The sequence below is a fragment of the Malania oleifera genome, chromosome 2, assembly GCF_029873635.1.
Source record: "Malania oleifera isolate guangnan ecotype guangnan chromosome 2, ASM2987363v1, whole genome shotgun sequence".
NCBI lineage: Eukaryota > Viridiplantae > Streptophyta > Magnoliopsida > Santalales > Ximeniaceae > Malania > Malania oleifera.
In genome coordinates this window covers 67,898,806-67,970,894 of record NC_080418.1, presented here as the reverse complement: position 1 = coordinate 67,970,894, position 72,089 = coordinate 67,898,806, and the positions used below count along the sequence as shown (strand labels likewise).

The 72,089-nt window shown below is 35.7% G+C and overlaps 1 protein-coding gene across 2 annotated transcripts; it reads left to right on the top strand.

Annotated features, from left to right (window-relative positions):
• Positions 1–22,795: 22,795 nt before the first annotated feature.
• LOC131148614 (uncharacterized) lies at positions 22,796–65,272 on the top strand. Of its 2 annotated transcripts, XM_058098449.1 has the most exons (11): positions 22,796–23,139; positions 23,259–23,318; positions 26,001–26,168; positions 40,990–41,056; positions 61,895–62,112; positions 62,228–62,329; positions 62,443–62,476; positions 64,040–64,161; positions 64,613–64,654; positions 64,744–64,821; positions 64,916–65,272. In XM_058098449.1, the coding sequence occupies exons 1-11, from the start codon at positions 22,936–22,938 to the stop codon at positions 64,970–64,972; spliced, it is 1,152 nt and encodes a 383-aa protein (XP_057954432.1). In that variant the 5' UTR covers positions 22,796–22,935; the 3' UTR covers positions 64,973–65,272. The 2 variants fall into 2 exon arrangements, with proteins under 2 accessions (XP_057954432.1, XP_057954433.1); XM_058098450.1 differs by lacking the exon at positions 64,613–64,654 and having other exon boundaries at positions 22,839–23,139; positions 64,040–64,174; positions 64,715–64,821.
• The last annotated feature ends 6,817 nt before the right edge of the window (positions 65,273–72,089 follow it).

The window sequence follows — 72,089 nt, the reverse complement described above, 5'->3', positions numbered from 1 at the left end:
GAATTTTACCTAGGATGACCTCCTTGGGACGAAAGTCCCTCGCGTATCTCATTCTGGAAGTCACTGAGAGAAACCAGTTGTTGTCCACGTAACTGACTTCCTGGGCATCCATACGTTCATCAGGCCTAGCCATGGTGAAGATGGATTTGGGCAAGTGGCTTTTGGTAGGTAGACTATGAGGACACTAGAAAACAGAGAGAAATAAAGGAATTCTCTCAATTTTGAAGGATAAAATGACCTTTTTGCGTGGTGAAAATATGTATAGCCATGAGGTTCGCTCGACTGAATGGAGGTTCAATCGGCTGAACCACAATAAATGCAGCTTGAACTGAGTCTGGTCAGTCGATGGAGGAAATATTCGGTTGGCTAAAAATTTAGGTGACCTTTTGGTTTCCACAATTTGGTCGATCGAATGACTTTTGTTCTTGAAGGGTATAGTCGACTGAACGACGTTCGGTTTTGGATTCGGTCGGCTATGGTAGGCTGAATTGATTCGATTGGCTAAATTTATTAAGTATTAAATCACATAGTCGACCAAACTAGGTCAAAGTCAAAATTCAAAGGTACGGTTGACTGAATTCATTAACGCATGCAAATATAGTCGACCGAACACAGTCAACAATGCAATTTTGACCTAATTTTGACCAATTCCTTGTTTTTTACTACCCCTCATGGCTAATTTTTATGCCCTAAGGAAGAATAATTATCTAATTTCAATTGGAACTCTTCCTTCCACTTATCCTATAGGATTAGTTTTCATGATATCCCACAACATTTCTTTGTCTATGCCTCTGGCACCTCTAGATGTACATTTATATAGAATGTGCTACATCATTAAGCAAATTTTGTATATACGCAAAAGATTTTTATTATTTGTTTAATTTTTACTAAATGAGACAAATTTATGACTGTGGAATTTAAAAAGTGAACCACTTCTGAAAGATTTATTTCTCTTGACTTCAAAGGGTTTATTATGATTATTCTTTTCATATTTAACTTTGAGGATGACTCTAAGATAATCACCAATTTCTTTTTCTAAACAGATAATGTTCAATATCTTCTGAATCTTTTTCTTTTCTAAGCTGGCATGATAATCCTTTAAGTCTTTCAATTGTTTTACCAGCCTCTTATTCTCATTTTTCAAAAAGATTTTCTGCTTATATATCCTAACTAGAAGTTTATGCATTTTAAATAAAGTACATTCTAGTTCTTTGTTCAAGGGCATGCTTTCATTTATCAATTCGGCACATGATTCATCACAAGAATTATTATAATCATTATCATATGAATCATTGCAGGCAACACTAGAAGTATAATCATAATTTTCAATAGATGATTCAACGCATAATATATTCTCATATTCTACATGAGAATCATCAAGTGCATCAATAATAGAATTATCACAATATTCAATAGATGATTCAGCATATGGAGCAACACAGCATTCAACACAAGAATCATCCATCGAACTAAAGAGAGAATCATATACCTCTCGTTCTGTTATTGCACTAACTCCGTGATTTACCACTTCTAGATCATTTGAGCTTGATGTTACCGAAGTGGTGGTCTCCTTCTCCTAGGTCTCTCCATACTTTTTTTCGAACTTAACCCGAATCTCCTGTGCACTCTTACATGCCACAATCTCAACAAAAATATTAGAATCTAATGCAAGATATACCATGTCCATGACATATGAATTCGCATGCATTATCCTACTATCATTTTCATCCAGGGGTATACAAATTCCATTATCAATCGCCTGTCAGGCCCTCCAATCCATAGATTTTATAAAAATGCTCATTCGAATTTTCCAATGGGAGTAGTTCACACCACAAAACAATGGAGGACAAATAAGTGATTGTCCCTCTTCGAATGGGGATACACAAATGTGAGCCATCTCGATCTTTTGCAAAAACGTTTAAGTCTAAGCAACGAGACTCTAATACTAATTGTTAAAATTGGTGTAATCCCAAGAGGGGGTGAATTGAAATCCTAAAACTTTCTCCCAGGTCAATTCAGATTCCTCAAACAGTATTGCATAAACCTGGGGTCTTTCTATATAACCATGAACTCAATCAAATATTTAAACAATTAAACACAAACATTCAAGTGCTGAACTTTAAAATGCTGAAATTAAAAGCAGGCACTAGAAATGTTATCGGGGTTCGACCAATACTGCCTACGTCCTCGCCTCAGCTCGCAAGCCCAAGGATCACCATTATTGCTCACTTAACAGGTAGAGCAGCACCATTTACAACATCTTACCAGGATGGTGCACCTAACTTTCCTAACCAGGTCAAAGCTAATCTGGGACTGTTCATAGGGCTAGTCTCCCTCTTCTGACAACCCATCGGGAATACAACCAGTAATATCAAATTCGTGTACAATCAGAGGTACTTCTAAACTAAGCAGATGATGTACAACATTATGCTCAATTCAATTATAAATTGCACTTCTGCATGATATGAATGTATAAGCTCAATGAAGTCTAAATGTCAACTCTAAGTTATATGCAACAATAACAATTTATATATGAGAGTGGTGTAAATATATCTTTGAGTTAAAAATATGTATATCAATCACAGGCAATAACCTCAAAGATCTCGAAAGCACACTCAAATATCTCTAGAACAAATATTAAGTACAAAGTATAGGAGATATTTGAAATCAAACTTGTTTGAAAAGTATTTTATAAAAGAACACTAAAATAAGCTTAAGAATCTTGCAACACAAATGCAAGACTCACAAACCTTTGAGAGTTATTCCCAATGAAGACTTATGAATTAAATCACAAAGGAACACTCAAGCTTACTTTCGATAAAATCAATTATCGATCAAGCAATTTGAGAGTGTAAGCTAATATGAACAATCTCCAAAATATTCTTATCAAAGGATTTTAGCAAGAAGGATTAGTAAGAATATGATATTTGGCTTATATGTGAGAAAATAAGAATTTGGAAATTCAAAGAATTTTTTGCTAATGATATTTGCTAATCCCTCATTAATCTTTCCAAATGAACTAGTATATATAGACATACACAAAAGTATAACTGTTGAGGGACATGGGAGTCTTTTTAGAAAAGATTAATGAATGTTAAATAAAATTAACCTTGTTTTACTTCAATTAAAAATGTTCAACTCGAGAGATTCAGTCGACTATATTTTAAGTTCGGTCGACCCAATTGCCAAGTTTGATTGACCATGAAGATTTTGAACTGAAAGTTCGGTCGACTAACTCAAGGTGATTTTCGAACCCTTCGAGGTTCGATCGTCTATATCTGAAATTCGGTCTGATATTCTTATGGTTCGATCAACTTAATCAGAAATGAACTAGAAGTTCGGTCGACTAAGTTGTTGGGGGTCAAACACTTGTGAGTTCGGTCGATTGTGGAAGATGTGTTCAAAAAGGATACGGTCGACTAAGTGAAGTCAAATTCTTGACTTCCGGCCAGTTCAGTTGAATGAGGCATTTTACACTACCTAGGTTCGATTAACTGAATTTGTCCACAAACTATTTTTGGCCCAAATAAAGACCTATGTTAAATCCCTATAAATGTGAGTTATTAACCTAAATGCTTGAGGGATTCCTATAGTCATTCTATGGTCTTTTTGAGCTTATGCAATCTATCATGCAAGTCATGCAATTATATTATAGACCAAATTTAAAAACTAAAAGTAATACAATGAAAAACTTCTTCTTCTTTATTTTGCTCTTTAGATTCCCATGGATTATGTCAGGAGTATGTGCTCTTTAAGGTCTTATGGCAATCACATCACTTTCATATGTGTGCTCTGAATGATTAACCTGTTCAAGTACTTAGGCACACACATTAGTAACATGTGGTTTGTCATTATCAAAACCAGAGATCGAACTCAAAATGTCAACAGTAACTCCTTACTAAACAAGTAGTCCTCAATTTGCATCTTCCAAAAACTAAAATTGGTGCCATCAAACATCTCGATATTTGATCTCTTTTTGATTGACATATCGATTCGCCTATACAGAGATGGAATCTGTGACGCCCCGAAACCCGCCAAGTGGGGCCCAAGTGCCACGTGTTTCAATCACCTGTATTTGATACCATAATTAACATGCACGAAACGGAATATAAATAAATGACCTCAAATAAATACCAGAGTTCTATATAACAGCCCAAAAATGAACATTACAACATCCAGATATCCATATCCACATCCAGCATTTAAAACATAACCCAGTACAAATATATCTATACATATATCAGTATCTCACAATACCCCAAAAAGAAACTAGCAAAAATAGTCCCAGCCTAGGCCTTCAAACCCGGTCTCCAGAAGGACCTGAAAAATTGTTAATCCACTAGGGTAAGACACTTCTCAGTAAGGGTGGAATAAATTATAACATTGTGTGACAAATGAGTTTTAATATTTATATATCAAAATAAACTGCTTCTCACATAATATCAATAACAACTGAAAAAAAATGTACCATTAATAACATCCCCGACATCTAATATCATACACACATCCAATATGCACAAGTACATAATTTTTATGCAGGTGAAAGTCCCCAAGGATAGGGGAGATTACCCGCCCATACAAGTAGCTTCCCTCTGCTCTAGTACTAAAAACTACCTATCAGAGCACTCACCTTTCTCAGTAAGCCCTCAGGTGAAGTATTACCTCGCCGCCAGTACACACATCTTTATTATTTTAAAGGCGAAGGTTTCCAAGGATCGGGATGTCTACCCGCCCATACAAGTAGCATCCCTTTGCACTGATACCAAGAAACTACCTAGCAGAGCACTTGCCTTTCTCAACAAGCCCCCGGTGGTATGTTTACCTTACCGCATGCACACACATGCATTCATAATATGCTATACCATTATTTTTATGCTATAATTAAATTCACATGCTCATAACACATCCACATAGGAATCATGCATCTCATACTTCATCTTCCAATGCCCTCAGTACGTGGTCCATAAAGAGCAACTGCGTACATGTCAGTACGTGGCCCACACAAGCACCTATGTACTTCTTATCTACACGTGGCCCACACAGGCACCACTACCCACACAGGGTACATAACATGGCCCACACAGGTGCCACCATCCACACAAAATGCATAACATGGCCCACACAGGCGCCATTATCCACACAGGATATAATGTGGCCCACACAGGCACCACTATTCACCAGTATCCAATCCCTATAACCTACCCGTCGTACATCAGTAGGACAAGCTCCTCGACCTACCAATGTCCTACCCCATATAAATGACAATATGACGAGCTCCTCGACCTGCCAACGTCATATCATGATTTATATCTAGGCAATATAACAACTTCCTCATGCTAATGTTATATTGAGATGCATACGAATAACCACACCAATTAATTCACACAGACGCATCAATGCATTTCCACATAGGAATCCAACAGATCAATTCATTTTCCACACAGTATCCTACCAGATCAATACATTTCCACACAGGAGTCAAACATAACAATTCATTCATCATGTTATAATCATTCCAAACGCCCCCACATGCAAACCCAAATACCACAGTAATTCATCTTCAATTTATTAGGAACAATTACTCCCACGTCATACAAATTTAATATCATATGCAATTATCTCAAATATAAACCTTAAACAATATCATCATTTTCTAGTACTTAGACGGTTCTAAAAATAATATAGATAAATAATAAATTCCATACGCTTATAAATAACCGGTTTACCTTAATAAAATACTGATATAATTTTATTCCCCCTTACCCGATTCCTTGAATCATGCCTGCAGGTCTCCCAAAATTATACCCGCAGCGCTCACCCGAACCCTGATTCAATCAAATCAACCCCAATAAAATATTATTTTAAACTTTCCTAATTTACATTAATTAAATAATAATTAATTTCTAAATAACTCATTTATCCTAGCTTTGAGGCTATTTCTACAACGACCCCACGAGAAATCTGCTTCGCTAGACTTATAGAGAATCATCCCTAGATTCTCGTGGTGGTGTCCGATCGCCCATTTGGCTTAAAATTTAAGAAAAATTGAGGTAAGAATGAAAATTTGCCTTACCACGGGAGATATGCCCACATTGCTCCTATGAAAAATCCATTTCGGTAGATATGTCGGTGACGAAGAATGGAGTCTAGTAGTATTTTAGGATTTTCAATTAGGCGAAAATCTACCACGAAATCGTAGAGAGAGGAGGAGTGGAGAACGTGAGCTAAGAGAATTTTTTTTTTTTCCCTTTCTTTCTTTCCCTGTTGTTCTACGCGTGAGAAGGAGTTTTCTTTTTTCTGCTTCCTCTGCTCCACGAAACTTAAGAATTAAGTTTTCCTCTTTTTTTTTTTTTTTTCTTTCTTCCCTTTATCCATACTTTAAACTTTATTATATAATAACTTTATATATACTTTTATATACATATATATATATAATTTATCCTTATATGTAATTAAATATACATATATATATATATATACCAAAAATCTTCAAATTTCCTAATTTAATTAATTTTCTTAATAATAATTAATTAATTAATAATAATAATTTTTTAATTAATTTTTTTTTTTTTAGGTTGTTACAGAATCAACTCAAATGGACAATACGGTTGGATCCAGAATGGTCGAAAACCTTAGAAATGGTTTAAATCGTTCAAAAAAGGGACCTGAAATGGCTCCGAAAACCTGGTCAAACTTTGTCATCAAACTAGTCAACTTTTCGTTAAATTTAAAGGAATATTCTCCTCTTTAATGGAATATGCTAACGCCGTTAGTTGACTCCATTACTGACGCCATTCAATGACACCTTTTGCTGAAGTGGCAATGTGGGGTCCCAGTGCTGGTGTGGCAGTGGATACTAGTGCTGACGTGGTCGCTGACATGGCAATGGGTCTCGACTGCTGACTTGTGGCTGACGTGGCAATGGGTCCCAGCTGACTGGACGACATGTGACGTGATGCGATGCTGCAGAGTGCTGACTTGGACTCTAACTTCAACCTTCTTCAACTTGCAACTCTCGCTGTGAGCTCACCGGCACGTGGGGGCGTGTGAGGAAGCGTGAAGCTACATGCCGACTACCTGGAGGCGCGTGGAAACGACGGCTTATTGCCAGTGGCACGTGTAGGTGCGTGCGGTCTCGTCAAACCTCTGTTTAAGCTCCAGTTTGTACCGTTGGCTTCGTCTCAACGAGAGGAACACGATGGTGGTCTTAAAACTCAGTTTTGAGATATTGGGCAAAGGCTTCGATCCGGCGATTTTGCTCCAATCTGGCGATTTTTCTCCGATCTAGCTTTGATAGCAATTTTTGGGGGATCTAGAAACAACAATCACACACAAGCAAAAATTGAACACCAATATTTAACGTCGTTCGGCCCAAATTGACATACGTCCACGGAGCACACCAATCACTATAACTAGGAGAAAAATACAAGGAGGAGGAGCCACTACTCAACTTGACTCTCTCTCTCTCTCTCAACAACAATTCCACTCTACCTCGCACTCTTCCACGCAATTCTTTTGTGCCACAGATTACACACACACACATATTTCCTATATATAGCCATGGATGGGGGGTGAAAGTCAAAAGTGGTTGGCTTAATTTCAACCATGGTGGGCAGGGTTGGTGGAGGTGGCTGCTGGTCTCCATTTACTGCAGCTCAATATTCAATGGAAGCGGCCGGGGTTGGTATTGCCGACATCTCCACCTATTGTAGCTCAACAAGGAAAACATGCTTAAGAGAAGGAGATAAAAGAGGTATTCTTTTCTTTCCCTGTTCTTGATGGATTTAACACAAACTTTTTTAAAGTTTGTTGATGAAAAAGTTGAAAGGATGTTGTTGCTACAATTTCATCATTCTTTAAGGAAGGGAAATTATTAAAGTAGTTAAATGTTACTTTCATTACTTTAGTACCCAAAATAAAGAATCTTACTTGACTTTTAGACTATTGCTTGTTGTATTTTGGACTATTGCTTATTGTATTTTGGTGTACAAATGTATATAAAAAGTCTTAGCCAACAAACTTCAAAGGTGTATAGGGGACTTTGTGGACATAAATCAATAAACTTTTATACAAGGAAAATGTACAAGATAATTTTTTGCTGGCTGGGGAGTTGTTAAACCAATATCATTTAAATATGAAACCAAAAAAGATAACATTGAAGGTTGATTTAATTGAAGACATGATTTAGTACATTGGGACGCTATTATGAATTTTTTTGAATGTATTAAAACTCCAAAGATCTTTAAAGATTGGATGTAGGAATATTGTATTACTTCTCCTTGTTATTCTGTCATAATCAATGGAACATCACATGTTTATTTTAAAGGAGAAAAAGGGATAAGACAAGGAGATCCTATTTCTCCTAACTTTTTTGGGATGATCATGGAAATCCTTACTGGGCTACCTAAGCATGCTACTAAATATGGTCAACTATCCTTTCATGCTAAATGTGAAAAGAAAAAGCTTACTAATATGTGTTTTGCGGATGACTTGTTGATCTTGACAAAGGGAGATATGGAGTCTACAAAGTGTAAAAAAAAAAATCTATTAATGTTTTACTTGATTATAGGGTTGAAGAGTAATCATGCAAAAATTAAGAAATGTTCTATTCAGGGATGAATGATTGACGTAGAACAATTAACTAGACTTTGGATGTTCTTGTTGGGACAATGCCAATAAGTTATTGGGGACTACCATTATCGTCAAAAAGGTCGAGGAATGCTAAATGTGAAACTTTGTTAGAAAGGATAACATGGAGAATAAATAAATGGACACACAAATTATTATCTTATGAATTAAGAGTACAATTAATCAAAGACAGTACTTCAGAGTATTTAGGCTTATTGGGCGTCATCAATTTTTCTGTAAAAAATAAATGGTTAATGAGTTGGAAGGGATATTTAAAACTTTTTTATGGAAATGAGACGAAAGGAAAGCCTGATGTTATAAAGTAAAATGGAGTGATGTTTGCAAACTTTTAGAAGGAGGGCTTGGGTTAAATTTACTGTCTGAATGGAATTTTGCTGCTCTTATTAAACTAATACGACACATTTGTGCTTCAAAGCAATATCTGCAGGTGATTTGGATACACATGCATAAAATAAGAAGAAGGAATTTCTAGGAGAATAAGGAATCTGTAGGTGATACATGGTTATCAAAAAAAAAAATACCCAGATTGCGATCAAAAGCAGATCCTTTTATCAGATAGGAAGTTGGGAATAGGAAAAGTATAAGTGTGCTGTTTGATAGTTGGCATGATCATAGCCCTTTTTTCAACATTAGGGAACACAGATTCAACATGAACTGGGCATTTCAAAGTTTGAGGAGCTTAGCATTCTAATACAAAGGGAATTAATGGAGTTAGCCAAGAAGAAGTTCAGGAAATGTGATTTGTTTGAAAGATACTGCTGTGTTCCAGCCAAGAAATGATATTAATGATAAGGTGTACTGGAAGCCATCAAAGGGAGCAAAAGATAACTCCAAAGCATGCCTTTGGAAGTTGGTTTGTTGTAAAAGATATGTTACCTATTCTTGATAAATTGGCTAGACTTTGTGAAGAAGAGATTGAATCAAGAAATCACATTTTTGTTGATTGCCAGATTTCAAAGCAAATATGTACAACGGTGAAAGTTCAACTGATATCAGATTGGGAGGAAGTCTTCCACTGGTTGTCTGATCTTAAAAATTCTGAAGTTGTAATTGTTAAACTAGCACGGGCAGCTACTGAGTACCATGTTTGGAGGATGAGACAGAGAAAAGTTTTTGAAGATATCGAGCCAAATTTGGAGAATGAAGTAAGTCAGGTAGTGATAGACGATAGCTATTGTTATAGAGTTGTGAAAAATTTAAGTTGTAAAACCAGTTGTAATAGGCTTTGGCCTTTTCCCTCCGTAATAATAGTTGCTATCTTCTTACGGGAAAAATGTATATTTAGATTTATGAAGATTTAAAACATACAACACCGTTTACTTGTGGAAAATATTTTTCATATTTTATTTTTTAGTTTACAAAAAACCTATAGCTTAGTTCAGTTTTTAGTTACTGAAATTTTATATTAAAAATGTAAAAAATAAAGAAAAAAATTTGTTTAGTTGTGCAAAACATTTTTTATTTTTTATTTCTAACATTTTAAATAATAAAGGAAATAATTTATTTTTTATTTTTTCAAAATAATTTTATAAAATAGTATTTAAGATGGTGGATTTTGAAGTTTGGATTTGAATGCGTGTGAATTTGGAAGAAATCTGAAACATACCCTATACAAATCAAAATTTAATATATAAATTCCTGTTCTCATATGCAAAAGTTAGAAATTAAAAATCTAGAAAATAAAAAAATATATTTTCACCCATACAAATCAAAATTTAATATACAAATTACATGTTCTCATATGCAAAAGTTAGAAATTAGAAATTAGAAATCTAGAAAATAAAAAAAATATTTTCAACCTTTTTATATAAATTAAGAACTCCTCCTATGATGCACTTAATGTCCTAATTTTTTTTCACACAGCCGGTCCTAAGCCCGAGTAAAGGAGAAGGGTTGCGTTAGGTAGCTAACAATATTAGAATTGGTATATTCCCAAGAGGGGGGGTGAATTGAAATTTTAAAATTTATCTCCTAGGTTAAATGAAATACAAGTATAATACAACCTAGGGTCTTTCTATGCAATTCCAAATACGTCAATAATATAACGTGCAGAAATCTAAATCAAGCACATCATCACACCATAACATACATGTGTGGTAAATATAGAGTGCAGAAATATAAACAAGACACACAATATGTTATCGGGATTCGACCAACTGTGCCTACGTCCCCGCCTCTAGCTCGCAAACCCAAGGATTCCACTAAAGGCTCACTTAATGGGTGGAGCGGCATCGATTACAACTAAGTCAATTAGCACAGGGCTGACCTCAACCTTTACAACCAGGTCAATTAACGGGGCTGACCTCAACCTACACCTTAACAAGATGGTGCACCTATCTTTCCTAACCGAGTCTAAGCCAATCCGGGGCTAGTCTCCCTCTTCAGGCCTGTGCTTGGAAATACAACAGTATGTTCACAATCAATGAAATGGTACAGTGATTATGCTTTCAAGTAAAGCAGATATGTACCCAGTTATGCGCAATCACATACATCACCAATAAGATATAATAAGTAAGCTCAGTGTGGTTAATAGGTACTCTCAAATAAATATTTTCTATTGATATAATCAGTGCGTGAGTGTGCAAACCAATATGATCTTTGTATCACAAAATGTATTCAATATAAATGCTCAAGCAAAGATATCAATCAATCCTCATGTATTTATCCAACAGATTTTCTCAATCATATAGAGCTCAAGTAGTATATAGATTTGGTTTGCAAAAAGAAATTTAATCTTTGTATTTAGCAAAAGATATAACTCAATGAATATTGCCACAAAGATTTTTAACACATAAACAAATATCTCTTCAAATATTTTTCAGGATAAAATACAATAGATATTTGAAAATGATTTTGAAAATATTTTGCAACCAAAGTAATATATGAGCTTCTCAAGATATTGCAACGAATATGCAATCTCAGAAGATCAAATACAAGTCTTCTTAGGAGAGACTTATTAACAAAATCCCCTAAAAATACTTAGGTTTGGCTCTCTAGAAAAATTATATCAAACAATCACAAACCAAGTGAGAGCAAACCTTTAGAGCAATCAATCACTCAAAACAAACTTACGAAGGATTTTGGCAATAGTAGAAGGTAAGTGTGAGTGAATGGAGCTTAGAAATTAGTATTATGGGTTTTGGGAATTTCAGAGAATTTCTCTTAATTAAGATTTTTAATCCCTTGCTAATTATTTCAAATGAGGGGGTATTTATAGACTTCCCCTAAAATATAACCGTTAAGGACATGGTTGGAATAATTAGAAAATATTTAATGATATTTGTTGGTTTTCCTAGCCCGGGAGTATATAATCTAGAGGGGGGGTGAATAGACTCTTTTCGCGGAATACGTATTTTTCTACAAAATAAAAATTCTTGACAAGATACAAGAAATTATATCGCAATATAAATATAAATCATGCACAAGATATAAAATAAAGAGTGCAAGGGAGAGAAAGAACAGCACCGGTATTTTTACATGGTTCAGCACCAAGCCTACGTCCACACCATAGCACCAAGCCAAGGATTTCACAATCCACTATAATCGCTCCTTACGTAGCGGAGCAAACCTTACAAACTTGGGAACAAATCCCTACCACTCACAAAGAGCCTTTACCGATTCGGTTCACAAAGAACCTTACAACATGGTTCACAAAGAACCTTTCACACGAAGATGGAAGATTACAAAGAATGCTCCTTACAATGAGCAAATATGATTTAAAGCTCAAACCTCACACTATTCTCTCAAGAATTGAATCAAACACAATAAGTGAGTAAGAGAGAATGAACACATGTAATGAAGAACTAATATGCAATTTGCTAGGTTTTGTATAAAATGATGTTTTTTACTAACAATGATCAAAGACCTTCAAAACCATGTTAATACAAGTCTAATAGCTTGTATTTATAGCCCAAGAGCCTTAGGAGTCGTTAACTAGCCGTTGGGGGGAAGAAAGATATTTTATTTGGCAAACTAGCTGTTTTCCGTCCGTTAGCGTCATTCTACCCGTTGGACTCGTCGACGAATCCCCTGTATTCGTCAACGAGGTCCCTGAATCAAAACAAGTCACCAAAATAAAAGTGGAATTTTGTCTTAGCTTTCCAGGGACACCAAGATCGTCCCATTTGGACTTTTTTAGAAAAAGTTATGCTTAAAATACCGTAAAGTGTTCAGGACTCAAGGCTGCACTACAGTTGTGACGATTGCTTTGTTTTTCTTTATCAAAAAGTATTTTAATGACTCAAAAACATTCTTGGACAAAAGTATATGAAATATATTAAGTCTAATGAAGATTAAAACTTGTCCAAATGAGTTTCTTTTTGAATATAAGATATCTTATTCAATAAAACACGTTTGAAAACCCATGTTGATATCTTATATGCTTAGTATGTCCTTTACTAAATATACTTGACTTTCTTTGAACCTTTAGGACATAAAACTTGTTTTAATACAATCGGGACTAAGAATAAAAATGTTCTTAAAATTAGGATGTTAAAAACTTGTCCCTTTGAAAACATATTTGAGTTTTAGGATTCATTTGACAAACTCTTGTTTTAACTTAGAAAACTATGAATTGTGAGTTTGTTACTTTTGTGCAGATCTTATATGCTCATGTGTCCTAATATACTTATGCAATGGCTCAACTCTTACTTAGAAATCATGCAAGGCACACACGGCAAGAGTTACAATACGCACTCACTCACACAACCCTTATTACAATTAATTTATACACAATAAAAACTTCAAGATGTGCTTTGGTGCTTCCGAGTCAGTGTCCTTCCGATCTTTTCTATCTGATGTCTACTCAGTCTGATCTTCCCTTCTGATTTGGTACTTCCATGTATCCGACACTTTGTACCTGTACTAAATAAGATCTGCAAAGATAGGAGAACACTAGGAACAACATATAGGTTAATCTCATCAAAACACATTAAATAATGATGGTGTGGCCACTAAGGCTAGCATTCTCCCCCTTTTAGATAATGTCTAACCTATTACTAATTTACTTAATTTTTGCATTTTTATTTATACTAATCATGGCTTGATATGCAAAGATAAGCTTACCTAGAACCACTAATGGGTTGTTATCATCAAAATAGTGCAGTTAAGCTCACATAGCCTCTAAGGCTAACATTCTTCCCCTTTTTGATGATGGCAAACCATTGGTGTTCTCCTATATGGTGAAATTTAAACCTCCCCCTTAATTTTTGCATATTCTATAATGGTAGTAAAATATGCTCCCCTTTACTTTTTGCATATAAGGTGTAAAAATATTTAACTATATTTTTCATATCTATTAGATCTTTAAACATGCATACCATAAATTAGTCCATTTAAGATAAAGCCTTCTCCCCCACACATAACCTCAAACATCTTATTCCTAACATATATGACACCAAAAATTTTCTCCCTCTTTAATCATCATCAAAAAGAGAGATGCAATTCATTTTAGCTAAAAATTATTTTCCCCCCTTAATATAAGATTCCATGGTGGTGAGGTGAGTATGTGCTAAACACATAAACCAATTGTTGGTGCTAAACTATAACATGTGAAATGCCCAGATTGGCTTCCTTACTTACTCATGAATGATGATTTCTAAGGTTTATTACCACTTAATGTTGAATCAATCATTCAATGATCATTCAAAAATGGACATTTTCAAAATAAGTACAAAATATTTATGCTTGTAATTTAAGCACGGTAAATATGTCCTAACAACTTGGCAAAGAGCATGTAGATGTAAACTTGGCTTTATTTGACAATGCTCTTTAGAAAATAGGAGATATGTTCTCCTAATTTGACACTAATGGGAAAGTATTCTTCAAACATAAGATGCTACAAATAAATGCTTCATTTTATAATACCACTTGTTGTTATGATTGTTTTTACTAAAATTCAATTTTTAAGGATGTTATGTTTTAGATATCTAAACTAAAGCATATATCATCAAAACAATTCACATGGGAAAAACAAGGTTTTTCCATTTATCACTCATAAAATTTATTTTTAATTAACAAGTTTTGCATGCTATTTCATCCCATAAATAATAGTCAATAAAAGGAAAAAACCAATCTTCAAGATGAATACTATTCAAGAAATCATATTGGTTTTAGTATTTTCATTCATCAACATTGGCTTGATCATCAAGAATTCCCAATAAAGTAATTTAACAATTTAGAATGCATTAATTGTGATTTTATCCTTTAAGCACATCTTAGTCATCAAATTCCTTTTAGCTAGGTAAAGTAAAGTCTACCTAAAACTAATTCCCAATCCTAGGTTCTAAGGAAACAAGAATTCAAAGATCACGTGTTTCCTTTGGGTACCCATTCTTCCTTGGGTGCTAATGAGTTTTTCTTCACTACCCATTCAAACTTCTTTTGTTTGCCTCTATTTCCTCTATAAGGGTAAAAATATCTTATGTGACCCTTTCTTTCACAATATAAACAATTTTTATTTTCGTGTGAGGGTCTTGACTTATTTGTATTATTTTTGCTTGTTGAGGCATGACCATGTGGTTTAAAATTATTTTTCTTAACTCCCAAAAATGCTTTGGAGTTTTCTTTTCCTTTAATGGTTTTGCTATGATCTTCCTTTATCTTTTTCAAGAGAGTCTTTTCTTTTTCATAATATTTTCAATTTGATTTTTCAAATTTTCAACTTGCTCTTGAAAAATTTTATGGTCTTTTTGAGCTTTTTCATTAAGCTCCTCATTTTCTTTTCTAAAGGAAGCATTTTCATCTTTCAATGAGGAACAAAGACAAGGTTCTTTTCCTTTGTATTTTGACAATTTTTCCTCCAAGTTTTCTATCTTTAGTTGCTCCTTTTGAGAATTTAAAACAATCTCCTCATTTTTCTTTTTAAAAGAATTTTTTTCTTCTATCAATGAGGATTCCCTATGTTTTGACAAAGCAAGTTCTTTCTCCATATTTTTGTTCATTCTTTTTACTAAAACTAATTCATAATATAATTTAACACAATTTTCTATTACTTCATCATAAGAAGGTGCATAATCCTCCTCATCCGAACTTACTTCATCTTCTTATTCATTAGCCATTAAGCATGGATGTGCTTTTTCTCGTTTTTGCTTATTTCTTCTTTCCTAAAGTGTTGTTTTTCTTCAAGGAATTTTCTAAAGTCTTTTATGAGTGATTCCATATCATCCTTACTATCCTCATCATTTTCTAGCATTTCTTTGAATTTTGGACTAGATGATTTAAGAGCAACACACTTATCCTTCCTAGGCTTTTGAGGATCCCAAGTCGTATTTTTCTTAAGTTCATAAGTCATAAGTGATCAAATAAGCTCATCAAGTGTGACTTTGGTTAAATCCTTTGTCTCCTCAATGGCGATGGATTTAGCATGCCATGACTCGGGTAAAGATTGTAAAACTTTTTGAACATTTTCCTCCATAGAATAAGTTCTACCAAGTGCTTTTAATTCATTTATGATATGTGTGAACCAAGTGAACATGGATGTGATGGATTCTCCCTCATCCATTTTAAGCATTTCATATTCATTGACTAACATGTAAATTTTGGACTTCTTTACTTGTGAAGTACCTTCATATGTGACTTCAAGTTTTTCCCAAATTTCTTTACCAGTATCACAACCACAAACATGATTGTATTCATTATCACTTAAAGCACAATAAAGAAAATTTTTGGTTTCAAAGTTAAGCTCAACTAACCTTATTTCGGTGTCCGACATCTCCTCAAGTTTTTTTGGTTCACCCTCTGAGACCACACGCCACATTTTGAGATTGTGTGGTTGGATTAAGATGGTCATTCAGTTTTTCCAAGCCGGGTAGTTTGAACCGTTGAACAATGGCGGTCTTGCCACGGATTGTCCTTGGGAGGAGGTACTCGCCAAATACTCCATTTGATCTTTACGCTCTGGATTTTACACCGTTAAATGCAAGCGTCTGTCTCTGATACCACTTGTTGGTTGTCCCAGCCCGGGAGTATATAGTCTAGAGGGGGGGTGAATAGACTCTTTTCGCGGAATACGTATTTTTATACAAAATAAAAACTCTTGGCAAGACACAAGAAATTGTATTGCAATATAAATATAAATCATGAACAAGATATAAAATAAAGAGTGTAAGGGAGAGAAAGAACAACACCGGTATTTTTACGTGGTTCGGCACCAAGCCTACGTCCATGCCTTAGCACCAAGCCAAGGATTCCACAATCCACTATAATCGCTCCTTACGTAGCGGAGCAAGCCTTACAAACTTGGGAACAAATCCCTACCGCTCACAAAGAGCCTTTACCGATTCGGTTCACAAAGAACCTTACAACATGGTTCAAAAAGAACCTTTCACACGAAGATGGAAGATTACAAAGAATGTTCCTTACAATGAGCAAATATGATTTAAAACTCAAACCTTACACTATTCTTTCAAGAATTGAATCAAACACAATAAGTGAGTAAGAGAGAATGAGCACATGTAATGAAAAACTAATATGCAATTTGCTAGGTTTTGTATAAAATGATGTTTTTTACTAACAATGATCAAAGACCTTCAAAATCATGTCAATACAAGTCTAATAGCTTGTATTTATAGCCCAAGAGCCTTATGAGCCGTTAACTAGTCGTTGGGGGGAAGAAAAGATATTTTATTTGGCAAACTAACCGTTTTCCACCCGTTAGCGTCATTCTACCCGTTGGACTAGTCGAAAAATCCCCTGTGTTTGTCAATGAAGTCCCTGAATTAGAAAAATTCATCAAAATGAAAGTTGTGGAATTTTGTCTTAGCTTTTAAGGAACACCAAGATCGTTGCATTTGCACTTTTCTAGAAAAAGTAATGCCCAAAATACCGTAAGGTGTTCAAGACTCAAGGCTACACTACGGTAGTGACGATTGCTTTGTTTTTCCCTGTCAAAAAGTGTTTTAATGATTCAAAAACATTCTTGGACAAAAGTATATGAAATATATTAAGTCTAATGAAGATTAAAACTTGTCCAAATGAGTTTCCTTTTGAATATAAGATATCTTAATTAATAAAACCTGTTTGAAAACCCATTTTGATATCTTATATGCTTAGTATGTCCTTTAATAAATATACTTGACTTTCTTTGAACCTTTAGGACATAAAACTTGTTTTAACACAATCGGGACAATGAATAAAAATGTTCTTAAAATTAAAAACTTGTCCCTTTGAAAACATATTTAAGTTTTAGGATTCATTTGACAAACTTTTGTTTTAATTTAGAAAACTATAAATTGTGAGTTTGTTACTTTTATGCAGATCTTATATGCTCATGTGTCCTAGTATGCTTATGCAATGGCTCAACTCTTACTTAGAAATCATGCAAGACACACACCGCAAGAGTTACAATACGCACTCACTCACACAACCCTTATTACAATTAATTTATACACAATGAAAACTTCAGGATGTGCTTTGGTGCTTCCGAGTCAGTGTCCTTCCGATCTTTCCTATATGATGTCTACTCAGTCCGATCTTTGCTTCTGATTCGGTACTTCCATGTATTCGACACTTTGTACCTATACTAAATAAGATCTGCAAAGATAGGAAAACACTGGGGACAACGTATAAGTTAATATCATCAAAACACATTAAAAAATGATGGTGTAGCCACTAAGGCTAACAATATTTAATTATTTTAAACCTGTTTTACTGAGTTAACCACGGTAAAAAAATAGGTCCAACCCGAGAGCACCGGTCAACTAGAGTTCTTGGAGTTCGGTCAATCGGGCCAAAAATGAACTGCATGTTCGGTCGATCGGACATGTATGTCCAAGGTGATTTTTCAATATTTCTGAGGTTCGGTCGACCAGGGTCAATTTGAACTAGACTGGTCGGTCAACTAGGTTGTTGGGTTCCCACACGTGGGAACTCGATCGACCAAGTTGGTGCAATACTAAAATCACTCAATTGACTAGGAGGTTAATAAAGTTGACTTCATGGAGGTTTGGTCAACCAGGGTTAATTGAACTAATGAAGTTCGGTCGACTAGGCTATGGTCAACTTGTTGACCCGGACTTGATTCGGTCGACCAGGGCCAAAATGAGCTACATACGTCGATCGACCGAAGGTACACACATTTTTGTGCATTTCGGTCTTGTTTCATCCAACAATCACCCTATTCAAGTGCCTAACACATACATGTGAGTGTGTGAGTGTCCTAGGGTCATTTCTAAGTCCTTCTTTAGGACACCGAAAAAATCCGGTGTCTGTTTCCTTAAGGTCCAACTACAGTCTTGAGCTTATCCTTTTTAGTTTGAGTTTGGTTTGAGCTTACTTATTAGATCATGCATGTAATGTGTGTGTGATTATTACAAACCAATCCCTATTTACTATTACTGACTCTTTGCATAAAAATGGAATACAATACAATAGAAATTGGGTCTTCAACTTTAATCTCTCTTTGTGCATTATGATATGTCAATTAGAGTTCATGCACATAACCTTAAACACCCATTAAATATAACAGATATTTGTCATTATCAAAATCGGGCGTGACCTATAGGGTCAACAAACAGCCAGCGTAAAATTTGTCAGATCACTATGATATAAATTCTTATCGAATATTTGTTGGGGTGTCCCCTACGAGCGATGCATTGCACTTGTACTACTTGGGTGTAGCGAAAAGTGGGCGAGGTTGGGCTAGGTCATCTCCCCGAAGTGACACGCCGTGTCGGCGTCTAAGTACGGTGTCAAATATGCAAGGGTTCCTACATCATTTTGGACGTGGGCAAGTAAAGACGTTAGTTCAGGAAACTAGAATTAGATTAGCAATCTAGAATATAGGGACACTTACGAGTAAAAGCATGAAAATTATGGATACAATGGTCAGAAGAAGAATTAATATAATTTGCCTTCAAGAAACTAAGTGGGTGGGGGAGAAAGCTAGAAAAATTGATAAATTAGGACTTCAACTTTGGTACACTGGAAAAGAAAAAGATATGAATGAAGTAGGAATTATTATAAACAAAAACTTAAAAGATAGTGTTGTTTATGTAAATAGAGTAGGGGATAGAATTATAAAAATAAAATGGTATTAAGATAAGAAATAATAAATATCATTAGTGCTTATGCTCCTCAAGTCGGCTTAGTAGAAAACTTTAAGAGACAATTTTGGGAAGATATGGATAGTATTATACAAGGCATACAAGGGACTGAGAAAATATTTATTGGAGGAGATCTGAATGGACACGTTAAAAGGGATAATAAAAATTATGAAATGATACATAGAGGATATGGATATGGAAACAAAAATGAGTCTAGGGAGATGATCTTAGACTTCGCTATGTCATATGATTTTAGTATAATGAATACTTACTTTAAGAAGAGAGAAAAACACTTAATAACCTTTAAAAGTGAATAAAATAGAAGTTAAATAGATTTTTTTTTTTAGTTAGGAGGGTAGATCATTTATCATGCAAGGATTGTAAAGTTAGTCCAGGTAAAAGCCTAACCACACAACATAGAGTCTTAGTATTAGATATATGTATTAAAAAATAGAAGAAAAAAGATAAAATAAACCAGTCTAAGAGAACTAGGTGGTAGAACCTAAAAGGAGAAAATATAATAAAATTTAAAGATAAAATGATAAAAAATGAGGATTGGACTATAGAGGATGAGATAGATACAAACACTCTTTGGAGTAAATTAACTAACTTTATTAAAAAGATAGTAAATGAGATTTTAGGTGAATCAAGGGGAAGATTCTCGAATAGTAAAGAAAGTTGGTGGTAGGATAAAGAGGTACAAAAAGTCATAAAGACAAAAAGAAATTGGTATAAAATGTGGCAAAAATGTAGAAATAGGGATAACTTTGAAAAGTATAAGGAGGCAAGAAAGGATGCAAAAAATGTTGTTAGTGAAACTAAATACAGATCATTTAATAGTTTGTATGATAGATTAGATACAAAAGAAGGGGAAAGAGATATATTTAAACTTGCTAAAGCTAAAGAAAGGAAGAGTAAGGACTTAGGAAATGTAAAATGTATAAAAAATGAGGATGATATTGTCTTGGTTAAGGACGAAGACATTAAAGAAAGATGACGAAGTTACTTTAGTAAGTTGTTTATTAAAAACCAAATAGAAGGCTTAAACTTAAAATTGTCAAATGAGGAAAAGGTTAAAAATATAAGATTTATTCGCAAAATTAGAGTTAACAAAGTTAAGTTTGCACTAAAAAAGATGAAAAATAGGAAAGATATGGGATCAGATAACATCCCAATTGAAGTTTGGAAATGATTAGGTGATAACAGAATTATATGGTTAACTAATTTTTTTTTAATACAATTATAAAAACTAAGAAGATGCCAAATGAATGAAGGAAAAACACTTTAATACGTATATACAAAAATAAAGAAGATATTCAAAATTGTAATAACTATCAAATGAGGAAAAGGTTAAAAATATGAGATTTATTCACAAAATTAGAGTTAACAAAGTTAAGTTTGTACTAAAAAAGATGAAAAATAGGAAAGATATGGGACCAGATAACATCCCAATTGAAGTTTGGAAATGATTAGTTGATAACAGAATTATATGGTTAACTAATTTTTTTTAATACAATTATAAAAACTAAGAAGATGACAAATGAATGAAGGAAAAACACTTTAATATGTATATACAAAAATAAAGAAGATATTCAAAATTGTAATAACTATCATGGAATTAAACTTATGAGTCATACGATGAAACTATGAGAAATGATAGTTAAATAGAAATTAAGGTTAGAAACGAAGGCCTCAGAAAATCAATTTGGTTTTATGCTTGAAAGATCTACCTTAGAAGCTATATATCTTTTAAAAAGATTAATGGAAAAGTATAGGGAAAAGAAGAGGGATTTGCATATGATATTTATTGACCTTGAAAAAGCATATGATAAGATACCTAGGGAAGTTCTACGATGGGTTTTAGAAAAAAAAAATGGTGCATGTAGTAGGTATACTGATGTCATTAAGGACATATACGATGGAGTAAAAACAATAGATGGAGAAATTAGAAAATTTCCAATCACCATAGGTGTACATCAAGGATCTGCTTTAAGTCTTTATCTTTTTGCTTTAGTAATGGACCAATTGACTAAGAGTATTCAAAAAAAGATTCCATGATATATGTTGTTTGCAAATGATATTGTATTAATTGATGAAATTAGGGACGGAGTAGAGGTTGAGTTAGAATTATGAAAAGAAGCTTTGGAATTTAAAAGCTTTAGGATAAGTAGAAATAGATAGAATATATGGAATGTAATTTAGTAATGATGGGAGGAATATTGGAGACAAAGTTAAACTTGATGATGAAGAAATAAATAACACTTGTAGATTTTGATACCTTGAATCTATTATGCAAGTTGAAGGAGACTGAAGATGATGTAATGTATAGAGTTAAAGCAGGATGGGTAAAATAGAGAAGTGCTTCAAGTGTGCTCTGTGATCATAGAATACCTTTAAAATTGAAAGAGAAGTTTTACATGACAGCTATAAGACCAATTATACTATATGGATCGAAATGTTGGACGACGAAGAAACATAATATCCAAAAAGTAAAAGTTGCCAAGATGAAATTGCTTAAATGGATGAGTGATATAACATTGAAAGATAAATTAAGGAATGAATATATTCGCAGTAAGTTAGGTGTAGCTCCTATAGAAGATAAGATAAAGGAGGGACGACTCAGATAGTAAGGACACTTGCAACATAGTCTACATAGTGCACCAGTAAGGAAGAGTAAGTTAGTTACTGTGAGGGGGCAGTAGAAGGGGTAGGGGTAGACTTAAAATAACTTGGGAGGAGATAGTGAGTAAGAATTTAATATTCTTGAATTTGTCAAAAGAAATGGTACGTGATAGCATAAATTGGGAAAAAATGATTTATATAGCCGACTCCACTTAGTGGGAGTTAAAGTTTGATTTTGTTGTTGTTGTTGTTGTTTATAGAAATTAAGAAAATTTATAAAATAAGCTAATATTTCTGTAATTATTTAAAAATAAAAATAAAAAGATAAAATTATTTTCACAAATGCAATATTTTAGTATTGTTTATTTTTTATATTCATGTTGTATAATTGAAAAATTAACTTACAAAAATTTAAAATAACAATTATTTTCACAATGGCCCATAATTTGTTATAATTACTTTCGCGGACACAAATTCAAACTGCCATGCTTTGGTGAGGTTTTTTAATCATACATGTCACATAAATGTGTAATTGGAAATTGATGGTTCCCTTTCTCCGGCCGCTTCTATTTCTTCCAACTTTCAGAAGTCTCTGCCCTGCTGTGCGCAGCCATCGCCGGCTATGGCAAAGCCAGTGAAAGGAACCGTAACACCACTGTCCTCCATTTTCTCGGCAGAAGAAGCCCAGAAGGCGGCGAAGCGTGTGCAGGACGCCGTGGCCGACAGCCAGAGGGAACTTGGCCGCCTTCGCGACTTCGTTGCCGACAACACCAACCTTGTTAATCTTGTCCAGCGTCTACCGGATGAACTCCACCATGACATAATGGTAACCCAATCCGCACCCCATTTTACAGTATTCATGCCCAGATATGCTTCACATGCATCTGTATATGAATAATTTTGCGCGTATATGAATAAGGTGATGTTTTAATTGCTGTTGGCCAGGTTCCGTTCGGGAAAGCTGCGTTTTTCCCTGGCCGATTGGTTCACACCAATGAATTTTTGGTGAGTCTTTCGTTTTGATCACTTAATTCTGTTTTTTTTTTTTTAAGAACTATTATATATACACACACATATATTATTTACTTAAAATTGTTCTAAAGTTCTAGAATTTAGTTTCTTTTACATAGACATGGAAGATAATTAGTTTTTTTTTTCTTTTTTTTTTTGTTGGATTTAGTCTGATAATGGAGAAAAATATTTTATGCCCCGTTGAAAAATAACTTATTTTTTTCAAATAATAATTTATGACTAGCGTTAGGACTGTAGAAGAGGAATCTAGAGAATTTCCAATCACAATAGGTGTACATGAAGGTTTTACTTTGAGGCTGTATCTTTTTGTTTTAGTGGTTGATAAACTCACTAGGAATATACAAAATGAGATCCCTTGTTGAATGTTATTTGCAAATGGTATAGTTTTGATTGATGAAAGTAGGAGTGGAGTGGAATGTAAGTTAGAACTTTGGAGTACCACTTTAGAGTCTAAAGGTTTTAGGATAAGTAGGAATAAGATAGATATGAAATGTTATTTTAGTAATGTAATGAGGAGTGTTGGAGAGAAGGTTAAACTTGATAATCAAGAAATTAATAAAACTAGTAGATTTCGATATCTTGGATCTATTATGCAAGTGAAAGGGAAATTGAAGAGAATGTAATACATAGAGTTAAAATAGGTTTGGTAAAATGGAAGAGTGCATCAAACGTCTTGAGTGATCATAGAATACCCTTAAAATTAAAAGTAAAGTCCTATAAGAAGGCCATAAGACCAGTATGCTTTATGGATTAGAATGTTGGGCAACTAAGAAACAACATGTACGAAAGGTGAAATTTGCCGAAATGCAAATGTTAAGGTGGATGAGTGGTATAGAATTATAACATAAATTAAGGAACATGCATAGAGGCAATATACTAGGCATGGCACTAGTCGAAGACATGATTAGGGAGGGGTATCTTAGATGGTTTGAGCATTTCAAAGACAACCCTCGTAGAGCACTGTAAAGAGGGGTGAGTTATTGATTGTTTCTGGTATGAAAAGGGTTAGGGGTAGACTTAAAATAAGTTGGAAGGAGGAGGTGGGGTGGGGAAGGATTTAATAGCGTAAGATAGTAGAAGAAAATGCTCTCTATGAGGTTAGTTGGCGGAAAAAGGATTCATGTAGCCGACCCCACCTAGTGGGACTTAAGACTTGTCGTCGTTGTTGTTGCAGGTATATGGTATGATAGATATACTTTTTAAATAAAAAATTCATGTCAGTACAGAGTAGCTTCTATATCGGATTCACACTGAATATCCATGAAAAGTAAATAAATCCAAAAGAAGAAAAATGGGGCCTTACGTATCACTCTTTTATAACAAGGCCAGGATGTTATTATTATTATTATTATTATTATTATCATTATTATTATTTTTTGGTGTTTTCTCATTTTTGAAGTCTTGTAGTATGTGAATGACATCATACAGAAAATATTCAACTGTTTGAGATCCATGGAAATAAGATTTTCATTTGTTGTATCATGTATGAGTATAATATGCAATGTCTTGAATAGATTTGGGGAAACCACCCTAAATTGTGCAAAAATTTGTTATTATTATCTCTATCAGCTGGATCTGGATTACAAGCAGTTTAACCTTTATAGCCTTTTCTATTTGTAGCTAATCCTGTCACTGTCACCTTAACAAAAATCAAAAATGAAAATATGGTTATTTGAGTCATGTTTCTGACAAATCCGATGAATTTATGGTAGATATGCAGTTTTATTTTTTCAAATTGTAAACTGTTCCTCCTTGGGGCAGATTGATTTGCAGTTAGTGGTCATTATTTAAAATATCTTTGCCATAATTTAGCCATTTTGTTTTGGCCTTTTCTGTGACAGCTGAAATGTTGTCTAGATTGGTGATGATTTTTAATGATGAAATTAGTAGTTAATTCTATTTTCATGTCACTTTGGCAATTCTTATGTGTAATTCAGATGCTGCCATCCATAGTTGTTAGAATCTTACAATTCACGATTTGAATCTTATGCTGTGTGTGAGCACTGGTCTGCTAATTTGGTGCTTATGTTTCGATGTGTCATTAAAATTCAAAGGTTGGTTTTTCATTAGTTTGTTCAAATATTTATCAGTTTCCGAGTTATTTTATTTTTATTTTTTATTTTTAATTAGAGAAAGCATATGCATGAAATATGGTTTTTTTTATTGTTAATAAATTTCAAAAGTTCAATTCTTTTTTATTTTCTCTTGATTCCATCTAAAGTTCATTTTTTTATAAAAAATTTTCTTTGCTCTTTACTTTTTCATTGTATAGAGAAATCATACACATGAAATATGAACTTTTTATTGTTAAAATTTAAGTTTGTTTTACTATTTTGTTTGTTGTATGTATATCAGTATATGCGTGTCATTTGAAATCAGTTATGGAAATTTTTACTGAATCTTACAATTCAATTTGATTCTCTGTTCCCATGATGGGGGTTTCATTCATGATTTGAATCATGATTTGACAACTAAGCTATATTCTTATCATTTTTCTGACTCAAAAGTGTACTGACAAGTTGAAAGCTGTAGCTAGTTTGTACTTTTTAAAATGTGAACTATATTATTCTAAAATATATCTTCATTTATATTTGAACAATGTGGGAGTTGCAGGTTTTTTTTTTTCTCTTTTTTTGATTAGTGGCTTAATTACAGGTTCTACTAGGAGAAGGTTACTATGCTGAAAGAACATCCAGACAAACTATTGAGATTCTAAAAAGACGAGGGAAGGTTTTGGAATCCCATGTTGATTCACTGAAGGCTGTGATGGAGGATCTTAAAGCTGAGGCATCCTTTTTTGATACTACAGCAGCTGAAGCAGCAGTGAGTTTCCCCTTTGTCATTTGTCTGCAAATACTTGCTGAAGTGTTTTTTTTTAATTTATTTATTAAACAAGTTATCTATGGATTTTTTAAAATCAAAGTTTGGTTTAGCAGTATGCTAGTATCCAAATTTTGTCAGATGGCCAAATGTTCTTTTCATTAGATGACAAAAGTAACACTGTTGAATAATTATGGTTCTAAGAGTTTTGAGTGTTGGGATTTGGCTCCTCTAGCCTCTTGCCAATCTAATGTTGCTTGTGGCTCTTCTGTGATTTTTTTGAAAAAAAAATTATTTGATTGTGAAAGTGTGGAGAAAACTTTGTATATCATTTTGGGGGTAAAGATATGTAAATTTGAGTAATGCCGTGCAATCAATAGGAAATAAGTGATGCCAAATTTTAGGGCTTTCCAAGCACAAGCATGTGCACGTGCACAAAAGGAAGATGCTTTTTTTTATATTTTTTATTTTTTTTATAGTAAAAGAAGAATTTCATTAAAGGATTAAGAATATACGACTAGGATAATAACACATTCCTTAACAAAGGGAGTGTTTGGTAAGATTAAGTGTTAAGTGCTGAACATTGAATTCAATTTTGATTTTGTGAACCAATTCTGAATTGAACTTGGATTGGTCATTGAATCTAAAATTCGAATTATTTTGATTATTTGGTATCAAATATCTGAATATGTGTTCTTTTTCAATTTTAATGTTCTCAAGGTTTAAGAGTATAAATATTTGATAAAATTAATGAGCAATTACATAAGTTAAAGTTTTTATTTAGTATAAATAATATTTTCTTGTCATATATTTAATTAATAAGTATAAATAAAAATAATATAATTTATTATTGTACAAAAATAAAGTTTATTATTTTACTTTTAATTACTTGGGTATTGAGTTTTTTGTCATTTTCATTTTTTATAAGGGATACAATAGGAAAAGAGACTTCTTAATCTGAATTATCAGAGGAATTTTAAGAAAATTCTGAGCTGCCACCAAACACTTTGATGTCTAACTGATGTAGCCTTTGTTTAAAGGCCATTCAGATAAAACAAATGCCCCCATAGTTTGGAAAATCCAGATAAAAACGAAGAAACTGGAAAACTAAAAAAAGATGAATAAAACCAGCACAAATTGACAATCCAACACATAACACCAATTGCACTGAATATAAAAAAAGCTCACCCCCTTAAAATTCCCCTGCCCCACATGCTAAAGAGAAGAAAAATAATGTATCTTTTCCCAAACCAGCAAATGTGACGATTTCTTCCCTAGAAAAATATGTGCATTATGCTCCATCCACAACCCCCAAAATGCTGCAGAGAAAGCACATTTCCAGAGCGTTGCCCTTTCCTTTTCCTGCCAAAACCTCCAAAAGAAACTGCCAAAAAGTCCACCGCCTCTAAACTCACCCAAAATTCACCTAAAATACCAAATAGCTTATTCCATGCCCTCCAAGCATAATCACAATGCATAAACAAATGCAATGCAGATTCTGAACAGTGAATAATTAAAACAAAGAATACAGATGTTTGGAGATAGAGGCTTCAAAGGTCTCCTGACTTGCAGCAAATTATTGGTACTAATTCTATCAAGTGCAACCGACTAGATAAAAGCCTTGATTTTAAGGGTGACTTTGGCCTTCCAAATGGATCTATAAAGAAGAAAAGATGAGTTATACCTAGTTAGAAGTTCAAAAAGGGATTTGCAAGAATAAACCCTTGAAGGATTCAAAAACCAAGACAAACTATCTTCCTCCAAAAGAAAAAATGACAGTTATTCAATAAGACAATCAAAGAGGATAGCTCTACGATCTCCTTATTGTTCAATAGTCTACGAAAATGGAAATCCCAAGAAGGCAAAGGACCAACTGGATCAACAACAAAAGAAGACATAGAACCATCCTGCCTTGAGCTCAAGCAAAAGAGGCATGGAAAAGAGGTGGAAAAATCTACATTCCCTAACCAAGGATCTTTCCAAAAATGGATATTACTACTCCTTCCCACCATGAGTGTAATGGAGGGAATGAAGAGGGGATAACTCTGAGAGATAGCTCTCCACAAACACTCTAAAGAACATCTAAATCTCAAATTTGTATCCACCCATTCTCTTCTAATCCATACTTTCTTTTAACAACTATATGCCATAGGGAAGAATTCTCTAGTGGAAACTGTCAAAGCCATTTAGCCAGAAGAGTTGTGTTTTAGACAGCAAGTTTCCAATACCCAACCACCCTCTCGTTTAGACCTACCCACCACTCCTCAACTTAACAAATGATCCCTAAAAATCCATCACCCCATGACCACAAGAAGTCCCTCGTTGTCTTCTCAATCTTTCTAGCAACCCCCACCAGAATCTTAAAAATTGAAAGAAAGTATAAAGGGATATTAGAAAGACAAGCTTGGATGAGCGTAATTCTACCACTAAGAGAAAAAAAGCACCTTTCCACCCATCTAGTCTCTTAGAAACCCTTTCCACTTCAGGATCCCAAAAACTTACAGATCTAGTGTTACCCCCCAAAGGAACCCCTAGGACAGTGGCCAATTCAAAGCACTACAAAACCACCTTTGTAGATCACTCCCTAACACTCTCATCAGGCATATTGATAGCCGCAATACCACTCTTCCCTATATTAACCTTAAGCCCAAAAAACCTTTTTGAAAACGTGGAGGATACCTAAAATATTCAAAAAGGAGGGTCAATGATTCTCTAAAAAGAAGTTAGCATCCTTAGCAACTTGAAAGTGCGAGATTTTGACCCCCTCTCTCCCCACCTCCAACCCTTTTACTGAATCTCTATCCTCAACCCTATCCACCATCCTACTCAAAATATTAGCCACTAAAACAAACAAAAACAGGGAATGAGGGTCACCTTGCCTAATCCCTCTCGTAGCCTTAAACCAAGATTTAGAATTGCCGTTTACTAAATCGAGTACTTCACATTATGCAAACATCCTCTAATCCAACGCCACCATCTCTCACCAAACCCCTTTCTTGTAAAAATCTTATCCATAAAATTCCAATTCACTCTATCATAAGCTCTCTCAAAATTCAACTAAAAAAATGAGTTCCTTCTTCTTACTTATCTGAATATCCTCAGCAACTTCACTGGCATCCATAATTTGCCTACCCTCGACAAACGCGTTCTGAGCCTTAGAGATAGTTTCATAGTCTTATCAATCAGCCTATAAACATTGGAAACTAGGATAATAGGTCTATAGTTTGACATCTTGATGGATTTATTCTTCTTTGACACTAAAGTTATGAAAGTGGAATTCATACTCTTACTTAAATCCCATTCCCATAAAATTCATTAAAAGCCTTAAGCAAGTCAGCCTTAACCACCTCTCGACAATCTTGGAAGTAAGCAATATTAAAACCGTTATGCCCTGGAGCTTTATCCCTCTCCATTGCAAAATCCATGACTCTCACTTCCCCTTCCTAAAAGAGTTCTCTACAACCAAGCTACCTCATCGACAGACAAAGTGTCCCAATCTAAACTGTCAACCTTTGGTCTGCTATCATCCTCCTCATAATACAAATTAGGATAAAAATCAGTGATTTCAGAAGCAATTTGACTCGAATTGGAGATAATATCCCCCTACCACGTCGAACTCCCCAATCAAATTCTTCCTCAATTCCCTAGTAGCTGTCCTATGAAAAAAAAATCGAGAATTACAATCACCATCTCTTATCCATTTAAACTGTGTCTTTTGCCTCCAACTTCTCATTTCTTTGAAAATCACCTCCTCCAATTCATTCTTCAAAGATACTCTTATCATCTCTTCCTCCCTCGAGACAAAAATATGTTCTTCCTTCCTATCTAACTCAGGCAACTCTCCCAAAATACTATCCTTTCTAAACCTAAAATCCCTAAACATCCCTATTCCATTCTTTCAACTTCTCTTTTAACCTCTTCAATTTTTTCATGAATCTAAAACCTTCTCACCTTCTTTCCACATCCTCATTACAAGAATGCTTGATTAAGGGTTGGAAGGAATCATGATCCAACCACATATTTTCAAACTTGAAAGGAGTAGGACCCCAAGAAACCTTCCTCGATTCCAACATGATGGGAAAGTAGTTAGAAGTAGGCCTAGGTAAAATAGATTAAGAGAGATTTGGGAACTCATCTTCCCATTCTGTGCAAAATAGGAATTTGTCGAGTTTGTTTGCCATCGCTCTAGCACCTCCCACCGACCATGTAAACTTTTAACATGATCAAGAGGGACATCTCTTAAACCACAATCCTTAATAAGGGAATCAAAACTCTGCAAAGTAGTAGTAATCCTATCACCTGCTTTCTTCTCTTGGAAAACCTCACCACATTAAAATTACCTCCCACTATCCACTCAGGAGCACAAAAGCCAAACACATAACAGAGCTCATCCTCAAAAAACTCCTTGGGGTTGGTCTAGAAGGAGCATACACTGAAAATACCCATAATTGGCCTTGGCCTTTCACTTCAACTAAGATAGAAAGAGAGAAAAAACCTACTAGACTATCCTACTTAAACAACAAGGCGTGTCTCATAACACCAAAATACCACTCGCTGATCCCCCCGGCCCCGCAAGTCAACATTCTCAAGCTTAGTCTCCTAAATCAAAAAAATATCAAAAGAATATCTAAGTTGGACCTCTTCAGTTAACTCCTCTTTCTAAAATCTCTTAGACCTCTAACATTCCAATTGACAACTTTCATAATTTCACTTGTTTCCCTCCCCCATAATTGATAGAAGAAACCATATCCTTTAGTTGTATTTGAACCTTCTTCTTTTTCCGTTCATAAGTTCTAGGACTCATTGGAAATTTCACCTTGTCCTTAACTGGACTAACTAATTTTAGACCCAGGTCCTCAAGGAGTTTATTTGCATCTAGAATGTCTCTTTCACACCCCTAGGCCTATACCGAAAGTGCTACCCCCAGTAGAACCTTCCTTGTGGCATAAAGTGTTAGAAGTAAGAATGAATTGAATAGGAAGGGGAAGGATACCTTTTGGAGATTTGTACAAATTAAGACCGACCACAGGAATAGCTGCCTTTTCATCAACCCCCCCCAACCCCCCAAAAAAAATTTACAGAAGGAATATCAACAAAGTCCATTGTCTTAGGGTTAGGCTCAGGGAATCCTCTTCATACAAATTTAAATCAGCTCTTAATTGATTGACCAACAATTCCTTCTAAAAATCACAAAAGCTGCTTGAGTCATCCTCCATATCATAGTTGTCAAATCGAGATTTGAATTGTGAATCGAAATCCCAATTTCATGAATCTAGAATCGAGAATTGAATCAAATCGTAAGATTCGTTGCAAAAATTGAAAAATCAATTCCTAATGACTTGCATATATCTAAAGCAAGTTAAATAGTAAAATACATTGAAATTTCAACAAATATGGATCATCCATGTTGATAATTGGAATGGCGCTTGCCTTCAAAGAAAGGTTTGTAGGTCTAAATCCTATCATTATACATAGATTGATATAAAAATAAAAGTAGCCATATAAGCAACCTAGACCATGATCTAACCATTCCACCTCTATCAAGCATCAAGTTAAGCGAATTTCTATGAAACTATAACACTTGTTAGGCGACTCAGAACTAAAACACCAAGTCTAAGAGTTCAAGATACACTAAAAAGTAAGATAAGGACACGAAAACAGTTTTTAAAAATTGAAATTCGTGCTTATGGTGTACGTTTACATGTTTAACAATAAAAAATTCATTTGTATGCTTTCTTTAAAAAATAATTAGGAGAGGAAACAAGAAAAACTAAATGAAAAATTGAATTTTATGGATTTTAAGGGAATGAAGGAAGGAAAAACAATTAAAATTTGAACTTCATGGTGTTTAATAAGAAAAGTCATTTTTAATGCATGGGCTTGCTCTAATGACTAAAACGAAGATAAAGCAAATAAAAAACTCAAACAAAACTTACTACAATGGGTCGATAATGTGCTGAACATTCCTCGGATTTTCCTCCATCACCTTGTCTAGACATTGTGCCTCTGAGTCTTCTCCCTTCAATTTACCTTGAGAGCTTTGCCCGAGCTCCCTTTCTAAATTTTCCCCTAATTCCAATCTACCAAGCTTACCCATCTGGTCGCTAGAAAAGGGACCCGAATCATACAGTCTCTTTAGTGCCAAAAGGTCTCGAATCTACCTCTTGGATAGAATCTGATGCTGCAATATTTTTACCCTTTTCAACCCATTTGCTAACAACTCTTCTCAGTCTATTGTAGATTGGCCCAAGGCGTCGATCCCCATTACCAACGTTTGGAAAGAAGTTGCTCCCAAATCGCTCGGAAGTTCTCCTTTCCTTTATTAGAAAATCTATGACAACTTCGCTTAAAGAGTGGTTGCTCAAGAGCCTCTGAAAGCATTCTGCTTGTCCAACTTTTGCTCACGATGAACAATGTTTGTGGAGCCACAATTAGTGCAACTCATGCTACAGTATCCTTCAAGGTTGATAGACAACTTCATCAAGGCTTCCATAAACTTATGCCATTCTTCATTCTGATTCCCTTTGACCTCCAGGAGAAAGCTTTTCAATATAGATAAACCTGCCCTTCTCATTCCTCCTCAACTTGATTCAAATCCTGCCTCCTCTTCTAAAGAGAGCATTCCCCTGATGCCCAGTTGCTGCCCCTAGGGGACCAGAACAAATCACCCCCAGGGATCTCAAAATCCATAAAAACTCCTTTTGCAGTAAGATAAATGAGAAGAATCTCCCTACAAATTCAGAAAGTCTTGAGTGTTGTACTATCCAATCGATTAGCATTAAAAATGTTCCTCTCAATGTTCACAGTAGAATGTCCACTTGTCTCAGCCCCATCCCCCATAATTAGTAGGATTAGTTGACGGAAGAACATGACCAGACAGCAAGTAATAAATCAGCAGATGAACAGAAGTCAATTATCGAACCACATCCAGTAGGTGACTATCAGAAAATAATCAGTCAGTGAGGACAAACAGACACAAGTCTTCCCTATACTGGTAACATGATCCCATTCTCAAGTCTTCCCTATAATGGTAGTAGTGGAGGAGTTTCTCACTGGTCCAGACTCCCTGCTGCAAGTGCTCAGATTTCTGGTGATCTTCGGACAGTATCTGAAGGCCCAGGAAAGGTTTGAGCAGTCTCAGAAGGTCCAGGAAGGTTGCTGTATGGGAAGAGAGTCGATAGAGTCAGTGAAGTCCGAAGGTGCAGGAAGATTTTTATAAGAAGAAAGCCTTCCGACAGTTGAATGGTGGTTGGTGAGAGAGTTGATAGGTTGTACTCTGTCGCTGGTGAAAGTTGAAAGAGCCCTGATGGTCAAGGATGGCAAGTATGGAGACACATGAGTCTGGAAAGGAAGATTGTTGGAAGTTGAAAGGGATTTCTGGTAGGTTGAATAGACGTAGGGTTTGGTTGCTTTGGATATATGGGGGCTTCAGTTTGGTTTCTAGGCTAGGGCAACAAGATAAAGAGGTTTTCAGAAGATTTAGGATGAAGATGATCGATGAGCCTCACCATGCTTGCTTTCAGAAGGTGGGAGATGTCGGGAAGAAAGCATCGCGAAAGCCCTTTTGAGATGTTCATGAACTTCGTCCAACCATTGACTTGTTAGATTCATGTTGTAAGCTGCGTGCAATTGTTGGATTGGGGTGACAATTTATGATATAATTGTCATGAGTTTTTCTATGGTTAACTATTTAAGTTGGTAAATGTGATCAATTGATAATTTTATACACTTAAGATTCATAAATGCGCACAAAAAGAAGATGTTGATGAACTTCCTCCAACCATTGACTTTTTAGATTCATGTTGTAAGCAGTTGTTGGACTTGGGTGAAATTTTATGATACACTTATAATGAGTTTTGTTATTGTTAAATTTTTGAGTTGGTAAGTGTGACCAATTAATGAATTTTATATGCTTAAGATTTGTATTTAGTCATGATAAAATTGTGTTCCACAATGCCTTTTTTCGCCTTCAAATTTTCTCAAGAATTTAAAATTGAAATTTTCTGGACAGGCAGCTCTGCCACCTTCAAGTGCTTTTCTATTAACACCCCCCTACCACTCATCCCCTAAAAAAAATCTTCAAATCAAGCAGAGGAGAGCAAGATATTCATCCCTAGAACGAGCAAGAACATCCAGCCTCCCTTTTGATCACAGTATATTCTTTCATTGGTCTTGGCACCATTTTCTTAAACAGAAAGATTAAGTGTTCGTATGACCATGATGAACAGACTTTCGATCATATTGCCATGCCCAACCAAGTAAGATGTGGTGAGCATCCTTTGGCACCACTGCACCAAACTGTATATTTAAATGAATTGCCAATTGAAGACCTTGTCAAACGTCTTGAAGACACAAGCACATCATTCCCTTTGTTGAACTAAGGGATGTGATAGGGTTGTGGGTGTTTCTCAATCTCGAGTTCAACTCATCCTCCATTTCTTGTGCTATTAGATTCTCATTATTGCCACTATCAACTATTAAATTGTAAAGTTTCCCCTTGATGTCCAATGCATTCGAAAAATGTTCTTTTGTAACCAATCTTCACCCATTTGTGGCTGGAGGAGTAAGCATGGACCTTCAAACAACAAGCATTTCACCTATCTCATCACCTTCAATCCCTTTTTTTTCCCAGTTATCTTCGTGCCCAGTCTTGTAGCGACACTCATCTGTACCAACAATTTTTAGTTCTTGGTTTTCTGAAAAATTGACTTGTCCTGGACTTCCTTTCTGGGCATTCATTTGATCGACGTTCTTACTCTGAACACCTGTAGCACGTAATAGCATTCTGGCTCTGTGGGTTAAGAGGGCTGATTTCTGTGTCTAATATCTGTTTGGACTGTAGGTGCTGCCTTTATGTTTCTTCGGGGCTGTGCTGCTTGAAGAAACTCTAGCCCATGGATCATGCCCCAACCTCTTCAATGTATTCCACATTTTTATGCCAATTGAGCTTCAGCCTTTAAAGGAAGCTGATGGGCATCACTTACTTTGGAAGGTCATCAGTCGAAGACCATTTATGTATCAGCTTACCTTCTGAGATTTTGTTTCAGCAAGACTGCTCCTTAGTGTCAATTGATGAAACTCTTGCACATACTCTTTCACTATCCTCCCATGGTACCCATGTTTTTGCACTTTTTGGTGCAAAGTTGCTCGTACTCCAATGATGGAATTGTGCCTGGAGCTTCTTCTTCATCTTATTCCACTGTCTGATCTTCCTTTTGCCTCGATAAGTTCATTATCATTTTGGTAATACCTTCACCATGTAGGAGCAGCTCCTTTAAATTTTGTAGCCACAAGCTTGACTCTCTGATCTTCTGGAATATCTTTGTACTCAAAGCAGCTCTCTGTCCAGGGAGTCATCAGGTTCCACGTCACCATCAAATTTTGCAATGTGGACCTGGACACCATATTCTTTAAGAGTTTCAAAGACTTTGTACTATACGTTTCTCCCACCCTTTCATTGTGCTGAACATGCCTAGTGCAGAACTACTTGCATTGCTGGATCCATCACTTCCATGCCTTCATGATTCCGTCTCCTTCCATTTCCTTGATTGTTTGAGTCAAGAACAAGCTCTATAAGGGTTCTAATTTGTTATTGTAGTTCATGCAACATCTTCACAGTTGCATAAGTCCTGGCTCTTCAGCTGCGGTTCCCATCTATAAAATCCAAAGAAAAACCTGCTCTGATACCAATTTGATGCAGTGGCATGGTGGAAATGCACTCTAGGATATAGTGGCAAAGAGAGATCTTCTTGTGTGGAAACACAGCTAGTGGAGGCTATGTTTTACGAGCCAAGCTTGTTCAGGGCATTGTGCTTGTTTTTGTGACTGCTCGCCTTGTGTATGTGGGGTGGGTAACCGTCATGTAAATAGTGATATAGGTTTTATTCATTGAGTGCAATAATGCCTAAGTGTAAAATGGGAGTATGAATCCTCGGTCAGTGACTCAGTGTTATGCTTCCTAGTGCCAAAGCTAGAATAATGTAGAAAGCTCTTTAGGAGAGGGTGAGTGTTCAACAGTCATTGTATAACTCACTAGCAGTTGTAAATGTGTTTAGCCTACTTGCCTCCCTTACTAAACACATGTTGCCTATGGAGGTGTTAGTAATGAATTGTGTTGCTTTACAATTTACTATGGGATTCTCATTTGCTTAGATGATGGTTTATTGATTCTGCTTACTTTGCATTCGATGGTTGTGAATCTGTTCTTGTGATAAACTGCTGCATACTTTTACTAGTTAAGCAAGAGTGCTAAAGCTAGTGCCACACGGCCCTTCAGAAGGTGTGAAGTGTTCAGCCTGTAACACTATGGAAGGAGCCACTAGGTGAAGCCTCAGCCCACAGTTCCAAGTTCTTAGGAAAATACTGAACAGGTAGAATTGATAACGAAAATGGAAAAGGAAAATTCTGTATTACCTCATTATTTAGGCTAAGATAAATATGACATTATACATGACTGTGCCTAGAAAAGGAAAATTCTGTATTACCTCATTATTTAGGCTAAGATAATTATTACATTATACATGAATGTGCCTAGGGAAATGACTATTCTCGATTACCATGGTCTCTGACTTCTCTAGACTAAACAAAAAACCTTTTTAATGAACTTTGAAAGTAAACCTGGACTTAGGAAATACACATACCTAGATGACCAGAAGTCAACAACTAATAAATATTATAGCAACTAACAAAAGTAACCATGCTTTATTGGTGCATGCGGCACTGCATTAGTCTTGCAGCAAGAACAATAGCAGAAACATTTATCACTAGGCCTAGGGGAAATTTCATTCTTTGCACTTTTCTTTTAATTAGTCAAGCAATTTCAGCCTGCATTTTATGTTAAACACTAAAGAAGCATGAAAATAAATTATTAATTTTTTATTATGCTTATAATTTTTTAAAATTAATTCCGCTTGTGATGCACTTAATGTCCTAATTTTTTCACACACAACCGGTCCCAAGCTCGGGTTAAGGAGGAGGGTTGTGTTAGGTAGTTGACTGCCAATGTAAAATTTGTCAAATCACTATGATATGAATCCTTATGGAATATTTGCTGGGGCATCCCCTATGAGCAACGCGTTGCACTTGAACCACCCGGGTGTAGCGAAAAGTGGGCGAGGGTGGGCTAGGTTGTCGCCCCAAAGTGACGTGCCATGTCGGTGCCCGGGTACGGTGTCAAATATGCGAGGGTTCCTGCTTTATTCTGGACGTGGGCAGGTAAAGACGTTAGTTCAGGAAACTAGGATTAGATTAGCAACTTGGAATATAGGGACACTTACGGGTAAAAGCATGGAAATTGTGGATATAATGATTAGAAGAAGAATTAATATAATTTGCCTTCAAGAAACTAAGTGGGTGGGGGAGAAAGCTAGAGAAATCGATAAATCAGGATTTAAACTTTGGTACACTGGAAAAGAAAAACATAAGAATGGAGTAGGCATTATTATAGACAAAAACTTAAAAGATAGCGTTGTGGATGTAACTAGAGTAAGTGATAGAATTATAAAAATCAAGATGGTATTAGGACAAGAGATAATAAATATCATTAGTGTTTATGCTCCTCAAGTTGGCTTAGCAGAAAATCTTAAGAGACAATTTTGGGAAGATATGGATAGTATTATACAAGGCATACTAGGGACTGAGAAAATATTTATAGGAGGAGATCTGAATGGATACATTGGAAGAGATAATAAAAATTATGAGAGGATACATAGAGGATATGGATATGGAGACAAAAATGAGTCTGGGGAGATGATCTTATACTTTGCTATGTCATATGATTTTAGTATAATGAATACTTGCTTTAAGAAGAGAGAAGAACACTTAATAACCTTTAAAAGTGGACAAAATAGAAATAGATTTTTTTTTTTTTTAACTAGGAGGGTAGATCGTTTATCATGCAAGGAGTGTAAAGTTATTCTAGGTGAAAGCCTAACCACACAACATAGAGTCTTAGTGTTAGATATAGGCATTAAAAAATGGAAGAAAAAAGATAAAATAAACCAGTGTAGGAGAACTAGATGGTGGAACCTAAAAAGAGAAAATATTAGAAAATTTAAAGATAAAATGATCAAAGATGGAGATTGGACCTCAGAGGATGGGATAGATACTAATACTCTTTGGAATAGATTAGTTAGCTCTATTAAAAAGATAGTAAAAGAGATTTTAGGTGAATCAAGGGGAAGATTCTCGAATAGCAAAGAAAGTTGGTGGTGGGATAAAGATGTACAAAAAATCATAAAGACAAAAAGAATTTGGTATAAAACGTGGCAAAAATGTAGAAACAGAGATAATTTTGAAAAATATAAGGAGATAAGAAAAGATGCAAAAAAGGCCGTTAGTGAAGCTAAATATAGATCATTTAATAATTTGTATGATAGATTAGGTACAAAAGAAGGGGAAAGAGATATATTTAAACTTGCTAAAGTTAGAGAAAGGAAGAGCAAGGACTTAGGAAATATAAAATGTATAAAAAGTGAGGATGATATTGTCTTGGTTAAGGACGAAGATATTAAAAAAAGGTGACGAAGTTACTTAAGTAAGTTGTTTAATGAAAACCAAATAGAGAGCTTAAACTTAGAATTGCCAAATGAGGAAAAAACTAAAAATAGTAGATTTATTCGCAAAATTAGAGTTACAAAGTTAAGTTTGCACTAAAAAAATGAAAAACGAGAAATCTATGGGGACCAGATAACATCCCAATTGAAGTTTGAAAATGCTTGGGTGATAACGGAATTATATGGTTAACTAATTTATTTAATACAATTGTAAAAATTAAGAAAATGTCAGATGAATGGAGGAAAAGCACTTTAATACCTATATACAAAACTAAAGGAGATATTCAAAATTGTAATAACTATCGTGGAATTAAACTTATGAGTTATACGATGAAACTATGGGAAAGAGTAGTTGAACAAAGATTAAGGTTAGAAACGAAGATCTCAGAAAATCAATTTGGTTTTATGCCTGGGAGATCTACCACAGAAGCTATTTATCTTTTAAGAAGATTAATGGAAAAGTTTAGGGAAAAGAAGAGGGACTTGCATATGATATTTATTGACCTTGAGAAAGCATATGATAGGATACCTAGGGAAGTTCTATGGTGGGTTTTAGAAAAAAAAGGGTGTATGTTGTAGGTATACCGATGTCATTAAGGATATGTACGATGGAGTAATGACTAGTGTAAGGATTATAGATGGAGAAACTAGGGAATTTCCAATTACCATACGTGTACATCAAGGATCTGCTTTGAGTCCTTATCTTTTTGCTTTAGTGATGGACCAATTGACTAAGAGTATTCAAAAGGGAGTTCAATGGTGTTTGTTATTTGCAGATGATATTGTATTAATTGATGAAACTAGGGATGGAGCAGAGGTTGAGTTAGAATTATGGAGAGAAGCTTTGGAATCTAGAGGCTTTAAGATAAGTAGAAATAAAACAGAATATATGAAATGTAATTTTAGTAATGATGACAAAGTTAAACTTGATGATGAAGAAATAAATAGCACTTGTAGATTTCGATACTTTGGATCTATTATGCAAGCTGAAGGAGAAATTGAAGATGATGTAATGCATAGAGTTAAAGCAGGTTGGGTAAAATGGAGAAGTGCTTCAAGTGTGCTATGTGATCAGAATACCCTTAAAATTGAAAGGGAAGTTTTATAGGACAGCTATAAGACCAGCTATGCTATATGGATCGGAATGTTGGGCGACGAAGAAACATAATATCTAAAAGGTAAAAGTTGCCGAGATGAGGATGCTTAGATGGATGAGTGGTATAACATTGAAAGATAAATTAAGGAATGAACATATTCGTGGTAAGTTAGGTGTAGCTCCTACAGAAGATAAGATAAGGGAGGGACGACTCAGATGGTATGGACACTTGCAACGTAGGCCTTATAGTGCACCTGTGAGGAAGAGTGACTTAGTTACTGTGGGGGGCTGTAGAAGGGGTAGGGGTAGACCTAAAATAACTTGGGAGGAGATACTGAGTAAGAATTTAATATCTTTGAATCTATCGAAAGAAATGGTCTATGATCGCATAAATTGGCGGAAAAAGATTCATATAGCCGACCCTACTTAGTGGGAATAAGGCTTGGTTTTGTTGTTGTTGTTGTTGTTATAATTATTTAATATTACTCTTAATATTCTGCTTACAATGACACTTTGTTCTTTGCATATGATAAAATATACCCATTTATAAAATTAAATTATTCACTTGTAAAATCTCATTTGCCCCTTATTGTACTTTTGTTTGTTTTCTTTTAATATATTTTTTCTTATCCAAGAAGACACGTGACAAATTTAATAATTCACGCACTAATAATTAAAATTGGACTAACTTTAAATAAAAGCAAGTTTATAAGTAAAAAAAAAAAAATTAGAATCTCTTATGATCCTTGTACAATATGCAGATATGGCACAATACTTCTTAAAACTCGTAGATCAATATGTTTTTCTATAAATGTGTAGAATTTTAAAGGAACTTGCATTGCCCTTGTGTAATCTGTTTAGAAATTATATGTGTATTGTCATTTTTGACAAAATCAATAAAAAAAAATGTTCATTTAGATTCAAGGAATGTTCATATAAATGTGAGTGTTACCAATAGGTTCTTGTCTCATGTCTGAAGTTATTGTTAATCGGTTGCCTTTATGCTTGTTCTAAATTTCTTGATCATACTTCTAAGCTGTGTTTCTCGTCATTGCCTCTTATGGTGATTTTTTGATGTGGCTAAATAGTTCAACGTGTTTTCAACTTGTTTTGTGGCATTCCTCACTGCATGTTTAGACTACTGATATTGATGTTTTCATTGTGCTTAATACAGGAGGGTCTTGTAGAGATAAGAGAAGAATTTATAGAGGAAAATTTTTCTGGCACTTTGCCTAACTCAGGTAAGCTTCCATTTATTATTTTTTCTGTCAGTTGCTTGAGTTTAAACTTTAGACTGCTGTGGAAGAATTTAAGAACATGGATTATTTTATAATTACATCAGCAGTGTGAATTTTATTGGTTTCTGAAACAAGTTACACTCTCCATGTGGTGGTCAGCATTACATCAAGGCGAAGTATTTTATAGAAATAGGCGGTGTTTGACAAAATTAAGCATCAAATACTGAATGCTGAATCAAACTCTGAATTTGTGAACCAGATTCATAGCTTCGCTGAACCACTCAATACCGAATCATTTAGTCTATTTGTTATTGATCTATTAAAACATCTGAATACATGTGTTATGAATTTTTAACCCTTTTAACATTATGAACTGATATTTATTTGCGTGTAAACAAACATAATGCATCTTACAAATAAATGAAAAAGAGGTAAAAAATATCTAAATATTGTTCAGAATTATAGGTTGCTGGAAGAATTTCTCTAATTGTTTTTAAAGTTACAAAAAAAAAATAAAAAAATCAAGCAACAGAGTTTTAATTGATCCAATTGCCTCACAGAGAAGCACTGCAGCTGGTTCTGGAAAACTTCAGGAACAATTAAAAATTTTGAAGAAAGCCAGGTCCATTTGAGACTCTAGGGTGAAGCCCCACACATATAATAAAATAAAAAAAATGAAACTTTGAACCTCAAAAAGTGAAATTGAGAGTCCCAATTTTGAATTGCACAAGCGGTGTCCTAGAGAAGGGTGAAGAGACCTCCAATTAATTGGTTATGACCAATTAGTACCTTTATCCTTTAATTAATTGAGATATTTCCACCTTGGACAAAATTGGGTGTGTACAACTTTAATATGGATCATTTAAGAAATGATGTGGCTCAACAAAGAGCATTAGTGTTAAAGCCCACGTTAATCATGTTCTAGCTCAAGAAATTTCTAATCTTGTTCCAGCCCAAGAGGTTACTAAAGTTTGTGAAGTAAAGCCCATTTTGATGATTCTTTGAGGCTATCCAAATTGGTTGAAGGAAAATTCAAGGCCAAGTTGTCATTTTTTTTTTTTTTAAATTGTTTTTAGCAAAAGAAGAAATTTCATTAGAAAGAGAAGAATTTACAAAGACGAGAATAAGACATACAACAACAACAACAAGCCTTAAGTCCCACTAGGTGGGATTGGCTACATGAATCCTTTCCCTCCAATTCACCCAATCTAGAGCGTTTTCCTCGATTAGATTAAGGGCTATCAAATCCTTCCTCACTACCTCATTCTAAGTTATTTTAGACCTACCCTTACCCTTTTCATGCCAAAAACAATAACTAACTCACTCCTTCTTGTAGGTGCTCTACTAGGCCTGCGTTTCAAATGCCCAAACCATCTAAGCCGCCCCTCCCTTATCTTTGTTTTCAAGCGGTGCTATTCCTAAATCATTGTGTATATGCTCATTTTTTACTTTATCTTTTAATGTTAAACCACTTATCCACCTTAACATACGCATCTCAGCAACTCTCAATTTTTGTACATGCTGTTTCTTAGTTGTCCCAACATTATGAACCATAAAGCATAGCAGACCTTATAGCTGTCTTATAAAACTTTCCTTTTAATTTTAAGGGTATTCTACGATCACACAACACACCTAATGCACTCCTCCATTTTAACCAACCTATCTTAATTCTATGTACGACATCTTCTTTAATTTCCACTTCAGCTTGCATAATAAATTCAAGATTTCTAAATCTATCAATGCTATTAATCTCTTGATTATCCAGTTTAAGCTTCTCCCTATTGCTACTACTTACATTACTGAAATTACATTTCATATATTTTGTTTTTTTTCTACTTATCCTAAACCCTTTAGACTCTAATGTGGCTCTCCAAACTTCTAGTTTAGATTCCATTTCGTTTCTACTATCATCATCAACACGATATCATCTACAAACAACATACACCAAGGGATCTCATTTTGGATATTCCTATTCAGTTCATTAATTACTAAAGTAAAAAGATAAGGACTCAAAGTAGAACCTTGATGTACACCTTTTTGTGATTGGAAACTCTCTAGAATCTCCTCATATAGTCCTAACGCTAGTCACTACTTTATCATACATATCCTTAATAACCTCCATATATCTACTGCAAACTCCATTCTTTTCTATTACCCACCAAAGAACTATCCTAGGTACTCTATCATAAGCTTTCTCTAGGTCAAGAAAAACCATATGCAAGTCCTTCTTTTCCCTAGACTTTTCCATTAAACTTCTTAAAAGATAAATAACTTTTGTTGTTGATCTTCTAGGCATACAACCAAATTGATTATCTAAAATCTTCGTTTCTAATCGTATTTTATGTTCAATTACCCTTTCTCATAATTACATTATATGACTCATAATTTTAATTTTCATAATTGTTATTACAATTTTGAATATCACCTTTGTTTTTGCACAAAGGTACGAATATAGTTTTCCTCCATTCTTTTGGCATTTTCTTGGTTTTTATAGTAGTGTTGAATAAGTTAACCAAATAATTCCTTTATCTCCTAAACATTTCAAACTTCAATTGGTATTTTATCTGGCCTATAGATTATCCACTCTTCATCTTTTTTAATGCCATCTTAATTTCAAAGACTCTAATTTTGTGAATAAATCTCCTATTTTTAGTCTTCTCCTCGATTGTCACTTATAGGTTCAATATTTCATTTTGGTTTTCATTAAACAACTTATCAAAGTATCTCCGCCACCTCTCTCTTTTGTCTTCTTCTCTAATTAAGACATTATCATTCTCTTCCTTAATACATTTTACATCACCTAAATCTTTACATTTTTTTTTTTCTCTAGCTCTATGTTTAGTTTTATTGATAGTTGTTTTACATTTTTTCTCGCTTCTTTATATTTTTCAAGATTTTCTATATTTCTACAATTTTGCCATATTTTATACCAATTTATTTTTGTCTTAGCGATTTTTTGAACTTTTTAATCGCACCACCAACTTTCTTTATTACTTGAGTATCTTCCTTTGGACTCACCTAAAACCTCTTTTGGTATCCTTACGATAGAATTTGCCATTTTATTCCAGACAGTATTTGCATCAACCTTATTTTTGAATTTTACTGTGTTATCTCCTTTCAAGTTCCACCATCTAGTCCTTTTGTGTTGATTTATACTACTCTTTCTCTTCCATTTTTTAATAAGTATATATAGTACTAAGACTCTATGTTGTGTAGCTAGATTTTCACCTGAAATAACTTTACAATCCTTACAAGATAGACGATCCCCATTCTTAGTTAAGAATAAATCTATTTGGCTTTTATTATACCCACTCTTGAAAGTTATGAAGTGTTCTTCTGTTTTTATAAAACAAGTATTCCATATAATCAAATCGTAAGATATGGCAAAATCTAAGATTGTATCACCGGCCTCATTTTTATCTCCATATCCATGGTCTCCATGTATCCTCTCATATCCTATATTATCCTTACCATTGTGACCATTCAAATCAGCTCCTATGAATGTCGTTTTAGACATTGGTATCCCTTGTAAAATACTATCCATCTTCCCAAAATTACCTTTTCAGATTTTATACTAAGCCTATTTGGGGAGCATATGCACTAATGACATTCACTATCTCCCGACCTAAAGCTATCCTGATTTTAATGATCCTATCCCATATTCTTTTAACATCTACTACATTATCTTTTATGTCTTTATCTACAATAATACCCACTCCATTTTTATGTTTCTCTTTACCAGTGTACCAAAGTTTAGATCTTGATTTTTCAATTTCTCTAGCTTTCTCTCCTACCCATTTTTTCCCTTAAAGGCATATTAAGTTAATTTTTCTTCTAAACATTATTTCCACCAATTCCATACTTTTTTTTTGTAAGAGTCTCTATATTCCAGGTTGCTAGTCTTATCTTAGTTTCTTGAACTAATTTATTTACCCTCACCCTTTATACTAACCCGGTCTACTTCCTTGATCTAGGTGAATTTGGTAAGAACTCATGATAATAAATCAAAAATCTGGGAAAATCTATAAAAAAGAAAGAAACTTAAAAAAAAAAAAAAACTTTGAAATATAATAGCAAAAAATTTCTCCAATCTCATTGAATTTCCTAAAAACTCGCTCCCTAAAGCAACCTAAGCGAACGCACCATAAAGAAGCCCAACAATGAATCTTCTCCCCAACTAGTTGCCTACTCAATTTTATCCCTGAAAAAATCCGTGCATTTTGCTCCAACCACAAACCCCACAGAACTGCAACTATTCCACACTTCCACAGAGCAGTCCTATCCTTTTTCCTTCGGAAGCCCTCAAAAGAGATGGCCAACAATCCATTCATCATCACTGGACAAACCCAAGCTTCTCCCAACACCCCAAATAAATTATTCCAGATGCTCCAAGAAAAATCAGTGTAAAAACAAATGAGGAGTCGGCTCAGAATTTTTAAATAACAAAGAACATAAATATCTGGAGATAAGGCCTTCAAAGGTCTCGTAATTTGCAACAAATTATTAGTATTTATTTTATTAGCACAGACTGCAGTTAGCCAAATGAAAGCTTTAATCTTTGGTGGAGCTTTGGCCTCCAAATACATGAAAATAGAGGAAACAAGAGTTGGAACGGGTTGAAAACTTGGAAAAATATTTACAAGAATAAACTCTTAAATGATCCAAAGCCCAATACTGAGTATCCTTATCTGAAGATAGATGACAATTATTCAATAATGACAACAAGGAAAGTTTCATCATCTCTCTATCATTTATAGATCTTTTTAAATGAAAGTTCCAAGAAACCAAACCCAAATCGACCACAAAAATGAAATCATACTATCTAGCCCTGAGCTCAATCGGAAGAGGCAAGGAAAAGATGTGGATAGAACATCATTCCCCAACCACAGATCTTTCCAAAAATGAATCTAAGAACCCCTCCTCCCAAAAAAATTAGCGTGAGGAGTGAATAAGGGATAACTATAAAAAAAAAAAAAACGTTTCCATGGACTCTTTGAAGAACATCGCAAACTAATGGTGGTATCCCACATCCAACCCATGCTTACTTTTTAATCACTTTATGCCAAAGGGAATTTTCTTCTAAAGGAAAACACCATGACCATTTAGCTAGGAGAGATGTTTTTAGACACCAAATTTCCAAGACCCAGCCCTGCTTCTGTTTTAGACCTGCATCCCTCATCCCACCTAACTAAATGATCCGAAAACCCTCAATTCTTGACTGTAAGAAATATCTCATTATTTTCTCAATCTTATTCGCAATCCCCACTGGAATTTTAAAAATAGACAAATAATATAAGGGAATGCTAGATAAACAAGCATGGATAAGTGTATTTCTGCCCCCAAGGTAAAAAAGTGCCCCTTTCCAACCATCCAACCTCTTGGCCACTCTTTCCACCACCAAATTCTGAAAATCCATTGATTTAGGATTCCCCCTATAGGGACCTCCAAGTAAGTCAAAGGCCACTCCAAAAGACCACACGCCACCACTGAAGTCCGCCTCCTCACATGCTCAAGAAGCATATTAATATTGGCTTGATCACTTTTTTATTTTCAGCCCCTACACCCTCTCAAAAACATGGAGGATACCCAAAATACATCTGAAAGAAAGCCTATGATCCTCTACAAAGAAAATACTATCATCTGCAAATTGAAGATGAGAAACCACCACACCCTCTCCCCACTTTCAAACCTTTCACCGATCCTTGATCCACAGCCCTATCCACCATTCTACTCAAAATATCAGCTACTAGGACAAACAGAAAAGGTGAGAGTGGGTCCTGCTGGCTAATGCCTCTAGAAGACCTAATCCAAGACTTAGGTTCCCCATTCACAATGACGGAGAACCATACATTAGATAAACAACCTTTTAATCATTGGCACCATTGTTCACCAAAACCCTTTCTTGCAAAAACTTGTCCATACAACTCCAACTAACTCTGTCATAGGTCCAAGGCCAAGTCATTAGCAAGCACTACTGAAAACTCAAGAATTGATGATGGTGGGGCAGCTAAGTTAACAGCAAGGTGGGTTGCTAGAAGCTGTGAAGCTGTTGGAAGAATGATTGATGATGGTACTGAGTTGCTTAAACCAGGTCTGCTGGGTACATGGGATGGAGGCAATGGGGTTCGCCAGTGACAAAGTATAAAATGATTCCTGAGCTTTGGCAACAATCTCTCTCTAGATAGGTGGGTTCTCCAAGAAGAAAAGATTCACACTAGCGGGGAGTCTCATGGTGATCTCAGGAAGTAAAAGGTGAATCTTGTTGCGGAGTACTCTCACATAGTTACTGGGGGTATAGCCGGTATACAAAGGAATTCTATAGTCACTGGGGGTATGCAAATGAATTCCCAGGACACTGCTTGGCAGATTAGGGCTGCTTCAAAAGTTAAAGGGTTCGAGTGTGGAAGATGCTCAGGTTAGGGCTATTTGATTGGTTATTGAAGTTTGCAGAATTTTTTAGGAACATGGTAGCAATCTGGAGTGGTGCACAATCAAGTTTCGTAAGAGTTTGATATCATGTATGTAACTGATGTTGCTTATTTTTGGATAAGTCTATTTGTTTGGAAATTTAAGATTCCTTCCAAAATCAAGGTTTTTCTCTGCATTGCAGTCCTTACAAGAATTAAGACCATTGACCTTCTTCAGAAAAGAAGGGCAAATAATATTTATTTCCTAATGTCTGCTCTGTAGGGTGGTGGCTGCATTTTGTTTTTGATTACTATTGTTCATTGGAGATCTGAAATTATATTATTTGGTTTTTTTGGGGAGCAATTGGTTTGCCCTTCTTTGGAGAGTATGCTTTCTCTTTCTTTTAGGGAGTTTGGTGAAGGGAGGGAGTGAATCTGTAAACTCTGCTTACCTAGACTTTTCCAAAGCAATTAAGAATTGGAGCTTGAATAATATTTGAACTTTGTAATGCTATGATCATCTTTGAGCACGGTTTACTTGAATGAAATTAAGTCTTAGAATGGCCAATAAGTATTTTACTAATCATATATGAATTTCAGATGTTATTTGTACTTTTCTAATTTCTCTATTTTTTCAATATAGATGTAATCATTTATTTAGTTCATATAAAAATAAAAATCTCAATGCCTTATGCTTCTAATGCCTTGAGGCTTGCACCTGTCATCGTGGTAGGGAGAACGCATGTGTTCTGATACAAGGGGAAAAGCATAATGCTTAATCCTACCAAGCTCATAACCAAGGACTCTAGAAATAAGAAGCCAGTCCTGCAGTCCCTGTTAGGAAAGGATTCCATATACTAGACTGTATGGCGTTTGAGAAAGAGAGGTTGAAGAGTGGGTTCTTGTTAGCTATTGTAGTCAAAGGGGGGGGGGGGGGGGGGTTTGAAGGTCAATGAATTATTCACTAGTGTTCAAATGTTGTCTCTTATGGGCTCCCTAGTGAGTTGCTGTGTATGAAAAATATTCAGCATGCTATATATTTGGTTCCTGGATCCCAGTTACCTAGTCTTCCCCACTGAAGATTAAATTCAACAGAGCGTGCTAACTTGAATAGGCAGGTAGGAGAAAAATAGAGAATTGGGACTTAGTGGCTAGTGCTACTTATTGTTGAGTTGCTTATAGTATTTTTGTGAATAGGTCCATAGATGAGTCTTCTTGAGTTTGTCTCAGTTACTAATCCTGTGCATTTAGGTTCCCTTGATGCCAAAGGCCAGGATTCGAAGCCTGTTCAGGCTTTTGTACGTCATATCCATGAGTTTGTGTTTTGAGGTGAGGCAAAAACATGCCATGAGTAATATGGTTTGTAAACTTGCTGTGCAAGTAGGATTAGAGAATCTAATGTGGGTGATAGTGTCATATTGTCATGGTTCACATTAGACTTGAATGCTACCCCATAAATTCCTTTAGAGTGTTCCATGTCTGCGCCTTTGGCAGTTCTTTGTCCTTAAGAAAAATTGGATCTAATGCATATTTACTTGAGTTTCTTGAACATATGATCATTAATCAAGTTTCCAACGTCGAGGATTTAACAACTTACTGAAGCACTTTTGAGCATGCTGTGTTGTCATCCAGTGCTCATGTAGATTCTATAGTTCCTCAAGCTCCTCCTGTTTTTCTCAGCCACAGGACACTGTCGAGGCTATTCTAGATGACGGGTTATAATTTCTCCTCAGGTTGTTTTCTTTCTTTTTCCAATATTTGGTTGAGTGGAGAGGTTGTGCTGCTTTGGAAGCTACATGGCTTGGTCTGGTTGCAGTTCATGAGTGGGCTTTTGAGCTGTTAAGGTTATATCTTGAATTACGCTCTCTGGAGTTGAGTTCCTTGCAGATGGGGGAGTAGGATGGCAAACTATCCTTATCGTTTAGGCCACTTGTTTGGTACACATATTTTTACAATACATTTAGGACAATATGCTTGAGTTTAGACATTGTGCTGGGTAATTCTATGTATTATGTGTTTTAGCCAATTGTAGGGTATAAATACTCAATAGTATGCATGAGACAGTTTTTGATCTGTTTGAATTTTGCAAGTGTTCTTTCTTCCCTCCCTCTCTATGCACAGTTTTTCTTTTCTTCTTTTCTTTGTCCTTCTTTCTTCGTCCCTTCTCGTCCCTTCTCTCCTGCATTTCTGTTATTATTCCTTTAATTCCACCTTGTCCTGCGTCAGGGGACCAATAAATTAGCTTTCTTTACTTGCGAGACAGTCTTGGAGAGTGTCCTCATTATTGACAATTTACAAGATACTGGTTTTAGCATATACTTTTGTGCAAAATGGAGAATCTGTTGGTGTCCATCACCAGCTCTTTCACTGTTCTTTGGCCGAGAACTTTGGGTGACTACAGTCTCTGCAGTGGGTCTTTCTTGGGTTAAGGCTGGTACTACTGGCAATGTGTTGCCTTTGTTGGGAATTAGAGTCTGCACTAAAAAGAAAGAAAACTGCACAGCTAATTCCCCCCACAATTATTTTTGGATTGTGTGAAGTGAGAGAAATAGAAGAGCCTTTGAAGGAAAGGAAACCTGTCTTGTTTGGTTCAAGGTCAGATGGTTGAAAAACTTAACTTTCTAGTATTCTGGTAATTATCAAGCGGATGTGAATGCTATTTTATATATTTGATTTTTTGAATTGTAAGCAATTTGTAGTTGGGTTTGTGTCTCCTATCGTTGAATCAGTTCTGTATTACCGAGCAGAAAAAGGGGATGGTACTTTACCAACACCCATTTATTCAGAGCACAGGGTGGATGAGGAAGCATTGAGGCTCAAGAAATTTTGGATAAAATGGGCTTTGACCTTGATGGGTCCTGGAGGTTAGGAAGTTAGGTTGAATGCGGGAAGAGTAAGAAGAAAAAGCGGAAAAAAAACTGGATAATTTGAAATGCTCCGTTAATTATGATGGCAATGATTTGAAATATTTAAATGAATTTGTTCTGAATTTTTGCTTTCCTTTTTGTCTCAGCTTTGAGGGCTTCTCGTCTTCCATAGACGACAAAATGTCTTAATACAAAGATAAACAATGGTGCACTGTCTGGACAGCACTTTATTTTATTTATTATACATGTTGCATGATTTTTAAGCCTTAATCTTGATGATGGAAGAAAAATGAGATTTCTGATTTTCGAGTTGAAATTTTATTTGTTTGGATTAACATATGGATAGAATTTAGGAAAGTTGTCATCCTCATCATTTATGCTATATCAATTGATGCAATGTTAATTTTAAAAAATGCTCGTGAATATTATGATTTCCTTCAGGTCATAGGAATGACTTATGGGTGTGGAACATGATGGATGTGATTATTGAAACTATCAAAGTATCGTGTGAATGGCCGAATGATTTGGCCATGAGTTCTGTATATTATATATAGACTTTACAAGAATGCTATACATGGGAAGTAAATAAGGTCTAGCATGATTCTAGCCCTATACATGTGAACTATAATCTGTCAAGCCCTATACATGCAAACTAAATATGTGCTAACTGTACAAAATAATGAATTGAAAAATAAGGAAATAATGTGGGCTAAAGTAAGGAAAGAAATCTTTTGCTTTGCTGTTTGTTGTTCCGTTGACAGCGCCCCTCAAATTGATGCAGGTTGATCAACAAGCATCAATTTGTTACTTAGGAAGCAATGTCGATGACGAGTGAGAGCCTTGGTGAAGGTATCCGCAATTTGTAATTCAGTGGAAATGTGTGGAAGAGTGATAACACAAGCTTCAAGTGCTTCACAGATAGAGTGAAAATTGACTTCAATATGCTTCGTGCACTCATGATAGAAAGGATTGGTCGTGATCTTTATAGCACCCTTATTATCAGCATGTAGAGGTGTAGGATTGGTCTCTAAAAAATCTAGCTTAGCAAGCAAACCTCGATGCCAAATAATTTCAGAACAAGCAAGAGACATCGCTTGGTATTCAGATTCCGTCGATGACTTAGAAACTTTGTCTTGCTTCTTACTCTTCCAGGAGATCATTACATCACCTAAGAACACACACCAACCAGTGATGGAGCGACGTGTATCTGCACAACCAGCCCAATCATCATCGCTATAAGCAGCAAGGCTGCCTGTAGGTAAGAATAAACCTCGGGTAGAAGTGCCTTGAACATAGCGTATGATCGTACAGACAACGGCCAAATGAAGATGACGAGGAGTCTGAAGAAACTAGCTGACTTGCTGTATAGCAAAAGAAATGTTTGGTCTAGTAATGGTGAGATAGACAAGACTACTCACCAACTTCCGATATAAACTGGGATTAGCAAATAAGTCACCCTCCTCTTTGCGAAGCTTGACATTTAATTCCATGGGAGTATCAACAGAAGTACCCTTCTGAAGGCCAGCTGTGGCCACCAAGTCACTTGCATACTTATGTTGATTGAGTGAAATACCTGAGTGACTATGATTCGCCTCAAGACCAAGAAAATATGTCAGAGACCCAAGATCTTTCATATGAAAGGACTCTGAGAGATGAGTCTTGAGCTGAGCAAGTAAAGCAGAATCGGAACCAGTAATCACAATATCATCAACATAAACCAAAATAACAACAATACCCATGTCTGATTTCCGAAGAAATAATGAAGTGTCATACTTGCTCTGCTTGAATGAAAATTGTAATAAAGTGGTGCAAAATTTATGAAATCAGGCACTCAGAGTTTGTTCGAGACCATAAAGAGAGCAACGAAGCTTACACACATGAAAGTCGGAGAGGGAAACAAGCTCGGGCGGGGCTTCATATAAATACACTCTTTAAGATCCCCGTGAAGAAAAGCATTATTGACATCCATTTGATGTAGTGACCAATCACTGGAAGCAACAATAGCAAGAATCATACGAACAATAGTCATCTTAGCCACAGGAGCAAAAGTCTCTTCATAATTGACACCATATTCTTGATTATTCCCAAGTGCAACAAGGCAAGCTTTGAAACGATCCAGACTTCCATCAGATCGGACCTTGACTGAGTAAACCCATTTACAACCCAGAGGAACAATGGTGGGATGACAAGGCTCAATGTCCCATGTGTGATTGGCCTCTAGAGCGGCAATTTCTTCCTACATAGCTTGTCGACAACAATAATGCTTGGCAACGTGTGAGTAGGATGTGGGAATATCTAAATTGGACAAAGTAGTAGTTAGAGCTGAAACAGAATTGCCAAAACTTGAAGAGGGAAACCCATACCTATCTGGGGGTACAGACACTCGAGAAGAGTGACACACCAAAGGCTTTGGAGGTGCTGCAAGTGACTGAATCTGGAGCGTGGTACGATAAGATATCGGATGAGCTACCGAAAGAGACTGTGGGCGGGAGCATCGCGTATACACAATACTTGGTTTAAAATGAGAACTGACTTGATGAGGATCTAAGAACTGCTCCTCAAAGGAGAGGAGAATCACAGTAGAAGAGCAGGGTACTAGGATTTCCGTGTTCAACCAAACATTGACATGGTCATCTTCTTGAAATGTCTACTAGGATTTCCATGTTCAACCAAACATTGACATGGGAATCTTATGTACACTTTTAAGAATCTTATGTACACTCTTAAGAATTTTTGATAATGTGACCCTTCTTCTTGCAATAAGAGCAGAATTTCTTGGAACAATTAGCAGCGATATGCCCAAATTCTTTGCAACAAAAACATTGCAAGGTAGTAGAATGCGCAGGCGGTCCTCCTCGTTGAGCAGCATAAGCCACAGGGACAAACCTTGAACTACCCTGAGATTGTTCCTGAGTAACTTGAGTACTAAGCCATTGTTCTTCACGAAGTAACTCACCAAAACAAACATCAAGAGAAGGAACAGAAGAGTGATTTAGTAGAGACGAACGAATAGATTCATACTTGGGGCGGAGTTTCATAAGAAACTGATCACCATGACTAATCTCGTGAAGACGTTGAATAATGGGAAGAAAGGCAACAGGAACATTCGCAGTAGCCAGATCAGAATATTCATTCCAAAGAGTCGGAAACCCCGAATATTAGTCTTGGATGGAACGATTGTCATGTTGAAACATGGCAATTACATGCTCTAAGTGAAAACAACGGGCACCGTTATCTTGATGATATACTGTTTTTAAATAAGTCCACATGGATTGAGCGGTGCAATAAGGTTGCAAGTTGGGGACAATGTGGCTCAACCGGGCCAAGAAGCCAAGACGTAATCTGAGCATCAAGCACAGCCCATGAGGGACAAGCCGCTGAATCCTTGGCACCAAGCACAGCCCATGAAGGACAAGCTGTTGACTCCTTGGATTCTTTTGCTTTGCTGTTTCGTTGACAGAATCATCCCTTACTATTTGTCAAAATTACCTGAAAGTTTCATATCAGAATAATATTTTTTAAGAAGTATGGTTGGCAAATATGAAGATAATAACAATGGAGATGAAGTTTGGACTCTTTACATTTTATAGGACAATTGATGTTGACTTTGTTCTTGGGTGGTTGATTTGTTCATGTCATGAATATGCTGATTAATTGAGTTTTTGTTGCTATCTTTTATATGTGTTTGTTTTTGGTCATTCTCTTCATCTATAGTGGGAAAAAAATTCCACAGAAATCTGTACTATATTTATTTATTAAAAATTAAACCTATTGGCCAATGACTTAGAGATCATTTGTCTTAGTTATGCCAAAAAAGGGGATGTCAAAAGCAATCTCTGTGTGTGTGCGTGTGTTTTTACGTATTTGTATAATCTTCATTCCATGCCAAGTTAAAGCATCTTGTATTGCAACCTAATTTCTATTCATACACTTGTATACGTGTATATAGTATCATTGTTTCTTGTTAAGTTAAAGAATTTATGTTGCTAGTGTCAACAGAACAACAAACAGCAAAGCAAAAGATTTCTTCCTTACTTCAGCCCACAATTATTTCCTTATTTTTCAATTCATTATTTTGTACAGTTTGCATATATTTAGTTTATATGTATAGGGCTTGACAGATTATAGTTTACATGTATAGGGCTAGAATCATGCTAGACTTTATTTACTTTCCATGTATAGCATTCTTGTAAAGTCTATATTTAATATATAGAACTCAAGGCCAAATCATTCGGCCATTCACACAATACTTTGACATGGTATCAGAGCTAGCCGACTGCTAAGTTTTTTTTCCCCTTCAAATTTTTGTCTTCTCGGTTTCGTGGCTGTTGTATTTTCTTTTTTTTTTCCTCTCTTCTGGAATTTTTTGTTCTCTGTTCTTTCGGTGCTTCTGTGGCTGAGTGGCTGTCGGTACAACAGGTTTTCTGGTTTGCCATTTAATTTAGTGCAGGCAACAACTTTCTGTTGCTGTTCTTGGTGCTTCTCTGTCTTGGCACAGCAGGTTTCTGTCCTTGTGCTTCTCAGCAAGCAGGCAACAGCTTTCTGTTGCTGTTTGTGACTCTCGGCAAGCAGGCAACAACTTTCTGTTGCTGTTTCTGGTACTTCTCTGTCTCGGCACAGCAGGTTTCTGTCCTTGTGATTCTCGGCACGGCAGGTTTCTTGGTTCAAGATTTATTTTTTTAAGTGCAGGAAGGTTGGTCTTGGTTCTTTCTGTTGCTGTTAATGGTGCTTTTCTATCCTTGTGATTCTTGGCACAGCAGGTTTTTTTTTGGTTCAAGATTTTTTTTTAGTGCAGGCAGGTTGTTCTTGGTTTTCTTTGTACCTGCATTGTTTATTTTTTGGGCTTCTAAATTTTTGGTGGTCTTTTTCTTTCAGCACAGTCTGTTTTTTTGAGCTTCTCGATTTTCTCCTTTATTTAGCATGGACTCCACATCTATGTGTGTCAAGTTTACAGGAAACAATTATTCTATGTGGACTTTTCAATTTGAACTTTTTTTGAAAGGAAAAAATTTTTGGGCTCATATTGATGGTATGGTTTGTGCACCCAATCCTGATAAATCCAAGGAGTCAGCGGCTTCTCCTTCATGGGCTTTGCTTGGTGCCAAGGATTCAGCGGCTTGTCCTTCATGGGCTGTGCTTGATGCTCGGATTATGTCTTGGCTTCTTGGCTCAGTTGAGTCACATATTGTCCCCAACTTGCTACCGCTCAATCCATGTGGACTTATTTAAAAATAGTATATTATTAAGATAACGGTGCCTATCGTTTTCAATTAGAGCATGTGATTGCCATGTTTCAATATGACAATCGTTCCATCCAAGACTATATTCGGGGTTTCTGACTCTTTGGAACGAATATTCTGATTTGGTTGCTACGGATGTTCCTGTTGCTTCTCTTCCTATTATTCAATGTTTTCATGAGACTAGTCGTCGTGATTAGTTTCTTATGAAACTCTGTCTTGAGTATGAATCTGTTCGCTCGTCTCTGTTGAATCGCTCTCCTGTTCCTTCTCTTGATGTTTGTTTTGGTGAGTTACTTAGTGAAGAACAATGGCTTAGTTTCAAGTTACTTTGGCACAATCTCATGGTAGTTTAGGGTCTATCCCTGTGACTTATGCTGCTCAACGACGAGGACTGCCTGCGCATTCTAGCACCTTGCAATGTTTTGCTGCAAAGAATTTGAGCATATTGCTGCTAATTGTTCCAAGAAATTCAAGTCTTATACAAGAAGAGTCACATTATCAAAGACTGTCGTATCTGCCCGCAGAATCGCCAGGTCCAGGTAGTATAGACTTCTGTTAATGTACCCCCCACATTGACTTTTGCGGCCCCTGGCTCTTCTTTAGGTGACTCCTCTGTTCCTACACCTCCTATAGTGAATTATTGCACACTCGAAATGGTGTAACAGATGCTAATTCGGCATTATCAGCAATAGGGCTCCAAGGTAACAATTCTACTATACTCTGATATGTGGACTCGGGTGGGTCTAATCACATAACGAATAATCCCACTACCCTGTGTCATGTTCGGCCCTACGCTAGTCAATTTGTTTATTTAGACTGCCAATGGCAGTTCTTTGCCAATAGCTGCTGTTGGAGATGCCTCTTCTAAGTTCATTGATGTGTTTCTTGCTCCTTAGCTTTCCACGAATCTTAATTCTGTTGGTCAATTAGTTGATAACAATTGTGCTGTTAATTTTTCTGGTAATGATTGTGTTGTGGAGGACCAAGTAACGGGGGAGCCGATCGCAAAGGGACCTAAAGTGGGGCGCTTGTTTCCACTACTTTTGCCTGTTCCAGCACATTCTCCAGTTTCTTCTATTAATTCTTTTGCTTGTAATAATGTTTTAGATCTTAGTATGGTGTGGCATCGTCGTTTAGGCCATCCCAATACTCAGATCTTATCTTATTTATTGAAATCTGGTTTACTTGGTAATAAAGAACGTTCTTCTTTATCTTTTGAGTGTGCCTTTTGCAAACTTGGTAAAAGCAAAACTCTTCTCTTCCCTTTGCATACTAGTAGAGCTTCTTAGTGCTTTGATCTTATCTATAGTGATGTTTGGGGACCTTCCCCGGTTAGTTCACATAAAAAATTTAAATACTATGTGACTTTCATTGATGATCATAACATATTTACTTGGGTCTACTTTCTTCGCTCTAAATCTGAGGTTTCTCGTACTGTCACTGAGTTTTTAGCGTATGTTGACAATCAATTTTTTGCTTCTATTAAGACATTCTGCAAAGATTCTGGTGGTGAATATGTGTCTACTGAGTTTCATGCATTTTTTGCTTCTAAAGGTATTATTCATCAACATTCATGTCCCGCTACTCCTTAACAGAATGGAGTAGCTGAACGGAAAAATCGTCATCTCCTAGACGTGTTACGTACTCTCTTGCTGGAATCCTCTGCTCTATCCTTGATGTCAGTTGAGGCTCTGAAAACTGCTACTTGATTTATCGTTTTCCTTCTCAAGTCCTACTGAGTCTCCCTATTTCCGCTTATTTGCTAAGCAACCTAGTTACAATAACTTCCGTACCTTTGGTTGTGTATGTTTTGTTCATTTACCTCATGAGCATGGTTCGAAATCGCGGTAGTGGGTAACGTCGCGTAACCGTCTCGAGTGTTGTGGGACGTGGGAGACGCGGGTGTTACGTAACGGGCAGCGGGCGTAACGGCTGTGAATTTTTTTCACGCATGCACAACCATGCCAAAATCGAAAAATAAGCATGAAATCCATTAATGCATGATTTTTAATGAATTTTGACAACCTTCATTCAACCTACAAATGCTTTTTAATAGGCATTATGATTTTTATATTAATTTTAGTGCGCTGCTTACAAAAAAAGGCATATTTTTTTAAAGTTTGCATTAGTTTAATGGGTAAAAAAGATGTAGAAATGTAATTAAAATGAAGAATCAATTGATTAAAGACATAAAGTTACTTAAAATGAGTCAATAGACCCAATAATTTATATTACAATACAATAATTTATATTACAATTTACAATTTAAAAAAATAAATATGGAATTGTAAATCTTACAATTTAATTATTTAAATGGTAGTGTACTTGAGTCACTTGAGACTTGACTAATTGTGTAGAAATAAGGATTTATTATAAATTTTAGATCTAATATTAAATTATTAATAGTCAAGGTATTTAAAAAAATAATTATGTAGAATATTAATTAATAATTTTTTACTAAATCTGTACTCTAACTCTCTAAGTAACTTTATAAATTTTATGTTTTAATAATTTTATACTAATTTTTTTGTTTTAATTAATAAATTCTACTTATATAATCATTTATAAATTTGCATACTAATTAAATAATAAATATAAACTGAAATTATAAAATAAACTAAATTATTAATTTAGAATAAATTGGTAATTTACAATTACATTAACCAATGAAGTAGAAGAACTGAAGAAACATACCCACTCCCGAGTCCCGAGCCCCCACCGAAGCTGCAACCTGCAAGCCCCCAAAATTTGGGGGAATCGAAGGCTTCAAAACTTATTTTTGGAGCTGCAACTGTGAGCCTGCGAATGGAGGCGACCTGCAGAGCACAGCTCCTTCAAGCGACAAATCGAAGATTGGAAGCTGATTTTTGGGTTCTTACATTGGACAAAGGAGATGAACTGACGAAGAGGGAAAAATCAAACACCTTGAAGACGAACTGCCAGTCAGCTGACCTGCGATGGCTGCGAACTGCGAAGGACATCTTCAAGGCAAAAATCGAAGCTGATTTTGGGGATTTTGAAGCTTCAGATCAGTAGATTGAAGCTGTACGAAAGAGACGAAGAGTGAAAGAGGGAATAGCACAACAAATCGAAGCTTTGAAGCTGCTTTCATTTCTTTGGAGGCTTCAAATGAGGAGATCTAAGCTAGATGATGGAGAGAAACACACAAAATGAAGCAGATTTGAGGAGATAAGGAAGGTACACAGTAGTGTAAGGGGCTGTCGGCTGTAATGTGTCGTAACGGACGTTACGGGTCGTAACGTTAGTGTAACGGCCCTTATGGGCTGTTACGGTTCTGTAACGGTCGTTACGCAAGTGAATTTTCTGCTCACCGCTAATGCGGGCTGTAACGGTATCGGAGAGATGATTTTCCATTACGTAACGGCCGTTATTTAATACCATGCTCATGAGTGACATAAATTATTTGCTCAATCTCTTCGATGTGCATTCTTGGGATATTGTGTGTGTCAAAAGGGATATGTTTGCTATGATCCTACATTACATCGTACACCCATTTCTAAGAATGTTATTTTCTTTGAAAATCACCATTTCTTTTCTGTGTCCTCTGTACCCTGCTCTTCTATTGTGATTCTCCCCTCCTTTGAGGAGCAGTTCTTGGATCCTCATCAAGTTTTAAATTAGGTATTGTGTATACACGATGCTCCCGCCCACAGTCTCTTCTGGTAGTTCATTCGATATCTGATCCTACCACGCTTCAGATTTAGTTAGTTGCAGCACCTCTAGAGCATTTGGTATGTAGCTCTTCTCGAGTGTTTGTACCCCCGGATAGGTATGGGTTTCCCTTTTCAAGTTTTGGCAATTCTGTTTCAGCTCTTACTGCTGCATTGTCCAATTTAGATATACTCACATCCTACTCACACGTTGCCAAGCATGATTGTTGGTGACAAGCTATGCAGGAAGAAATTGCTGCTCTAGAGGCCAATCACACCTGGGACATTGAGCCTTGTCCTCTCACCATTGTTCCTCTGGGTTGTAAATGGGATTACTCGGTCAAGGTCTGATTTGATGGAAGTCTGGATCGTTTCAAAGCTCGCCTTGTTGCACTTGGGAATAATCAGGAATATGGTGTCAATTATGAAGAGACCTTTGCTTTTGTGGCTAAGATGCCTACCGTTTGTACGATTCTGGCTATTGTTGCTTACAGTGATTGACCACTACATCAAATGGATGTCAAGAATGCTTTTCTTCACGGGGATCTTAAAGAGGGTATTTATGTGAAGCCACCCTTAGGTTTGTTTCCCTCTCTGACTTCACATGTGTGTATGCTTCGTCGCTCTCTTTATGGTCTCAAACAAGCTCCGAGGGCCTGGTTGATAAATTCCGTACCACTTTCATTCAAGCAGAGCAAGTATGACACTTCATTGTTTCTTCGGAAATCAGACATGGTTATTGTTGTTCTTTTGGTTTATGTTGATGATATTGCGATTACTGGTTCCGATTCTGCTTTACTTGCTCAGTTCAAGACTCATCTCTCAGAGTCATTTCATATGAAAGATCTTGCGTCTCGCATATTTTCTTGGTCTTATGGTGAATCGTAGTCACTTAGGTATTTCACTCAATCAACATAAGCATGCCAGTGGCTTGGTGGCCACAACTGGCTTTCAAAAGGGTGACTTGTTGATACTCTTATGGAATTAAATGTCAAGCTTTGCAAAGAGGAGGGTGACTTGCTGATCCCAGTTTATACCAGAAGTTGGTGGGTAGTCTTGTCTATCTCACCGTTACTAGACTAGACATTTCTTTTGCTGTATAGCAAGTCAACCAGTTTCTCCAAACTCCTCGTCATCTTCATTTGGCTGCTGTCCGTAGTATCATACGCTATGTTCAAGGCACTTTTGCCTGTGGTTTATTCTTCCCTGCAAGCAATTCTACTCGCCTTGCTGCTTATAGGGATGCTGATTGGGCTGGTTGTGCGGATACACATCGCTCTATCACTAGTTGGTGTGTGTTCTTAGGTGATGCATTGATCTCTTGGAAGAGTAAGAAGCAAGACAGAGTTTCTAAGTCATCGATGGAATTTGAATACTGGGTGATGTCTCTTGCTTGTTCTGAAATTATTTGGTTTCGATGTTTGGTTGTTGAGCTAGACTTTTTTGAGACCGATCCTACACCTCTACATGCTGATAATACGAGCGCTACCCAGATCACGGCCAATCCTATCTATCATGAGTGCACGAAGCATATTGAAGTCGATTGTCACTCTATCCGTGAAGCATTTGAAGCTTGTGTTATCACTCTTCCACACATATCCACTGAATTACAAATTGCGGATATCTTCACCAAGGCTCTCACTCGTCATCGACATTGCTTCCTAAGTAACAAATTGATGCTTGTTGATCAGCCCGCATCAATTTGAGGGGGGCTGTCAATGGAACAGCAAACAGCGAAGCAAAAGATTTCTTTCCTTGCTTCAGCCCACAATTATTTCCTTATTTTTCAATTCATTATTTTCTACAGTTAGCATATATTTAGCTTACATGTATAGGGCTTGACAGATTGCAGTTTACATGCTAGACCTTATTTATTCCATGTATAGCATTCTTGTAAAGTCTATATATAATATACAGAACTCAAGGTCAAATCATTTGGCCATTCACACAATACTTTGACAGCTAGTCAGTTCAGGAAGTTTTACCTCTTCCATTTGTAAATTTTTATGAATTTCACATAGGGATGAATTTTCACTTTTTACCTTTGCTGTTGCTTAAAGCCTTTTGCTAGGTGCAGTTCTCCATGTGCTTATACTGTGTGCTTAAAGTGCTTGCTCATAAGTTGGAGATTTTTATTTCTGATTATAGGTTTCTTGAGATCTTCTTGTTTAAACATTCTTCAATTTATCTCCTCTGTTTATTTTTCTTTTTTTTTTTTCTAATTTTTTTTAAAGGTGGGGGGAGGGGGGAGTGTTCAGGTTTGGGGACGAGCAACAGATGTCCAAACAGTGGTGGCGTCCCACCTATGACTGTTATTGTTACTCAAGCTTAGTTCAATTGACAACCCCTTGGAGATTTTAAACTTTAATCTATATATCTCTTCTTGTTCATATTCATTTTGATACTTGTAACAGATTGGTGTATTTGCTATTTCTCAGAATTTTGACAAAATATAAGAGAAAAATTGATATTGGACACCAGAAAACTTATGCTATTCTTAACTTATTAACTGTGACATTTCTAACTCTTTCTTTTTTTTTTTTCTTTCTTTTGTGCTTTAATTGGAGGATTTCTCATCCTCATTTTATTGTAATTATGTTATTTTAATAGAATTGTTCTATTATCTAAAAAACGCTTATTAACTCTGACGTTTCAGCCCCCCCTGGCCTAGATACTCCTTTAGCTGAAGCGAAGACTGCAAGAGTTGGTGATGAAGATGAAGAGTATGCTCATATAATGTCTAAGTTGGAAGAACTTGAGAAAGAGGAGCTTGCAGCAGAAAATGTCAACAAAGATTATAATAATGGGCAAATTGAGGCTGACTGTGGTCACACTATAAGCCAGCAGTCAGGTCATGATTCTCAGAGTTCAGAGGTATTGCTTAGGATTGTTGGCTGTGCCTACAGATTGGAACAAAATGGTTATTCTAATGTGCAATATTTGGATGAATTGAGCATTCACTTCCAAATTCCATTTACTGATTAAACAGGAGCATCAGCTAACCCATGCACCACCAACATTGAAGGATGAATATAGAACCACCAAAGACTTCTCAAGTGAAAATCGGCAGGATCTTTCTGATCAGTTAAATGTAAGAAATTGGATGTTTTTATCTCCTTTTCTTTCTTCATGTTATTGTCTGCTCTTTGTTGTTGTTTAATATAATGTTTTCAAACATCTAATTTGTGCATATTTAAAATGCAGTTTGAAGGTTTGATGATTCAACCTATAAGCAAAGGTCAGTTCCTTAGTTTTCCATTATGCTATTTGTCTTTGATTCATGCTTGCCAGCTTGATTATACTGAAGGAAATGTGCTTAAAAGAAACAGGTGTACTTTTTGAAAATCTTCACAAATCACAAAATTAGGTGCTACTTTTGTTAAGATTGACTCGTTGACTTATGACTGTAAATTCCAAACTGATATGCTATCCTTGTTAAATATTTTTAAAGGGTATACCTGTTATCTAATTATTTCACAGAAAAGAAAAAGTTGTGTGCACAATTTAAAATTTTTGTAATGAACTTGTCCATTACACTCTTGCAATGTAGGCTCCTAATGCTTATTAAAGTTGCAAGTGATAAATTTCTGATGCAACTTGGGTTCTGCTTAATGATTAGTTATTTTTTAGAACAAATGCTTAAGCTGTTGAGTCATCATTTATTTGAATTATTTTTTCCGGACAATTACAGCTAAATGCTTTGGGAGACTTTCTAGTGTCTCTCAATTCTGGGAGATGGTCTTTCTTGGTGTAAAGGTTATTTCTGACCACTATTGGTGTTAATAAAGCTTCAATGTGCATGTTGGTGGACCAAAATTTGATTCTGATTCTGTGTTATTGAATTATGTGTTAATAAGAAAGCTCTAGTAGATTTGATGATTACCTAGAATTTTTAATGTTGATCAATCTATTCTGTTTTGCCCATGTGGTCCTTTTCTGTTAGAGAAACCTGCCCCTTGATATTTAATTTTTTAGGCAATCTATTTCTGGTTGTAAAGTTTTCCGATTAATGAGCATCTTGTTCCTACCAATAGCGGTAGGGGATGTTTGGTTTGTGGCATAAAAAACATTCCCATGTAATAACATTCTCGGGAATCTCATTGCTGGAATGAGATGCCTACCTCACGGGAATATTTTGTTTTTCTTTTGCATTTTAAGATTCTTAAGAGTGTACATAAGATTCCCATGTCAATGTTTGGTTGAACTTGGAAATCCTAGTAGACATTTCAAGAAGATGATCAATATACCCTTGATATGTGTTTATCCAACATACGAAGAATAATTATAGTTTTCAGCATAAAAATTATTAAGAATTTGTACTTAATTAAATCCATGTCATAAAATTCTCAGCAATAAAATTTTTAAAAAATAAGACTTAAATAATCTAATTAACTGAAATGAGGTAATATGATGTCTAATATATTATTTAACACAATAGTAATATTACTTTCATTCCATTAATAATATATAATAGTGTACTAATATTAGATTATAGGGACATTGTTGTCCAACTTGCCAAAATAATAAGGGGATTTTGTCCAAAATGTAGGATTCACATGGAAATGAAACTTGTGAGGATGAGAATGATAAGCCCATGTTTTGTGGGTATTTTTCATTCCTAGGGCTAGGAATGTTAAGATGCTTGACACATAGGATTTGCATACCCAAACATGGGAGTGAGAGTCCTTGGGCATCATAATCCCAGGAATGTTGAAAGATGCTGCAAACAAGACACCCCCATAATGTCATCTCATCATTTGCCTTAATGGCAGCCTGTTTAGTTTGCAAATTTTTAATTCAGATGAATCTTTGTACGGAAAAAGCTTAGCGCATGGTGCCAGTAATTCCTCTTCTAGTGGGAATGCTTTCGTGGTTCCGGAAGTGAGGGAGAATGTTCAGGCAGTGTCTACATCAAAGAACGAGGTAGTGTTAACTTGTTTCCATACAATGCATGGCATTCTTGCTGCTTTTCTTTGATGTTACTGGCATTTCTTAGCGGCATGAAGACACTGGTTACTGTTTCCGTTTGATTGTGTTAGAGGCTTCAATGTATATTCACATTTTTTATCAATTTATTCTTTATAATTTTCTCAATGGAAATGGTTTTGACTTGTGCCTGGGCCTGCTCATGGTGAGCTAGAAGTATGTCTTAAATGAGCTCGAAGTATGTCTTACTTTTTTGGTTAAAAGTGAGTATTTTTATTTTTCAATGTGGATTGGGTAAAACTAGTGTTGCTAAATGAGAGAAACATGAAAATTGTGAAGGCTTGATATACATTTTGACTCACAAACTAATAGCTCAAGCTTTTAGATAAAGTGGTTATCTAACGAAAATTCCCGGATATCCTAAACATCTTGATGCTTTGTTTCACAGGTTTCTGTTAAGACTTCTAAACTGCGCTGTGATAGCCTCCAGGCACGTTTCCTTGGAATTGTTGTCCACATTTTACCAGTTGGATGAAAAAGGACTTTTTAGCTAATTATTTTTCAGTTTTATTCATGCAGGCTTTTACTGGTTCCATTGTGGAGCACTCGCACAACATACAAACGAATTCAAGAGAACAAATTGCTGCTTCTTCGCAGGTATATTGGCAAATTACATCTTCATGAGAATGATGTGGTGCTAACTAACTTGTGGAGTAAATTATATGTTAATGGTGGTTTTGGCTCTTGGCAGGCTTCCAGTTCCCAGCCTTCAAAACCAGTTTCCAGATTCAAGATGCAGAGAAAATAACTGTGTAATGTTACTGCAAGGACAGGAGGGAGATCTAACTTTGTTTGTTTTGGTTTGGGAAATGTGCAGTGCCGAACACAATTGTGTGTAATATAGTCATCAGGATGCTGTAGAATAGCAGTAGCCATTGATATGTCAGCCAATTGCAAGAAATTGAGTGATATTTTCGATCATTGATATTTAACGCTGGGGTGATCATGTTGCGTTGCTGTTTTTCATGTTAACATCTATCTCAAGTAATAACATGCGTTCTATTGTATAGTATAGATAGAAATAATATTGATGTTTTGGAGACAGAAATAGCTAGTAAGCATTGTTAGATCTTTTATTCAGTAGCCATGTAAGTAGTTGGTGAACAATTTTCTCAATCGCTCTATGGCTGGGTGTTATTTGGCATTTTTTTGTTCATAAATAGAAATGAGTCCTCTGGTTAATCCTCAAACCATATGTATTTTTTTTTTTTTTGAGGTGGAAAAAAATAAAAATAAAAATGAGGTACCTAGAATTGAAAATTTAAAACCGAGATATCTTGTATTGTTTTCTGAGAAATTGGGCAAGTAATCCAATCATACGGTGAGAGGAATCGGGCAAGTAATCCAGTCATAAGGTGAGTAAGAGGAGATCGCATAAAACAACTATTTCTAACATTCCTCATGCATGCAGCCAAATACAAAATCCAAGAGATCTTAAATGGTAAGCAATTGTATATTTTATATTTTTGTGTTTGAGAATGCATAGTTTGTAAGCATTTGCGGTAGCTAGGATCTTACAGCAAGCTTTTGAAGATGACAAAGTGACAAAATTCCATAGGTAATAGCGGATAAGCTTCTGCAGAGAGGATGGGACAGGAGACCCTCTCATGCCCAATCTTTTAAAGATTGACAGCATGGTGGTAGGATGATGAAGAATATGAAATTTGGTGTATAAATATTTAGTTTCTTCTTTCCCGGTATGTGTTAGGTTTTAGAAGATTTAGACGATGATGTTGTCCTATCTACTCAATGAAATTGAAATGAATTTATCCTAATTCTACTCTCCTTTTGATTTATATTGGTATATGTCGGCTGCTTGTGCATGAATGAATTTGTTATGTATTCCATTCAATGGGCTTGGTAATGTTGCTGTGAGATTGTAATGTGAATGATGTGGTATGACTGAATTTATTGCAGATTTAAACAACAGATGCACTGAACATAAACATCATGTTTGTTTTATGAAAAGTTTGATTCTATTCCATTCGTTTTCATTTCATTCTTTTTGTACCAAATATGTGATTAATGATTTGCAAATATAGATGAAAATGAAAGTAGTGGGACTGTTAAGATTAGATCTGTACTTCCTGCATATTTGGTATGTAAGAATGAAATGAAATTGAGGGAATGAAATAAGATTTATGACTTGATTTTGCCAATACTTATAATTTTAATTTTCATTCCATTCATTTCTTACCTGCTCCATTCCATAAACCAAAGATGATGTAAATTCAACAGAAATGTTTGAAAAAATGAATATCCTACCAGTCTACTATAGGTTCAAACAACAGAAAGCAATGTCTGAACACTAGTGCACAAATAAATGTGTGTTTATATATATATATATATAAATTTTTTTTTATCATGGGCATGAACCATATTGGAATTTTTTATTTGATATACCATGAACCTCCTATGTGTACTATTTCTTGGCCTCCTTTCTCCCTTGAACTCTCCTTGATCATTGATGAAATTGACGTGAGATGCAAGCAGTGGGTGGCTTCAGAGATTGCATTGAAGAGTGATGAGTCTGGGAAGGAAGACAAGGAGTGTTGGTGTTTCTGCAAACCGTGATTTTCTTTTCTTATATATTTTTTCTGGATTTTATTTCTCTGTTCATGTTGTAAAGTTGCTCTTTGATTGCATGTTTTTCTGAGCCGCCCAAAATTCCAATATTTTCTTCGTTAGAAACAATTCTTTAGGACAATAGGGCATTAGATTTCATTTCCCCTTTATGTTTAGATGGTAATGCAGGCTGATTTGATTTGCTGATTTTCATTATTTTTAATATAGTATGCATAAAATTCTCTTGAGAAATGAAGAGCCCTATCCAAATATAGGGTAAAAGATTTTGTTGAATTTATTCTGACTATAGAGGGAGACGATGAACACCCCTCCCAAAAAAACAAAAAGTGTAGAAATCCCGAGTATCTTGGAGTGATTTAGGGGGTATTTATGTAGAGGATTGTATATTATTGAGAGAAATTATTTTAGGAAATTGTTTCCATATTTAGAATACCTGATTGTGTTATAAATAGTGTGTATCGATTTGTACAAAATTTTATTGAAGAAATACAGAAAACCTATTCTGATTTCATGGTATCAGAGTTATGGTTTCAAAGTCCTAGTTAGCAATGGCCGAAGGAGCAGTCAACAACAGAGGGTCGAGCACCTTTGAAGCTCTCGATGGCGAGACTGGAGCCACCTCAACTGTGGGTTCGAATGGGCTAGACAACTTGTCCTTTCCACTCTCGGTGGAGAAACTGAATGGAAAAATTTCCGTGAATGGGCTTAATTAATCAAACTTGTGATTGACGACAAAAGAAAGTTAGGCTACCTTACCAACGAGAGGAAGAAGCCCGCCTCAACCGACGTTGCAGCTCTATAGAAGTGGAAGTCCAAGAACTACATGGTGACTGCGTGGCTCATAAACTCCACGAAACCTTCAATTGATAAGACCTATCTGTTCCTAGCGATGGCAAAGGATATCTGGGATGCTGTTTAAGAGACGTACTCGGACGTTGAAAGCTACTCCTAAATCTTTGAGATTAAGACTCAACTATGGCAAGTGCGGCAAGGAGAGAGAGATGTCACCGACTACTACATGGAGATGACCAATCCTTGGCAAGAACTAGAACTGAGCGTTGAGGAAGAATGGGAATGCCCTAGAGATAGTACTCGATACAAGAGAAGAATTGAGAATGAACGAGTCTTCGAATTCTTGGCCGGACTCAACTGAGACTTGGACAGGGTGCGAGGGAGGATTCTCGACCAACATCCTCTGCCTTCAACTTGGGAAGTCTTCGTGAAGGTGAGGCAAGAGGAGAGTCTTTGCAAGGTCATGTTGAAGGAGCCAATCGGAAATAATGGGCTTGAGATGTCTGTCCTAATTTCGAGAACTCCTGTAGGTATAAGTCAAAAGGCACAGAAAGGGAGACCCTGGTGTGAGCACTGCTGCAAGTAGGGCCACTCAAAAGATAATTGCTGGGAAATGCATGGGAAGCTGGTAGATTGGAAGCCGAGACAGAATCAAAAAAATCATGGCTACCAAGCTGCTATTGATAACTCAGCTGAAAATCCACAAGGTGAGAAAAATAAAAATTCCATTTCAAGCGGTGCATTCAGTCCAGAGCAGTTGGAGCAATTCTATAAAATGTTCTCTACCATTTAAGCATCGGGTCAGTCTTCCACATGTATTCCTTCTAGTTCTTTAGCCCATCGAGGTAATTTTTTGACAACCTTAAATACTATCTCTCATTACAAATTACCATGGATAATTGATTCTGGTGCCTTTGATCATATGACTGATTCTTATCATCTGTTCTCATCCTATTCACCTTGTGTTGGGAATTTGAAAGTTAAAATTGTAGATGGACCACTCTCATCTGTTGTAGGCAAAGGGAGTATTCAAATCTCTGATTCTATAATTCTAAAATCTGCCATATATGTCCCTAGGTTGTCTTGTAATTTGTTATCTATTAGCCAGTTGACAAAAGATTCCAATTGCTTTGCTAAATTGGTTTCCTCTCACTGTGTTTTCCAGGACCTATCATTGAGGAAGACGATTGGTAGCCCTAAGGCGTGTGAAGGACTCTTCTACTTTGAGGAGGCAAATATGAGTGAACAATGTAAAACTGCTATTTGTGATTCTGCATCTCTTTCTAGTGATAGTGAAATTTTGTTATGACATTCTCGAATGGGTAATCCAAATTTTCAATACTTAAGACGTTTATTTCCTTCCATTTGTTCAAATAAAACGTCCTCTGAATTTCAGTGTGAGATTTGTGAACTTGCAAAAAACCAACGTAATTCCTTTCCCCACTACAAGATATAAGGTTATTAGTGACAGTTTTAAACCGTCACTAATAATATAGAAATCGTCATTAATAGTATTGGTCACGCTTTTGTCAGTATTAGTGATGGTTCTAACTTTGTCACCATATCTGCGGATACTAATACTTATTAGTGACAAAATATTCCAACCGTTATCAATGGTGGAGTATTAGTGAAAGAAGACAACTGTCACTAATATTAAAAGACCGTCACTATAAATCATACATATTATTCGCTCAAATTCGTCACTAAAGTCGAAGTATTAGTGACGGTTTAATAACGGTCACTAATATTATACTATTAGTGATGCTCAATAAACCGTCACTAATGTTACACTTTTACTATCTGTTATTAAAACCGTCACTAATAATATACTATTAGTAACGATTATAAAACCGTTACTAATATTGTGCCTTTAGTGACAAATTTGAATGCAGAAAATGTTGATTCTATAGTGACGGTTTTAGAATTTTAATGACGATTAATAAACCGTCACTAAAAGTTCATCTTGCTATTATTAGTAATGGTTTTGCAAACCGTCACTAATACTTTGAATTAGATAACTTTTTTTGAACATTCATGTAAAAACTTGTAATTACATTTTGACATATGTAAAATTAAACTAAAATTACTAATACAAATACAAATTAATATATATATATATACAAATACAAATTGAAATTAAAAGATAAAAAATAATTCTATTCAGAAAGTCTAGAATATAGGAAAACTCAAAATTAGAGCTATAGTGCATCGACTAGACTGTAGTGCCTGTCATCGTCGTAGTGGTCTAACAGCTGCAAACCCTACAAAATAATAATTATACAAGAAATTAGTATACAATGTTTGAACATATATGTATATACTATAATTAAATATGATTTGATAGAAAAATGATCAGACATTCGAACATAGTGTAAAAAAATGATATAATTGTAAATAACTAAATTTGATCAGTCGAAAGTCACCCCACTCGGTTCAGATCTCGTATGACCGAATCGTAAGCTAAGTTTACTAATTAGTTTGTTTGTATTATAACTTTGCTTCTAAGTAGGGAAAAAGCTATCGGGGAGAAGTTTTTGGGGACCATAAGATCCGGCACATCCAGTTCGATGTGACAGACGTGTTGAGATTGAACGAACTTAGTTTGGACCTCATATGCCTGAATTGGATTCATGGGTGGTTAAATTCCACTAAGTGTACTAAGTTCACCTCTAAGCATATAATTTTCAATTGGCATGGAGTTCTTGGGCACCTTCAGATCTGACACGTATAGTTTGATGTGATGGACGTGTCAGGACTAACCACACTCGGTTTGGACTTCATTTGCCCGATTTGGACACCTGAGTGTTTAAAATGAATTAAGTTTACTAAGTTTGTTTCTATTCTAACCTTGCTTCCAAGTGGGGAAAAAGCTCTTGGGGAGGAGTTTTTAGGGATTGTCAGATCCGGCACATCCATTTCGATGTGACAAACATGTTGGGACTGATCGAACTCAGTTTGGACCTCGTATGCCTGAATTGGACACATGAGTGGTTAAATTCAATTAAGAGTACTAAGTTCGCCTCTAAACATATAATTTTTAATTTGCATGGAGTTTTTGGGCATCGTCAGATCCAAAGCGTGCAGTTCGATGTGACAGACGTCTTGGGACTGACCGTGCTCGGTTTGGACCTCATATGTCTGATTTGGACATCTTAGTTCTTAAAATGAACTAAATTTACTAAGTTTGTTTCTATCCTAACTTTGCTTCTAAATGGGGAAAAAGCTCTCGGGGATGAGTTTTTGGGGGCTGTTAGATTCGGCACGTCCAATTCGATGTGACAAATGTGTTGGGACTGACCGAACTCAGTCTGGACCTTGTATGCCAGAATTGGAAACATGAGTGGTTAAATTCAACTAATTGTACTAAGTTCACCTCTAAGCGTATAATTCTCAATTGACATGGATTTTTTAGGCACCGTCAAATCCGGTACGTCCAGTTTAATGTGACGGATGTTTCAGGATTGTCCATGTTTGGTTTGGACCTTGTATGCTTGATTTGGACACCTAAGGACTTAAAATGAACTAAGTTTACTAAGTTTGTTTCCACTCTAACAATAAAAATATTGTTATGTGAATTCCTACAGATGTTGGGTCTATTAATTCATTGCATGCACAATACATATAATAAAATATGAAAATATAATTGCATAATTACATTGTGTAATTTAGAACAACTCAATTTCAAAAATCTCCTCACAAATTTTCCTACCGCATATTAAGTATACCTTCTAATGAGAGGAGGAGCCACCCACATCATCTGGGCGAGACTGTCACAACATTTGTTCCATCTGCACTTTCCAGTTCTTCATGGCTTCCATCTCTACTTAGATGATGGTCACCTTCACTTGCTAGGTGGACACCTTTTCTTTAAGTTGCTGGTTCTCCATTTCCATTGTCTGCATCCAGAGAACCATATCCTCCTTTTGAGATTTGGCTTCCTTACGCACTCGGTCAAGCTCAGCACGAGACGTCGTGGTCAAAGAAGATGACGATGTTGGGGTGATGCATCTATTGCCAATACCATTCAACCAGCCCCCCGCGTGTTCCCTAAGCATCTTCCTACATATATCGTCATCTAAAATTGGCTCACTCCCCTCTAGAACTGGTGCATTCCTCAACTCGAATATCCTCGCCTATTTTTAGTCATGAAAATGCAAAAAATGAAGAAATAAGAATACAACTTTGACGTTTTAAATAAAATAGTGAACTAAATAATATATTTGACGTACATATTTGCTCTTCGCACCTGGGCACCACTCCCCCGATGGCCTTTGATGTGTTCTCTGATAAAGATATGGCGTTGGCTCTAGGTCGCCAGTCTCGGGATCACACTACATTATCATTAATGCGGAGGTGTAAACATAAATAACACGTGTCTGATAATGATCAGACATATAAATATAGAAATAACCTTTCGATGCTTGATGAACAACTTTGACCCACCGCAATGCGTCGTCTCTAGTTTGCTGCAGTTCTTAGCATTTCTC

Coding starts and splice junctions, on each gene's coding strand:
- LOC131148614 (XM_058098449.1), top strand. CDS start 22,936: ATGGCAAAGCCAGTGAAAGGAACCGTAACACCACTGTCCTCCATTTTC. Junction 62,477..64,039: donor GATTCAACCTATAAGCAAAG/GTCAGTTCCTTA, acceptor TTTTTAATTCAG/ATGAATCTTTGTACGGAAAA. Junction 64,655..64,743: donor TGCGCTGTGATAGCCTCCAG/GCACGTTTCCTT, acceptor TTATTCATGCAG/GCTTTTACTGGTTCCATTGT.